The 72089-nt window shown below is 37.5% G+C and overlaps 1 protein-coding gene across 6 annotated transcripts; it reads right to left on the reverse strand.

The window, feature by feature from the left end:
* Window positions 1-1154: 1154 nt before the first annotated feature.
* On the reverse strand, window positions 1155-59532 carry LOC145816230 (phosphatidate phosphatase PAH2-like). 6 transcript variants are annotated; one of them, XM_082912541.1, is made up of 13 exons: window positions 57195-59532; window positions 56980-57054; window positions 56673-56908; window positions 56503-56576; window positions 37576-37615; window positions 16827-16911; window positions 16535-16621; window positions 16362-16434; window positions 3715-3758; window positions 3495-3623; window positions 3298-3396; window positions 2305-2426; window positions 1155-1519 (listed from the first exon to the last, which is right to left on the reverse strand). In XM_082912541.1, exons 1-6 carry the CDS (start codon window positions 59386-59388, stop codon window positions 16906-16908), a joined length of 2625 nt encoding a protein of 874 aa, XP_082768667.1. In that variant the 5' UTR covers window positions 59389-59532; the 3' UTR covers window positions 1155-1519; window positions 2305-2426; window positions 3298-3396; window positions 3495-3623; window positions 3715-3758; window positions 16362-16434; window positions 16535-16621; window positions 16827-16905. The 6 variants fall into 6 exon arrangements, with proteins under 6 accessions (XP_082768667.1, XP_082768668.1, XP_082768663.1 ...); XM_082912542.1 differs by lacking the exon at window positions 56980-57054; XM_082912537.1 differs by lacking the exon at window positions 37576-37615.
* Window positions 59533-72089: the final 12557 nt, after the last annotated feature.

The following is a 72089-nucleotide window of genomic DNA, read 5'->3' on the forward strand; positions in this document are numbered from 1 at the left end:
CGGTCAATTTTATTCATGTGGGGGATTGTTGGAGATAAGGGTTTTTCGACAACTTTAATTTTAAATTAAAGTGGGACCTAACCAACAGTTGAGGTGGGTCAAAGTGGTTTTGTATTCTCTTACGAGAGAAAATTGCAAAACAAAAATAATGAGCCAAAACCATTGAGTTGTGAATGAGAATTGTTTCATAAATGGGGCATCAATAAAGTTGGGCTTAGATTTAGACTTAATCTTGGTTTGGACTGGGTCTAGGCTTGGGCTTGGGCTTGTGCATGTGCTGGGCTTGGTCTTGGATTTGGACTTGGACTTAATCTTGTTGGGCTTAACTTGTGCATGTATTTGAAAATTGGGCTTGGATCGGATTGTGACCCAACATTAATATCTATTTTGTGACTCATCTAGTTGATTTATTCAAACATCATTATATACATATTTATTTGTATATATTAAGCACATGAGAAACGTAAATTTTGGTAACTCTCATATTTGATGATGGAGTGGGTGATCATATTAGTGGCCATACGTTTTCAACCTTTAAAACTCTAGCCCTAATGGCTAGAGTTCATGGCCTTAGTAAATGACATTTTATGGCCCTATTGATGTATAGCCTTCATGGCTATGGATTCCCCTACTTATATAAATAGAGGCCTTTTCCCACCAACTTAGAAGGATAATTTTTGCAAAGATTTTTTATAGTAAATGGAGATGGTATTTTGAGATAAAGAGTTTGAGATTTTTTTTTTTTTTTACCAAAGTAAATTTTTCCTATCTTCTTTTAGTAGCCCCTTCTTTGATTTTTGTTAGAGAGAGTGCAACCATTGTCAAGTTCGCCGAAACTATTTAGAAGTTGCTTCTGCATTTGCTGGTTTCAACCGTCGTATCCTAAAAGACAGTTGCCAGCGTACCTTCAGCATCCATCGGGAGGCAATGACTCTGTTTTACGGAAACTATCTAATTTTTTTTCTTATGATTTGTTCTTATTTTTTCAAAAATTTAATTTACAAAGATGAGTTATAATATTTAATTATCCATGTTGATAATTTGTTCTATTAGTAATATAATCTAATACATTTCTATATTTTTAGTTGTGTATTTTATTCTGTATTTCATTCTTTAAATAAATACAAAAAAATTATTTTGTCATTTCTATTTAATTTATTTTATATATTTTTCTTGTATTATTATAAAAAAATACCAACAGTAGTTTAGTGTGGAAACCAAATATACATTCGCCATACCCTAATATTCTATCATAAATTTCACAATAAATATTTACACGAGAACATTGCAGTGTTCATGGGATCCCTTGAATGTACACTACGCAAATCCATAGGTTTTTCTCTCTGAAGCAAGATTCAGGTGAAATAAATCCATCGCTAATATAATCACCCATTCCAGCACAAAAGCAGTGAAACGCAGGTCATATCTGTCTCAGCATTTGAAAATCGTCCACAGATTCAAAAAGTAATCTTTAGAGTGGAAATTCTTCCTTCAGTCAGTTCCTTGGCCAAATGTGCCCCTGTTTTTACCACTCAAAACTTGAACAAAGAGGGAAATTCGACAATACATAATGTTTGTGGTCTTTGATTATAATTCATTGTGGTGTTAGTTATGATTTAGTTATGACTCATTGTGATATTAGTGACCTATTGTGATTATTAGTTATGATTCAAAAAAATTTGGTTATACCCTATATAAAATGAAAAACGAAAAAGTGTGTGAAAGGTGTGAAATTTAACTATATTTTATTCACATTTCACTCATATTTTCCCTTACCCGTTCCAAATTCCTATCCAAATCTATGAACCAAACACAGCATAAATGTCGTAACTTGCATATAGAATACACCATTTTGAGAGTGTATCCCCCCCCCCCCCCCCCCCCAAAAAAAAAAAAAAACAAAAAAACAACAAACATGTACTACTCATATTCTGAACAGTGTGTATGGTCAAAATGGAAAGAATGGAAGTGCACTAAGCTTTCATTAACTTACTGTCATTTACATTCAAAATGGTTGTCTTAAAACCTCCCTCAATTATATTTTAATTTGTAAACAGGCTTTCTAAGTCCAAAATCTGACTTGGTCATTTCGCACTCAAAATAAACAGATCCCACAGCTTAGCTTACACAGGTTTAGTTTTTCCAATAATTTCATAGCTAAAATTCTCAATTGTTTCCCATATGATAACTCCAATTGAGAAAATTAACTTGAAAGTTTGAATTGTGTCAACTGGATAGCACATTTTAAATTCCTTGAACTGATTTATGTACTATATAGTACCTGAAGGTAATATATGAAGGTACCTGAATAAGAGCCGACAAGCCAACCAGCATCCACCTGTCTCCAAATAAATGATTTCTTGTTGAGACCTTCAAGCTTCAATAGCAGGAGGCAGTTTCCAGTAGTTCCATGAATTGAAATCCTCCTGAGACCGACGGAAATTGGGTGGAATATTGAGTCAGTTCTACAAACATTTCTTATTTTGGAGAAAATAAATTACTGTCACATGAAAGTAAAAAACATTCAGTGTGTTTGGTTTGAGTTTTTTAAGTTAAGTTTTTTGAAAACTGAGTTTTTTAGTTTTTGTGTTTTTTTGTTTTTAGTGAAGATTTTTAAAATTTTAAACATTTTTTTTACTTTTTTAAATGCACCTCACTTAGATGTATCTAAAAAGTAAAAAAATTGTGAAAAAATATTTTTAAAAATTAATAAATACATAAAAATACAAAAAATGTATTGAATTCTCGTATTTTTTTTGTATTTTTGGTATTTAGTGAATATTTAAAAGGTTTTTTTCAATTTTTTTTACTTTTTAGGTATATTTATGTTAGATATGTCTAAAAATTAAAAAAAATTGCTCAAAATATTAAAAAAATTCAGTAAAAACAAAAAAACACGAAAAATAAGAAAGTAGAATTTTCGGAAAAGTGTTTTTGAAAACTGGTAACCAAGCATAGTGATTAGTGTCACAATCTTCTTAATGAGGATATTGATAGAATTCAAATGATGTGCTCAAACTGAAATCTCTACATGCAAAAGAGAGAAAGCAGAAAGGGGTAAAGAAGGAGAAACTCGTAGTACTGAGTTTAAACTTGTGTCAGCTGCCACTTCACAAAAGAGCTCCTCAGCAATTATGATTTAAAACTGAGAGCCCTCTGTTTTTCTTTAGTTCAAACTCCCACATTTAAAGAGAAAGGGTGGGGAGGGTGTAAGGTGGACAAACTAACCACGAATTTAGCCCCTTTTAATGATTTAATGCAGAAAATTTATATAAATATTTTTTTTAAAAAAAATACCTGCTCAGATGAGGACATGGGAGGAAACATGTAATGCACAAGAGTATGAAGTGAAGTATAGGATTTTGAATCAACACGGTGGTTCACAACCACCTGCCCCTGCAAACTCAAAGCCATGACAGAAGTTTTCACACTTCAGATTAGACAGACGGAGACAGGACCTTGTACAATTAATGATGGTGATGTTTCACAATTACCTTAGAATTAATGATGAAGATTTTCCCTTTTGGGATTCCAACCTTAAGGTAGCTAATCTCGTCAGTGTCTCTATTTCCAAAACCAGCATAGAATGGATTGCAATCAGGAGGGAATAATGCCCTGATATCCTGGAAAATTGGTGAACTAAAACAATTAAGAGAGCCTGCTTTCCTCCAGAGATATCAAGATATAGAGTGGCAGTGATGACCAGGAACCAACCTCTAAGCAAGCAATTTTGAATTCGTGAGGAGCTCTTCTAATAACTGCAAAAAAATGGATTATCTCTCGATGCATTAAATATGAAAAAAGCAATCTACTAGAAAAATTCTGGAGCTCAGAACCCTAACGAGACTTCTTTAAGCATCAGATATTTCTGATCTATGAGATAATATCATAGCCAATGCAAAAACTGTTGGCGATAAGATTATATTATCAAGGATATCAAATGATTTAGAAAGTATTAGAATATATGGAGATCCCATGAATTTGTGCATAGGGTAAATTACACTTACACCTCCTGAGGTTTGAGTTTAATGTATATCACTCCCTAACGTTTGGGAAATTACACTGACTTCCCTGTCATTGTAATTATTTAGACGGGATTAACGTTGATATCAAAAAGACATTAAATTCATACACTCTCTTTTCCTGCTTTGCTTTACTTCTTCTTTTTTTCTTTTTCTTTTTTTCAATGTAATTTCATATGTTTTTCTACTAGAAGATGTTGCCTTTTATATAAGTATGGGGGTTTGTGAAATGAAACTATTAACCACAGGGGTGGGAATGTAATTTCTATAACATCAGGGGATGAGATGTAATCGAACCAAACCTCAGGGGGTGTCAATATAATTTATCCTTGTGCTTATTATGATTTTTTGTATTTTTGATTTATTTCAATTCATTAATTGAAGGGATTTGATTATATCTCCCACTCTATATATATGGTGAATCTGTAAGTTTTCTGAATAATTTATATATATTCAATTGTGTATGTAATACAAGAGTACCTTAGTTTATATTACAATCTGACTTAAGACTGAAAAAGGAAAGAAGAATCCCTTATATATACAAAATATATATATACTACCATATATACATAAAGCCAAATATACTCACACCCCCACTCAAACTCAAGATGTTTTAGCAGAAAGCACCGAGAGTTTGCCAAGAAGAAATTGAAACCGAGCAGTGGTGTGAGTCTTAGTAAAGAAGTTAGCAAGTTATAGAACCAAAGAGACAAAAAGAAGCGAGATAGAGCCAGATTGCAAATGCTGGCGGACAAAGTGATAATCAATCTCGATGTGCTTCATCCGCTCATGGAAGACAACGTTGTGGGCAATCTGAATAGCACTGCGGTTGTCACAGTAGAGAGAGGTCGGAAAAGAATGCAAGACACCTAAATCAGACAAAAGACAATAAAGCCAAACAATCTCAGCAGTAGCATGAGCCATAGCACGATACTCAGCTTCAACAATAGAGCGAGAAATAACAGATTGTTTCTTGTTTTTATAAGAAATCAAGAAATCAACAAGAAACATATAGAAACCAGACGTCGACTTGTAACCAGTCACATCATCAGCCCAACCAGAATCAGCATAGGCCATCAAGTCCAAAGAGGAAGTGGAGGACAATAGTAAATCCTGAAATATAGTACCCCAGAGATAGCGAAGAATCCGAACCAAAGTAATCCAGTATGTAAAACGAGGAGCAGAAACGAACTGACTAACCACATAAACAGCACAAGCAAGATCAGTAAGCAACCAACGAGCTCTCGATATAAAGTAGGATCAGGCAAAAGAACACCATCAGTAGTGTTAAGTTTCACATTAAGCTCAATAGGGATATCAATAATCTTAGTGTTAGTAAGACTAGCACGGTGAATAACTTCATTAGTATACTTGGCCTGAGACAGAAAGTAGCCATTGGGAGAATAAGCCACCTCAATACCAAGAAAGTACCGCAATGGGCCAAAATCCTTCAATTCGAAAGTATGGAAGAGATGCTACTTGACCTCAGAGATAGCAAAAAAATCAGAGTCAGTAATAATCATATCATCCACATACAGTAATTAAGGCAACAAAACTAGCAGAAGTGTAGAGGAAAAACAAAGCAGAGTCCTACGCAGAAGGATGAAACCCAAGCTTAGTGATAGCAGTCTAAAAGCGATCACACCAAGCACGAGAAGATTACTTCAGACCATACAGAGCACGCCGAAGACGACAAACCTATCCAGAGGAATGGTGAAGGCCAGGGGGAGGACGCATGTAAGCCTCCTTAGTGATATGACCATTAAGAAAAGCATTCTTAACATCCATCCGATAAAGAGGCCAATGACAAACAGCAGCGACAGATATCAAAGTACAAACAGTAGTCATCTTGGCAACAAGGGCAAAGGTCTCCTCATAATCAATACCATACTCCTGTGAAAAACCCTTGGCAACTAGGTGAGTCTTACAGCGCTCAAGAGAATCATCAGAATGAGTCTTGACTTTGTAGACCCATTTGCAACCAACCAGATTCTTACCAGCAGGCAAATGAACTAACTCCCATCCTCTATAGCTTGAATCCAATGAGGATCTTGACAGGCCTCCTTGTAAGACTGAGGTTCTGAAAATGATTGAATAACAGGAAAAAAACGTACAGTATGAAGGCAAAAAACATGTTTTAACAAAACCAAGTTTGACTACCTGTTTATTGATGCGAAGGGGATAATTACGGTTAGCAAGATCAGAGTCATCAAAAGCAGGAGGATCAACAGCAGTGGCAGAGACAACTGGTGGAAGGAGAGCCCTGCGATGAGAATGGACTAGCACCGGAGGAGGAGTAGGAGAAAGAGGAGGAGCAGGAGTAGGCGAGAAAGAAGGAAAAGAGGAGGGAACAGACTAATGGGGGTCAGTGGAGAGGGACTCATTAGGAGGGGTGGTACAAGGAGAAGAGAGAATAAGCTCATGGGGAACAGCAGAGATGTACTCATCATGAGAGACCTTGGAAGGAAATAGATCAATATGAACCAAATCCTCTTTGAAAACCGGCGCTATGAGAGAAGGAAGCTGAAAATAAGGTAGGGCAAACCAGGCACTAAGTTTGGTCCTATCTTTACGGGGTAAAAGGACAAAATAAGCAGACCCAAACACACGAGGAGGAAGTAATTAGGAAGTTGAGAAAACAAAGCCCCATAAGGAGACCATCCAAAAAGAAAGGGGATAGGCATACGGTTAAGAACAAAAGCAGCAGTAAGAACTACCTCACCCCAAAACAGAGCCGGAACAGAGGCAGAGAGAAGGAGAGACCTAGCTGTCTCAAGGAGATAACGATATTTACGCTCAGCTCGACCATTTTGGACAGATATATCAGTATAGGAAGTTTGGTGAATGGTACCCATATTGGCCAACTATTCACATAACTCAATTTTAAAGTATTCCCCGCCCAAGTCAAACTGCAACAATTTAATAGTAGACCCAAAGTGTGTAGTGACCATAGACTGAAAAGTACAGTATATCCGGTAGAAGTCAGATTTATGAGTCATAAGATAAACCTAAGTGTAATGGGTTCAGTCATCAACATAGTATGCAGAACCCCTTTTAGTGAGAACAGGAGAAGGACCCCAGACATCAGTATGAACTAAAGAAAACGGTGTATTAGATATAGACTTTTATGGAAAGGTAAGGCTGTCATTTTGGCAAGCTGACACTCCCGACACTCTGTAAGTTGACTAGGAGAAATTTTATCCAATATACCTGACGGAACTAAAGGCCGTAAGCGATTAGCAGACAAATGCCCTAATCAGGAATGCCACAAATAGAAAGTGAAGCTTTTAGAAAGTAACCAGCTTAGGGTTTGATAGGATATCATCCCCTATTTATATAAATGTAGATTAAAGTTTGTAAAAATTACAAGGGAGCCCTGAGGCATAGAATAATTACAAACTAATATGCAGAATAATTACAAACTAATATGCTAACACTCAGATAATCATATAATATGCTAACACTCCCCCTCAAGCTGGTGCAAAGATATCTCTCATACCCAGTTTGCCTAATATGTCATGAAATGGCTTATTCCCAACCCCCTTGGTGAGAATGTCAGCAAGTTGTTCACCAAACTGGACAAAAGGAGTACAAATGGTACCACTAGTGAGTTTCTCCTTAATGAAGTGACGCTCAATCTCAACATGTTTTGTCCTGTAATGTTGAACTGGATTGTGAGCAATGTTGATGGCGGCCTTATTATCACAGTATAACCGCATGGAGTCCGTCTGATCAATACCTAGATCACTCAACAATAACTTGATCCATAAAAGTTCACACACCCCTTGTGCCATAGCTTTAAACTCAGCTTCTGCACTTGACCTGGCAACTACATTCTGTTTTTTACTCCCCCAAGTAACTAGGTTGCCTTCAACAAAGGTGCAATACCCTGAAATTGATCTCCCATCAGTTACTGATCTAGCCCAGTCAGCATCTGTATAGGCTTCCACACGAAGATGATCATATTTTGAAAAATAAAGACCCTTACCAGGAGCAGATTTCAAGTACCTCAAGACTCTCATGACAGCCTCAAAGTGAATCTGATGAGGAGCATGCATAAACTGACTAACCACACTGACAACAACAGCAATATCAGGACGGGAGTGAAATAGGTAAATGAGCTTACCCACTAATCACTGATAGCTCTCCCTATCAACAGCTTCTCCACCTTCATCATCCCCCAATTTCTGATTGGGTTCCAGTGGAGTGTAACATGCTTTGCAGCCAAGCATCCCAGTTTCCTTCAATAGGTCAAGCACATGTTTTCTCTGTGAGATAAATATCCCATCCTTAGAGCGAACAACTTCAATTCCCAGAAAATACTTCAAGCTTCCCAAGTCTTTGATTTCAAACTCACTAGCTAAATATTTCTTCAACAGAGGTATTTCCCCACTACATAAACAATAAGTGTTGTAGTCTTATCACGTGAGGAATGTTTCACAAACAAGGTGTGATCTGTCTGACTCTGTTTGAAGCCATATTTAAGCATAGCCTGAGTGAATCTCTCAAACCAAGCCCTTGGAGACTGTTTAAGACCATATAATGACTTCCGAAGCTTGCATACTTTGCCTTTTGTCTGATGATCCTCAAAACCAGGAGGAATGTCCATATATACCTCTTCTTCGACGTCACCATGGAGAAAGGCATTCTTGACATCAAATTGATAAAGCGGCCAATCTAGATTAGCTGCTAGAGAGAGAAGTACTCTGACTGAATTCATCTTAATCACGGGTGAGATGGTCTCCTGATAATCAATGCCATATGTCTGAGTGAACCCTTTTGCCACAAGTCTTCCTTGTAACACTCAATAGAAGCATCTGCTTTGTGTTTCACAGTATACACCCATTTACATCCCACAGGTCGTTTGCCAATAGGTAACTCAGTCAACTCCCAAGTGCCATTCTTCCTAAGTGCTTTCATTTCCTCAATCATGGCTATTTTCCACTCAAAGGTAGCAAGAGCATCCTGAAAATGGTTAGGAATGCTAACAGAGGAAATATTTGACACAAACGCTCTATATGAGGATGACAAATGAGAGTAGGACACAAAATGTGAGATAGGACGTTGAGTATAAGATCTCACACCCTTCCTCTTGGCAATAAGAACATCAAGATCAATGGACTCAAGAGATTCAAAATTACCTAGACTCTCATCAGAAGCAGGAGATGGCAGTGGAGGAGCAGAAGTGGTCCATTGTATCCAGTTAACTTTTTGTCTGTCTATGTCCCGGACATAAACATGCCCTTCCCTATCCTTGATGACATTGGGTTCTATAGTCCCAGTAGAAGAGGGTGGTGCAAGAACAACTGGTTCCACCATAGGAATCACAGGACTAGGAATCACAGGACTCACTTCCACCATAGGAATCACAGGACTCACTTCACACCAAGGCTCCCCCGGAAATGAGGACGAGGACACCGAAGAGGACAAGAAATAGGACTGGGACTCAAAGAAAGTAACATCCATGGACACAAACCACTTACGAGAAGGAGGGTGGTAACACTTATACCCCTTTTGAGTAGGAGAGTAACCAAGGAACACACATTTGAGGGAGCGAGGGTCCAATTTACCACGGGTAGGAGAGTGATTATGAACAAAACAGACAACCAAATATTTTGGAAGGAATAGAAAACAAGGACTGGGAACCTAGAAGGATGTGAAGAGGAGCTTGTTTTTGCAAGACCTGAGTAGGAAGACAATTAATAAGATGTGCAGAGGTGAGAACAGCGTCACCCCAATAGGGCCGAGGCACACTCATAGAAAAACACATGCACCGAGCCATGTCAAAAAGATGCCAATTCTTGCGTTCCGCCACCCCATTTTGTTGAGGGGTATTGATGCAAGAGGTCTGATGGATAATGCCATGAGTAGAAAAATATTGTCCTAACCTAGAATCTATGTATTCCCCGTCATTATCAGAACGAAATAGTTTGACAGTGGCCCCAAACTAAGTACAAATCATCTTATGAAAATTGCGAAACACAGAGAAAACCTCACTCTTATCTTTCATGAGATACACCTAAGTAGTACGAGAAAAATCATCAATAAATGTAACAAACCATCGATGACCTTTCACAGACATAACACGAGAGGGACCCCAAACATCAGAATGTATTAATGAAAAAAGAACTAAACTTTTATTAAAACTGGAAGCAAAAGAAGCTCGGTGTTGTTTTCCAAGTTGACAAGACTCACAAAGAAATTCAGATACATAATGATTTGCAAAACCAGATGGAAATAAATGCTTAAGTAAATAAAAGGAAGAATGCCCAAGACGCCGATGCCACAGCCATAACTCAGCGGGGGTAGTAGAAGACGTGGTGGAAGAATAACCAAGCTTGTCCGGTTGATCCAGGAAGTAGAGACCATTTTCTGCACTACCACTGCCAATCGTCCTCCTCGTGACAAGGTCCTGAAAAAGACAATGATCAGGAAAAAAACGTCACACTACAATTCAAGTCCTGGGTAAGACAACTCAAGGATAACAGATTAATAGAAAAATTGGGAACATGGAGAACAGAAGATAGAGGTATGGTAGGAGTGACTTGGACTAAACCTTTCCCAGAAATAGAAGAAACAGTACCATCAGCAATCCTAACTTTGTCCTGACCTGAAGAGGGCTTATAGGCAGAGAAAAGATCAGAGGAGCCAGACATATGATCTGAGGCACCAGAATCAATAATCCAAGGCAAAGACTTATGACACAGGAAAACACAAGAAGAAGAGGCTAAGTTACCTAAGCGGGCAAAGGACGAGGAAGATGTACTGAGAGCAGTAGAAGACCGGCGGTCCAGCAATTGACGCAGAGCATCCTTAAGCTCAGCATCAGAAGCTTGGCTCGCAGAAGCAGAATTAGAATCAAGTGTGTCAACGGCACTGGACTGATGAGCCCGGGAATAGGAGCCACGTCCTCTAGACTGGCCTGACCGACCTCCTCTAGAACCAAACCGATCACCGCGACCCCCGGATGGAGTCCCATGAAGATTCCAACACGTCTCACGAGTATGCCGCAGCTTCTTACAATAATCACAGAATACAAACTCCTTAGCAGCACACGGAGGGATGGGAGTCAGACTGAGGCCATCTCGAGGGGTAGACAGTAATGCTGAGCGGTCAGTAGAGACAGGGGACATCATAGCAAACCAGCGACTCTCCTCATTCTGTACATAGGCAAATGCCTCCTTAAGTGAAAGAAGAGTGTCCATACCCAAAACTCGACCCCTAACTAGATCATACTCCACATTTAGGCCTGCCAGAAATTTAAAGACCCGTTCCTGTGCAATGAACTTCTTGTACCCGACAAAATCAGCAAGGCAAACAGGCTTATAGTCTTGCAGGTGATCAAGGCGTTTCCAACCGTTGGTGAGAAAGGTGAAATACTGAAGAACAGTCTGCTCCCCCTGAAGAGAGCTCTCAATAGAGCGGCGCAACTCAAAAGCCTATGAGAAATTCCCTTTGCGGGAATAGGTGGCAGCCACAACATCCCAAACATCCTGGGCAGTCTCCATAGACAAGTAGCCCTCACCAATTTCTGGAACCATCGAATGAATAAGCCAACCCATAATCAAAGAGTTAGTAATCACCCATTGGTCATAACCCGGGTCAGTGGTGCCAGGTGTCTGTATCTTGCCATCAACATACCCCATCTTCCCTCTGCTCTTCAAAAATATAGTCAAACTCTGAGACCATACTAGATAGTTCTGACCATTAAATAGAGAGATGGTGATTTTCAGACTAGGGTTGGGGTTATCAGGCTTGGTAGTAGGTATAATGGGACTCTCACTCCTAGGTGTTTGAGAGGTAGGGGACACACTGGTGGAATCTGCCATGGATACGATACTACCGAACCCGCAACAAAACTAGTGGCAATCACAAACCTGGAAGGTGGTATTGAAAGAACAGGCACAATGACCACTATAAAGGCATAACAAAATTAAGAAAACATATTTATTTTTTTTTTCCTTTTTTTTTTTTTTTTTTTGTTTGAGAACCTGTGTTGAAGATCAAAAGCCTATACACAACATATCAAGGTAAGATCAAACAGAGGGTATACCAAAGGAGATCAATCAATCGACAGAGGAGATCGACTGAGTGACGAAGGCGACTGAGGAAGGCGACTGAGTGACGAAGGCAACTGAGTGATGAAAGCGACAGAGGAGATCGGTCGACTGAAGATTGACGAAGGACGAACTGAAGATGAGCAGAGGAGATCGACTGAGTGACGAAGTGACGAAGCAGAGGAGATGAGCGACAATTGAAGCTACTCGATAGCATAGGAGAAGTCGACTCCAGCAAATGACCAACCCAGGTAAGTTTCAAACCCTAGAGTGATCGTTGGTGCAAAGGTCGACCAACAAGGGTGAGCCGAAACCCTAGAGGTTCTGCTTTGATACCATGAAGCTTTTAGAGAGTAACCAGCTTAGGATTTGATAGGATATCATCCCCTATTTATATAAATGTAGATTAAAGTTCGTAAAAATTACAAGGGAGCCGTGAGGCATAGAATAATTGCAAACTAATATGCAGAATAATTACAAACTAATATGCTAACACTCAAATAATCATATAATATGCTAACAGAAAGGACTTGACAAAGAATCTAACTGAAAAAAGGAAAAAGCAGTTGGAGAGGTATTCATAGACAGATGTAGGCTCTCCATCACATAGAGGTCTCCAACTCTACGACCAATCCCAATTTGCTGCTTGGACATCCGATCCTACACAAAACAGATAGAAAAAGAAAAAATAACATCAAAATCGGAGGCATTAAGCTGGCTGATAGATGATAAACTGACAGATAAGATGGAATAGAAACAGCAGACATAGCTAACAGTAAGACAAGCACAACAGATATAATAGGCATACCATACCTATTAGCAGCATTAACAGTAATAGGAAAGGGAGGAGGAGTATAATTTTAAAGGAGAAATGGAGAGTCATATGATGAGAGGCACCAGAGTCAAAAATCCAGACAAGCGAAGAGATACTTGAAGAAGGCCCAAGTAAACCTGAATGAAGAGGGGAAACAATGGAGGCAGATGAGGATAGTTGGGAGGTAGACAGTATATGTTGAAGCTGACTGATTTGAGCACTCAAGGAAGGCAACTCAGGATCAGAAGCCAGACCAAATGCAATATAAGCAGTGGGAGAAGCCCGGAATTGGTTCTAAGACTGCTGAAAAGACAAGGTAGGAAGACGTCCCTTCTTGGGACAATGGTACTTCCAATGACCCCTTTGATAGCAGAAGGCACACTCATTTGAAGTTAGTGGCCCTTTCTTAGGATTTGCAAAAGGCTGAAGCTGATGGGTATCCAACATCATAATGAACCAAAACTAGAGAACCAATTGGGTAAACTATAATAAATAGAAAACTGATGGATCAAATTGTAATATTGGTCCAAACAAGAATAAGAGAGAACTGTGGTTAGCCAAAGAGGAACACCCGAGACTTAGAAAAAGAGAGAGAGATGTCGCGATGCAATAGGTCACGACTCTGACAGGTGCGACTGATGTCACAATTCCAACAACTGACGAAGACGAAGTCGAAGAACTGATGTCGCAACTTCAATAGACGAAGTTGAACTAGAGCGGGAATAACCACGACGAAAACCCAGGGAGTCACACAAGCTAAGTGAAGTAGATGGTGAACTGAGCTAGAGAACTGAACCAAAGAGAGATTGTGAGTTCAGTGTCGAACCAGAAACCTTCGATCTCAGCTAAAATCGATTTGTGATTTCAGACCAGATGGGTCGACAGCTTTCGAACCAGATGCGTTGTGCGAAGGAGATGCAACAGAGAACTCAACGGGGTCAATTATGAGGCGACCAACTTCGAACCAAACAAAGGGAAGAAGAAGAATCAGCTGGATCTTCTTGAGCCAGACACGAACCAGAGAACTCAATTGATTCTGAGGTTCACACCAGGAATACACAATGGTTGTTAGGGTTTCAAACCAAGCTCTGATACCATGTAAGTTTTCTGAATAATTTCTGTATATTCAATTGTGCATGTAATACAAGAGTACTTCAGTTTATATAACAATCTAACCTATGACTGAAAAAGGAAAAAAGAATCCCTAATATATACAAAATATATATACTATCATATATACATAAAGCCGAATATGCTCACAGCATCATGTAAACAAGAGTACAAAGTAGAGTGAATGAAAGGCGTAGCTCCCTAGGGATTTGTGTGTATGGATGTAGGCCAATATTGGTTGAACCATGTTAATCCTTTGTGTTCTTGCTTTCTTCTTTCCTATCTCTATTATCTCTCCACATTCAACTTTATTGCCTTGTTACAAAATTCAACTTGATATCAGAGCCTACTAAACCTTATATTACACGGACTCTTCACAATAAATCAAATACCTATGTCGGACACCTGACACATAGACAAGAGTATGGGATATGTGTCAGATACTTTTCATTGGACACTTCTTATATAATTGTATTTAACACTACTAATATATGTACATACTGTTGTATAATTTCCATAAATGCCTTTTTGACACTGTAAATTACGTATAGCACCATCCTATCTCACATACTTGATTAAAACTATTTAAATTTGACATTTTTTTGCCAAGTCCGTATATCCTTAAATTTATAATTTGATGAATCCGACCTCTAGATACATACCTGCACCTATGCCTGAGTCCATGTAACATAAACTGAACCCTAGGCATGTCGCTCTATGGAGTGCTTTCTCACTCTACATTTTTTTGTTATTAAGGTTTTTTTCCTTCTTAATCACTAGTTTGTTGATGTGATAAGCAAACTTTGTGATTTTTACTTGTTTCGGGGCTGCCAATGTGTTCAGTAGCATTATCCTATGATACGCTAAGTTTTCCGGCTAGTTCTCTACCCTTTTAGGGTCCCTGTGCAAATGTGGTAAGCACATATTTGGTTCTTTTTTGTTTTTGGGCTACCGGTGTGTTCGGTAGCTTTATTTGTGGGATGCCATTTTTTCAACCTTTCTGTTTGTGGTGATTTGCCGTTACTTCGGCATTGTTGTTTCTTTCTTGGTTGCTTTCTCTCACTGCCATCATGATTGATTCAATGCACATTTCTATGTTGCAAGATGTTAATTCCTTGCCTATGTTCATTAAAGTTGTCATTAACGGGAGTTATTACAATTATTGTTGTCTTCCGGCAACTTCATTGCAGTTGTTTGTAATGATCATCCTATTTTCGAGTTCAAGTTAAATACTTCACTTCAACCATTCCGTGTTCCAACTTGAGGGGAAGTATTGGAGACAAGATTATATTGTCAAAGATATCAAAAGATGTAGAAGATATTAAAGCATGTGGAGATCCCATGATTTGTGCTTGTTATGATTTTTTGTATCTTTGATTTATTTCAATTCCTTAACTGAAGGGATTTGATTGTATCTCCCACTCGATATGTATGGTGTATTATGTAAACAATAGTATGGAGTTGACTGAATGAAAGATGTAGCCCTAGGGCTGTGTGTGTGAATGTAGGCCAATATTGGCCGAATCGAATCACATTAAACCTTTGTGTTCTTGCTTTCTTCTTTCCTGGCTCTATTATCTCTCCATATTCAACCTTATTGCCTTGATACAAAATTCACCAAAAACAACCGTTCTGTAATTCCACATTCTGAAGTACTTAATTCATTGTAATCCAAATCAATCATGTCCAGAACCTGGAAGACATGAATCACAGGGGAAACTAACCCTTTCATAGATTGCAAAATCTGTAAGACCAGTTATTTGGAGAGATTGCAAATAATGATTCCTGTTCTTTTTTCTAACATTGGATAAAGCAATAAGAATTGTGAAAGACAAGCTACCAATTACTATTATGGGGAAACCTTTTCCATGATTAAATGCAATAATCCATGCATTAGGACAAAGGAAAACCAAATGAAACATAGATGAAGTGAGATAAAGATTCTGAAGTCCACGAGCTAATAGAGGATGCCACTGGGGAAAGCAAATAGGATAAATATGGTTGACTTTAGAAAGATCAACTTAAGATCAGGATTTTAACATTTGTGGTGGTAATGATGAAAAGTATGTATGCATAAGGTACTCAAGCATAGAAGTTTCACTTGGAGAAAAATATGCGTTTGTTGTCAACTCAAGACATCTACCACAGTTTGGTCACTGATTCGTGGAGAAAAACCTAATTTCATGTTACTTCTCAAGGCAGGACATAATGAGAAGTCAGTGGTCACTCAGGAGCACATCGCCAAAATTCCAAATGGGAAAATGTTAACACTTGCACATAAATAAAGTTACATACTTTGCAAATATCAGGCAATTATCCACAGATGAGTTTCAAGAAACAGAACACTTGACCAAGTACCTTCTCGAAACAAAGAGGGAAAGAGTCCATCAGGTGAAATAACAACAGGCCCATCTGGTATAGCCTTTCCATCCTGCGAAGGAAATAAATAAATTCTGTTAGAGGAAATAGAAAGTAGACAGAACAAATCAAACACACTTTTGACTTTGATTTCTCAGCACTTGCTTAATCACCTGCTTAAGGTTAAAGAGGAATTGTCTAGTGTGATAGGCCTGAGAAATAGCACGTGCACTTAGAAAAAGTAATTGATACCCATTTTCCTGCAATTTGAAAGAGCAAAATGGGTTTAAAAAAATTTCTAACAATCTTGTCAATACAGTTAGGCTATGAGTAATGATATCAATGGAGGGATTCATGATTGTGTACATGTTTTTTAATGTAAAGCAGTCATGATTTGCAAATGAATCATTAGCTTGAAGATTAAAAATGACAAATAAATAAACACGTAAGAGAGATTCAAGAAACCTTAATATCAGAAAATAGATGAGCAACACCAGTCTGTGACCAATCTACTCCAACCCAGGGCATAAATTGTCCTAGAACGTCAGATCTGTAACACAGGAAGCCAAAGAAAAAAGTAAGGGACGGGCAAGCCCAAGAGGAAACTTCAGTCTCTCGTAACAGGAATACTTCACAAAAAGGAACATGCGATCAAAGAAGCATGTTGCAACTAGCTAGATAGCCAATCTAGAATCATGCTTTACAAAGGCAAATTCACTAACTGAAACCAAAATGTACCACAAACTGGAGTTAAATGTAGAAAGCCATTGCCACCATTAAAAATTTACCATCCATCTTAATAAATTGGAAAACAAAAAACTTCTTAGACTGTGGGAGCTCATCTTAAAACCATTGACCAATGTCACATAAAGTCACTACACAACACACATGCAGACACTTATGTTAACCATAGCTGTCAACTTGAGCACCTGGATAGTCTTAGCATGTCAAGGAAAAAAAAAAAAAGAACTGGTAAAAGGCTGAAGAAGTAGTTTAAGAACGGTTTAGCCATTTAGCCAAAAAAGAACAAAAGAAAAAAGAAAAAATATATATATGTATATATAGTAGAAAAGTAAAACGATTTCTAAGACATGAACAATAATGACGAATAGCACTTGGATATATAGATATTTCAGACAAAATGTACGTAGAGGCGTTACTAGTAGGGGTGGGAATCGTACCGTGTCGTGTCACATTGGGTTCATGTTCAAAACAATCCAACACTAACACAACCCATTTAATAAAATGGGTTAATTATCTTGACACTAACCTAACTTATAGATAATTGTGTTAACCCTAACAAGACACACTGAATACAATTAGCAAAAGTTCATATTTAACATTATAAGCAAATTGTACAGCCTATTTAAAAATAAAATAAAATAAAATAAAAATAACCGTTTCACATCTTATGCATAAGAATAACTTGTTTAAACATTGACGCATAATGATAATATATATGTATATAGATATATGACAATATCACTGAAAATAATTACAAATATTCATCACTAATCCATTACACAAATTATTGTCACTCATTAATATTTAAATATCTAATAATTTTTAAAAGCAAAACAAGTTTTCATCAAATACCAAACTAATAATAATAATGTTGCAGCTATGCCACTTCCAAAATAACATTGCTGTGATTCTTTCACATTGACTTCTGCCACAAAAACACTACTACCATACATTCAAAAACTTTTTTGTCTACCGATCTTGACTTCTGCTGATTTATCATTAATTTACGGTTGCACTTCATTAGGTATATATATTATATAGAGATTTAAGTTTAAATCTGTTAAAATTGATGTATAAAAAGAAATAGAGAATTGTATTATTGATTGATTGATGTATTGATTACAAGATTGTTTATTACAAATGGTGAGTGGCTCATTATATAGGAGAGGGTGAGTGTAGTAGGTGAGGAGTAGGTGAGGAGTAGGTGGTGGTAGGTGATGGTAAATTGGTGGGTAGGTAATGGTAAATTTTAACAGCCCCCCGCAAACTCAAGAAGGATAGAAACTAACCAACTTGAGTTTGGAGAGAGTAACAAAACAAGAAAATACATAAAAATAAAAAAGGATAGGAGACACTGTATGGTCGTGTCAGACCATTGGTGAAGACACTGGATGGTGGTGTCATAACGTTGTAGAGAACACTTTATGGTGGTGTCATAACGGTGTAGAGGACACTGGATGGCGGTGTCAGACCGATGTAGAAGACAGTTTATAGGGTCATGTCGGACCGTTGTAGCAGACAATGTTGTGATAGTTGTTGTGACAGTTTACGGAGTCTTGCTGGACCCTTGTAGAAACTAACCGAAATCAATGTCGGGACAGTTTACAGAGTCTTGTCGGACCCATGAAGGAGCTAACCGGAATCAATGTCGGGACAGTTTACAGAGTCTTGTCGGACCCTTGAAGAAGCTAACCGGAATCAATGTCGGGACAGTTTACAGAGTCTTGTCGGACCCATAAAGGAGCTAACCGGAATCAATGTCGGGACAGTTTACAGAGTCTTGTCGGACCCTCAAAAGGTGTGCCCAATCTATCAAAAGGCGTGCCATCAAAAGGCGTGCCCAATCCATAAAAAGGCGTGCCAGATATGATGGCTAGGCACGTGAGTGCCTTGGCTGGCGCGCCCGTTTGTCATCTGGCGTCAAGTGGCGCGCGATACGCGTGGCTGCCTCGGCTATTTAACCAAGACGGAGGCTGAGGCTGAGGCTGAGGCTGAGGCAGAAGCTGAGACAGAAAAACTGAGAGAAACCTCTGAAAAATTCTTCCTTTGCTGAGAGAGAAACTCTGTAATACGCTGTAACACTCTGTTGCCCAGAAAATGGCTTCGTCTTCCCGTGGGCTGCTCACTTTCTTTCCCGACCTCAATGAGTCAACAAGAGAGAGAACTGGTGCGGTGGCCAGTGAACCTCAACCAAACACCTCTGTGTTTGCTCCGTTGAACTTTCCGATGCGGTCGGTGGAGCAAAAAATGGCGGTGCAAACTGATATTGAGGCCAATCAGTATACTCTGAAGTCATGTATGGAAACCATGACTGCGGTCACAAACTTGTCGCACCGGCTGCAGAGCAGGACAAATGAGGTGCAACAGTTAAACTCCCAGCTGGCTCTGCTCCAACGCATGTATAAGGATGCGCGAGCAGAGATAAGTGTGCTAAAGGCAGAAAACAAGGAGCTGAAGCGGAAGGCCACCGTGATGTTTCGATTTGGAGGGCCGCCATATGCTGCAGTGGAGGAGCAGGGAGTAGTGATCGTGCCCAGTGGAGTAGGAAACACGGAGGCAACACCGTCAAGGGCCGCCCAGGACGGAGGCAAAAAGAAAAGACCGGCGGCAGAGTAGAGAAGAAGTGAGGTCGATGTATGGCCGCAGCAGAAAAGAAAACAAAGCTTTTGTTGTTGTTTGTTGGTTTTTTTTTTTTTTTTTTTTTTTTTTTTTTTTTTTTTTTTTTGTGTAGAAATGTGATGGGGGTTAATTCCCTGTCATGAATAAAACGATGTGTGGTGTGTTTTGGGTTATGATTTGTGTTTTTTTTTTTTTTTTTTTTTTTTTTTTTTAATAGATATGTGATAAAATAAATGAAATTATAAAATCAATGGGGAACAGGTTGGCAGAAGAAAAGTTTAAAGGAAATGATGGGAAATATTAAAAGAAATGTGGGAGAAATGATGAGTGTAATGTGATGATGAGAAAAGAAAATAAAAATCAGGAAGAGACATGCCACGTGAATTGAAGAATAAAAAAAAATAAAAAAAAGGAAAAGATTGAAAGATTAAAAAATCAGAGGTGCATGTGTGAGTGTGTGGGTCTCTTGTTTATATTAAAAAAACCAGAGGTGCATGTGTGAGTGTGTGGGTCTCTTGAGTGGAATGTTAGAGAGAGAAGAGTGAGTGCCCCCCATGTGGTTCAGCCGAGAGAGAGAGGAGGTGCTGCATGTGTATTTCTTTACATTTTCAACACTCAAAAGTTCCTGAAAATGTTTTTCTGGATCCCCACTCTCATCAAATTCTTTGCATCTTGTCGGGTGCACACCAACGGTACAGAAAAGCCTTGCATCTGTTTCTGCAATAGCAAGAGCTTCCTTTGATTCCTCAAGTGACCCGTCAGTGACGATGATTCGGTCAACACCAGCACTCCAAGCCCTAGTCAAAACTGCTGCAATATCAGGTATGTGGCATTGCTTGCCATTGTAGATACCTCTGAACATGTTATCTGTGAAGTTCACAGCTATGTCTATCATTCGAATTGTGATAATGGGCCATGGAGAGAGAGAGATTTGGGCAGAGAGTGTGTATCTGAGAGAGTAAGTCTTCAAATGTGTTGAGTATGAGGTCGTCAGCTCGAGGAACTTGATGTCTCCGGTCATGTAGAGTCGGATGTTTGGGTCATCGAGGTTGCCTCTTCGGCAGAAGCTCGGAAGATCTCGACGCCGGAGAACACCTTCCATGCCCGGCATTCGTGATGTCAGCGCATCCAACTCATTTTCTTGGAAAGGAAATTCTCCAGATTGAAGGAGGATGGGAAGGCAGAAGAAAAGCCAGAGAGAACAAGGGCGGATAGTACGGCAGCAAACGATGATGGACTTGAGCTCCTCGACTTGGGTTACGGTGCAGAGTTGCCATGGATCTGCGGAGTTTTTGACACGGTCAGCTTCGGTCTCCACAGCAGCCTTGTCGAAAAATCTAAACTTTTCAGTGTGCTTGAGCTTGCGGCTTCCTTTGATGTTACATTCCTCATCTGCAGTCTCATAAAGAAGAGACTTATCGTCAGGAACTTTTACAGTAGATGTTATTATGGACGCAACCACCACTTGGATAATCTGTGTCAAGGGATGTTGATGAATCGGAGGAGACGACTGCGGATGTGGTCGGTGACCAGGAAGGTGACGTGGAGTCCGGATAGGCATAGAAGTTTTGCTAGCTTCAGCATGGAGTTTACAGGCCCCTGTAAGGGTAGGAGGAATATGAGTACATGAGGAGGAGAATGGAGTGCCTGTTGGTGGTGTTGTTGAAGAATCTGCCATTGAAGAAGAAATTTTGGGTTTGTCCGGCGAGGTGATGACGAAGAGTGAAGGTATGTGTAGAAAATTCTTGTGGACTAGATGGAGGTCCGGCGGACGGCTAAGGTGAGGTTGCCGCCCGCCGGTGAAGCGAAAAATACTAGGTTCTAAACCCGCTCTGATACCATGTTAAAATTGATGTATAAAAAGAAATAGAGAATTGTATTATTGATTGATTGATGTATTGATTACAAGATTGTTTATTACAAATGGTGAGTGGCTCATTATATAGGAGAGGGTGAGTGTAGTAGGTGAGGAGTAGGTGAGGAGTAGGTGGTGGTAGGTGATGGTAAATTGGTGGGTAGGTAATGGTAAATTTTAACAAAATCTAACAGATGAGAACGAATTACTCAAGATTTTATGGTTACTAATGCAAGTCGACAGCGGGTTCAGGTTAATGTGTCGACACGAATATTTACGCGGTCAAATGTGTCCATTTTGGGTTTGGCGTGTTCAACCCAAACATGACCTATTTAATATTCGTGTTTTTGGGTCTTGTCATATTCAAGTTTGAGTCAAAAAATGATTAACCCTCACCCTCAGTTATTTGTACGATTCGAGTCGTGTTAACGAGTTACGTGCCCAATTTCCACCCCTAATTACAAGTATCTACTATTCTTCTTGTTATATTCTATATTTTCTTCCATCTCTATTCTCTTGATAGATTTCTTCTTTTCCTCACCATTTGTTCGTTGTATTTCACTTAAGTTCTTTCATTTTCTTCAAAATATTGCTCTACAATGATTATAGATCCAAAGCAAAAAATTTCTCTACGACGATCCAGATTATAGATCCATAGCAGGATGAACTGATTTCATTTCCTAGCAGGGAGCCAGAATTTTTGTCCAGTAGGGGCAAAACCTTTCCTAAAACTGTACTTTAAATTTTTATCGTAGTTGACAATAAAAACAAATAAATATTTTAGAGTGTCAAAGTTTTTCGTAATCTAAGCCCCAAATCCATCTATATCAATGTCTTGAATGACAGTTATGAAATTTTTCATAAATGTCTCAATCAATTCTTATTATATATTGCATGACTTGCAAGATTTTAATTACATGTAAACAAATTTCCTCAGATCAATTCACTCTAAAAATAAAAAATAAAAAAGATTACATGGATAGCAAGATTTAAATAACATGCAAACAAATATCGTCATACCCACCAACAAATTCACCTCAAAACTCAAACTATCTGCTCACCTCACTAAATTTATCCTCAAATCCAAACTTTCCAATACCTTTGAATTCACTTAAAAATCAAAATTACTAATACCCATCAATAAATTCATAACCAATATTTGGGTCAATGAGAGACTTAATATTTTTTAACAAAGCAATGAAAGTGTGTCACACCCAAGGTTTTAAAAAGTGGCCACAACCGTTACGTAACGCCGTTACGTAACGGTTGTGGTAGTTACCGCCACCCGTTACGGCCGTTTTTGCAGTGTGATTGAGATTCACAGGTGTATCGGCCATAGGGACTGCTATAACGGTCGTAACAGTGCCGTAACAGCCGTAACGGCCTGTTACGCACCGTTACGTAACGGTTTCGAATTGCTTCTTTCGAAAAAACACAACAAAAAAAAAAAAAAAAAAAATTGAAAATGGAGGAAGAGAGATAAAGAGAGAAGATGGAAGATGGAGGAACAAGAGATAGAGAAAGAGAACAGGGAAGATGAAGAACATGTTATTGGTTTGTTGAAATTGTAAGACCTATGCTATTCTATTCAGTTGCTATCACTCAACCATTTTGTTTGTGTGTCTATCTATATATTATTTGAAAATAATAATAATAATAATAAGTGTGGTCATTATCTATTTGGCTTGATTAATATATTTATATATATATTTAGACTTTTATTTATTCTCTTACTTTTGCCATTGTTTATCTTATACATAATAATTAGTGATTAATTTTTTGTATAATATAAAGTCATTAATTATTAAAATAAAATGTAAAAAACTCAGTTTATAGTGATTTAAAAATATGAAATATATTGGATCAAACTTAAAAATTTATAAAAATTGATCAATATTTATTTTAAAACCCAATAAATATGATCATGGAAAAAAAATGTGCGTATCGGTAAGTTTTTTTCAAATTGTGCGAAAAATAAAAAAATTCACGGTTCCGGTTACCGCAACCGTTACGCTACGGCCTTTACACCCCGCAACCGCAACCGCGCCACCGCCACCGTTACGGCGACTGCAACCGCTTTTCAGAACCTTGTTACCACCCTTTTGTCTTACCTTGACTACATAAAACCAAATCAAAGAAGAGAAATTCTGCTGGAAAAAGAAAGAGCAAAATATAGAGACGAAGAAAAAGAGAACTTGAAGAATCATCAATAATTCATCTTGTGATCATTCTAAGGTAAGTTTGAGCCCTAATTCTTGTAGTAAACTTATCTACCATCTAAGATTGAGAAGAAACTAAGATTTAGTTGAGTTGTCAATGAAGGAATGAGGAAAAGAATGGAAAAGATATGAATAGGATGAAGAACAAGATAGGTGGCTAAGGTTTTCACCATTTCAATCTTGATTTTGACATTCTTGATGCATTAGAAGTCTCATCTTCATTTGGTTTCTAAGAAGTTTTGTAAGTTTAATTTCATGTTTTGAATGCTTAAAATGAAAGGGTTTGAGTAAAATCTAGAGTTCATGAATTCTTGAAGAAATCTTGTGTTTTGATTCTTAAATCTTGAGAACAAAGTATGTTTTGATCTTGGAGCTTTAAAAGTGACCCTTTTTGCATGTTTTCCATTAAGTTTATCATGTTTTTCAATGAGTTTTCAAAGCCCCAAGTCATGAAAATGAAAAGAGCCAAGCAAGAACAAGTGTTGAATGTCGTACAGCACTGAAACAGCCACTTCCGCACGTGTGGCTAGACCTTCAAAACACCAATTTTGGGGCTGCACAAAACCGCACGTGCGGCTCTGAGCCCCGCACGTGCGGCACCCCCTGTTCAGCCCAATTTCAAATGGGCATGTCTCTCTCATCCAAACTCGGTTTTAAGAGATTCCTGAGTCTAAATTCAAGCCCCGGAAGTGTAGTTTCTAATGGTGGTGGTCTTACATCCAAATTCCAAGCATACAAAAAGATATATTTAAATAGTAAAGGTTGCTCGCTTTCTTCTTGACCATTTCATGCTAATACCTTTCCTAACGTAGTTTTCTTTCATTTCTTCCTATTTCCTTTAAGAATCTAAAAATGATATTTTTCAATACAAAACATATGAAATTGTTGTAGGGTACTTAGGGTCCTTCAAAGTGCGTCTTTGGCACACACTTTGCACTTGATTAACATTTAGATAAGACTTGAGTTGGAACTAGGAATCGTTTAGAAAATGTTTAGCTAACTTAGAACCCTTGAGTTAGTCTAAGAACTTGCAAGTCTATATGTTTTCGATGCCTTGTTTATGCTTTGTGTAGGTCAGGCATGTTGGAGGGGAAACCCATGTTCAAGAGCCATTTGTGAGTAGTAATGTAGTAAAGTTATGTTTGTTAAGCTATGATTTGAAATGCAAAACCTATGCCATGTTTACAAAAAATATGCTAATGTTTTATCATGAATGAACATCATATACTCTTGTATCATGCATAAAGATGACACCCTTGGATCATGTCCTAGTTATTGGGGGGATTATACCAATAACGTCTTCATGGCCGAGCACACCTTGCCACCTTCGTGTGGGTCTTGATGATCTTGTAATCCTTGGAATGTTCATCTATATATATCATGTTTGAAATTCAAGTCTTGAAGAATTATGCACATGTTAAGCTATGCTCAAGCTATGATTCTTGTAATATGTTTTATAAAGCATGTCGATATTCATTCATTTACCACTTTACTATATTACTATTCACTGGACAATGACTCACCCCTCTCTCTTATATACATGTAGGTGATGAAGAGCTTGATTATGAAGAGAAGCTTGATTAGAAGTCGGTTTTTTATACCTTGTTAGCTTTGCAAGGTTTTGTTGCAAGTGATGTACTTTGCTTTTGTTGTCTCAACCTTGTAATAATGCAAGATAATATTCTAAAAGGAATGTATGTTTTCATTTCATATAGTTATGCACTACTCTAAATAACTGTTTTAAATGGACTCAATATAAGAAACTAATGGCATCTACAATTGAAAATGAAAATTTTGCCCCAACTATCATTGGAGTCCAACTTGTTTTGAAAGTTAGGCCTTTGGTAGTCCACGACTACTAGCCGATTACTACACTATCCTGTTTAGGGCGGGATGGGATCGTGACAGAGTGAGACTTCAATGGGGTTCATAACATAGTTGGGGCAAAATCCAATGTAAAGTGGGGACATATTGTCTCACACAAGCTATTTTTTAATGCCATTGCAAGTGGCTACATTATTTTTTTTCCCCAGAACTCAATGGGAGCAATTGCCCCACTCGCCATAACGTTTCTCCTCCCTTGTTTCTTACCCTTAATCCATACTGTAGTGCCTTTAGCCCAACTTGTCTTTTTTCCCCAAATTCTCAACCCCAACATTTTCTCTTTTCCCCAAGGATGCAAAAGCAAGTTTAGTCCATCTTTTAAAGTTTTCTAGTTTTCTTCACAACTTTCAAACTTTTTTGCATATACGTAACTTTGTCAAAAATTTTACACCACATTGACAAGATGGTCGCCTTCAATCAACATGAAAAGTGTTCATTTTTCCACCACACCGACAAGATGGTCTTCTTCAATCAACATGAAAAGTGTTCCCCCTATTCAATGCTTTCGTAGAATTGAGAATTCCTAAATTCTCACACCAAGATTTCTGCCTCTAGAAGTATGCTGCATCCACCACAACTAAGAGTAGAAATTGATAAATAAGGTTTCCTGCCATCCTCATTCTTCTCATTTAAAAATTGAACTGCAATTAACTCAAACACCAATGAGGGCTCCATATATGCTCTACTCCATTCTAATTATTCATCTCTTTTTCAACTTGTCCTTGAGAAGCAAGAATGCCCGGAAAAAAACCATCATCAACCATTCCTAAAGAAGCACATGGCTAAATATTTCTTGTAAGTTCCACAATCTTTAACAAGCGTTCTGTCTAACAAAATTATCTATTCTGCTATAAAATCCAAAACAACACATCATTGTACTCTTTATCCATTGTAGAGACAAATTTCAATACGAAAAAAGGTTCGACATATTTCAAAATTCATGTCACAAACATCCACTATTTACTAAACAGTGTTGATTATGTGATAGCAGGTTCCTATTTCCAATCTGGATTCCAGATCGTTAATTACACACTTTATAAACAAGCGAAACCTCTAATTCATGAAGAACAGAAAATTTAACAAAGGGAGATTCAAACAGAAGAATTATCCTATTGAAATTCTGGGGATTTAGGTGGATGCATGAAATATAACTGTTGGGTTTGGAACCCTTTACCTACCACTGTATTATGTGCTAGTGTGTTGAGTGTTTGTTCAGTATTGAAATTTGTTGCTCTTCACTTATTGCCTCTGAAATTCTGTGGGTCTCTTTTCTTCTTTTTGATTGCTTTTGTTTCTCTTGCCTTTTCTTCTTGCTTCTAGTTTTCAATCTCTCGATTTATGATTCTCTTCTTTGTGTGATGGTCCTCATATTTAAAGAGGGCCATCTATGTGACAGGAGAATCTTATCTCCATTTTTAATCTAAAATTGTATGATAAAGTTGTTTGAATTCAAATGCAATGTTATCATAACAAATTTGGTTGGTCGTGTTGATCTCCTAGACTTTATCCCCCTGTAGTTTCCTTGCTATAGGCTCTACATATATCACCCTTTGATTGAGCGTATTGTCCTTGGAGTATTGTAGGCTCCACATGTCATTTGAAGATCTTGATTAACATCATTTAAATACGACATTATGGTACCTTATCATGTACTTCAACAAATCTCATATTGATCATTTTTAGAGTTGGCATCCTACAGCTCCTCCACTATAGGCTTTGTATGTGTTGTCATCTGATCGACCGTGTCATTTTGTATGGGTTCAAAGACTTTGAGTTTCAATGTTCTCATCATCCCCTTGAATTTGAAATCTTATCATAAATTTGGTTGAAACACTAAAATATTGCTTGCGCGCCCCGTTCTATCTAACCACTGCCTAATTATATTTATTAAATATAACAAAATTAAAACACTAAAATATTATACTTAATATTAATTTTTACTCATTTATTTTTCATCTTATATCTTATAATTCTCATAAGTATAAATCATTATTTCTAATATACCCTATATATAATTTTTATTAATATTATCATTCTTCAATTTACAAAATCAATCTGTCTCCCGCCCTGCCCCTACCACCCCCTGATTTTCCCCGTCCCCTATATGATACAGAGTGGGGGTGGGTTACTACAAACCTGCCCCAAACCTGACCCGTGACCATCCCTATAGATTAGAGTTGGGGCTAAGAAGCCTACAGAAAAAAAAAAAAAAAAAAAAAAAAAAAAAAAAAAGGTGACTATGAAATAAAGGTTGCAAAAGAAGTATTCTTTTGCAAATGATCTAGTGTAGAACTTATTCAAAGATCTATTAGAACAAAAGTTGATTGCTCTCCCATAATTGAAAAGACCACACTACGTAGGGAAAACAAATGATCGAACGTATTGCCCCTATCATCGTTTGACTAGCCATCCACTAAAGGAGTACTTGTTCTGAAAGATAAGATTCAAGAACTTCTTGATTTTGAGATCATTGAAATCCCTTCTCAAGAGAAGGCATCTGCTAACCCAGTCACTATTGATAATGGTGAAAAAGGATAATGCATCGTTTACCAATCAAAAGGCATGAAGAAAAGAAAAAATGTCGCAATGAAAGCTAGAAATGCTATTGCTTCTACAAGACATCGGAAATCGAAAGATTCCATGAAGCAAAAAAAGGCTAAAGTAAGCAGGAGGAAGGGAAAGACGAAATGTCGAAAGAAGAAAAAAGGGGAGAAATTTGTTCTTGATGAACAATTAGAACAAATTCCCCAGACCTAGTTAAACTTGAAGAATTCTTGCCTCCAGAACTTCAATCTTTGGAGTTGCAGGCATACTTCGATAAGAGGAAGGAAGAGAAAGCTACTTTGGCCCCTTGCCTAACCAACATTGTGTCAAGGGATGATGATGAAGATGGAGTTTGTTTAGAGGTTAAGGAAGGAGATTGCATCACATCTCCTATTTGTGTATACCTGATTCTCTAGAACATAAGCCGTCTTCGCCAGAGTATACACCAGCTTCGCCAAGGTATACACCAGAGGCCTTGAAGCATACTTTGACCTCCTTATGGTGTAAGTCTCCAAGGAGCAAAAAGATTCCTCCAAAATATTCTCAAGTACCACCAATGTACTATCAAAATACTCCAAAATATGTAAGGGGTACAAAACAAAGAGGTATTGGGTATGGGTCTAACATTGCTAACATTGAGCTTATGAAAAAGGCAACAAAAAGGTTGCATTTTGAGCATGATGAGGTGAATTGCATATGTAAGTCAGATGATGAAGCGTGGAAGCACTCGAACAAACAAGCAAAGTCATCTCAAATAAAAGACATCGATGAAGAATGGGAACTTGATTTTTCTCCTGTAAGCTCACCATACACATCAATAGCTAGAACTAGAACATATGATGGAGAAAGTGTGTCAATTGGCCACTTTGATTTTCCATGCAATGTCACTACCGTGGATATGAATTTTGAAGACGGAGAAGTACATATCAATAGCAATCCGGTTGATGACAAGAAAGCAAGGATTGAAGCCAAAAGGGAATCAAAAAATCGAGCAAAAGTAACGATTTCTTTAAAAGAGGAGGGGTTTGGAGACCATCAAAATCAGACTATTGAAACGAATCAAATTTTTGGACACCCTTTTCCCAATTGGGTTAAATGGGTCCAGTTCCCACAAGGATACTGTAAAAAATTGATGTATATTATTGATTGATGAATTGATATTTTTGATGTTTACAATGATTGATATATATAGAAGAGAAGAAGGTAGTAGGTGAAGGTAGGTGAAGATGTAGTAGGTGATGGTAGTAGGTAGTGGTAGGTGTAGTAGGTGTGGTAGGTGAAGGTAAATTCTAACAGCCCCCCGCAAACTCAAGGAGGATAGAAACTAACCAACTTGAGTTTGAAGAGAGGAACAAAACAAGAAAATACATAAAAATAAAAAGAGGATAGGTGACACTGTATGGTCGTGTCAGACCATGGGTGAAGACACTGGATGGTGGTGTCATAACGTTGTAGAGGACACTGTATGGGGGTGTCATAACGGTGTAGAAGACAGTTTATGGGGTCATGTCGGACCGTTGGAGAAGACAGTTTATGGGGTCATGTCGGACCGTTGTAGCAGACAATGTTGTGACAGTTGTTGTGACAGTTTACAGAGTCTTGTCGGACCCTTGTAGAAACTAACCGGAATCAATGTCGGGACAGTTTACAGAGTCTTGTCGGACCCTTGTAGAAACTAACCGGAATCTATGTCGGGACAGTTTACAGAGTCTTGTCGGACCCATAAAGGAGCTAACCGGAATCAATGTCGGGACAGTTTACAGAGTCTTGTCGGACCCTTGTAGAAACTAACCGGAATCTATGTCGGGACAGTTTACAGAGTCTTGTCGGACCCATAAAGGAGCTAACCGGTATCAAATGTCGGGACAGTTTACAGAGTCTTGTCGGACCCTTAAAAAGTCGCACCCTCAAAAGGTGTGCCCAATTCATAAAAAGGCGTGCCATCAAAAGGCGTGTCCACTTTATCAAAAGATGTGCCATGAAAAGGCGTGCCAGTTTGTCGGGCGTCAAAAGGCGCGCGATGCGCGTGGCTCGGCCCTGGCTATTTAAACCAAGGTTGAGGCTGAGGCTGAGGCAGACAAAAAACTTCTAAAAATCCTCTGAAAAAACGCTTCCTTTGCTGAGAGAGAAACTCTGTAATACTCTATAACGAGAGATATTCTGTAACACTCTGTTGCCCAGAAAATGGCCTCGTCTTCCCGGAGTCTGCTCACCCTCTTTCCCGACCTCAACGAGTCAACAAGAGAGAGAACTGGAGCGGTGGCACTGGAAACTCAACCAAGCGCCCCGAAGTTTGCTCCGTTGAACTTTCCGATGCGGTCGGTGGAGCAAAGAATGGCAGTGCAGTCGGATGTGGAGGCCAATCAGTATACTTTGAAGTCATGTGTGGAAACCATGACTGCGGTGACAAACTTGTCGAACCGGCTGCAGAGTAGGACAAATGAGGTGCAGCATTTGAACGGCCAACTGGCTCTGCTCCAACGCATGTATAAGGATGCGCGAGCAGAGATAAGTGTGTTGAAAGCAGAAAATAAGGAGCTGAAGCGGAAGGCCACTGTGATGTTCCGATTTGGAGGTCCGCCATATGCTGCAGTGGAGGAGTATGGAGTAGTGATAGTGCCCAGTGGAGTGGGAAACACGGAGGCAACACCGTCAAGGGTCGCCCAGGACGGAGGCAAGAAGAAAAGACCGGCGGAATAGTCGAAGAAGTGAGGTCGGTTGGTGGCCGGCTGCAGAAAAGAAAACAAAGTTGTTGTTGTTGTTTTTTTTTTTTTTTTTTTTGTAAAATTGTGATCGGGGTTGATCCCTGAGATGAATAAAATATGATTTAGTGTGAAAAGCTATATGGTATGAATGGAATTGAAAAAAGATTAAAAATAATGTGAAAGAAAAAAGAAAGTAAAAATAATGAAAATATATTTGAAATCAAAAATGAAAGATGGGAGAAATAAGGAAAGTGATTTGGAGAAAAGAAATAAAAATAACGGAGTTTGAAATCAAACGGAGGAGGGATGATGATTTTTGTTTTGTTTTTTTTTTTTTTTTTTAATATAATAAAAAGATATATATATATATATATAATAAAGAAAGTGTGAGATAATGATGTTGTCCCTGCAGTGGGCTCTATGGGTATTATATAATATAATAAAAAGATATATATATATATAATAAAGAAAGTGTGAGATAATGATGTTGTCCCTGCAGTGGGCTCTATGGGTATTCAACTCCCACGTGACCAAAGAAAAAACACAGCTGTAAGCAACACTAAAAGACATTGGGTATAGAGAAAGATGTTCTCTTTTGTCTGTTTCTGTCCCCACCATCATCATAAAAGAAACAGAGAGTAGAGTGCCATAGCACTTCAACATATGAATGAATCATTTTAACGTGTTCTGTGAACTTCAATGGAGAACAGTGAGCTCAGTTTGATGGACCCATAGTATTCTGCAGCTTCTCGTTGGTGGAACAACCGCTGGAGACACCCAGATTCTGCTGCGAATTGAGGAGGCCCAAGTCAGAGAAGAAGATGGAGAACAACAAGAGCAGTAGCAGCAGCACCGAGGGCGGCGGCGCTGAGGAGCAGAACCACCGTACGCCGCTGGCAAGGGTGGTTTCCGATTGTGCGAAGCGGTGGTTCCAAAACACCCTCAAGGATGCCAAGGAGGGAAGAATTTGGATGACAAGAGCTTCTAGAATTAGATCCTCAGTTTGGAAAGTAAGCAATAAACGCCCAGGTTACAATGTAAGTGATTCTGATTCAGATGAGCCAGAGGGAAACTCCTGATTAGACCAACTTGGCATTTCCATCTAATACAATGGTGGTGTGTTTTAAGGAGGTGCCGAGAGGGAGAGGGAGGTTTGAATTGGTTGAGATCCGGCGGGCGGTCAAGGCAAGGTTGCCGCCCGCCGGAAGGCGAAGAACACCAAGATCTTTAACCTATAGCTCTGATACCATGTAAAAAATTGATGTATATTATTGATTGATGAATTGATATTTTTGATGTTTACAATGATTGATATATATAGAAGAGAAGAAGGTAGTAGGTGAAGGTAGGTGAAGATGTAGTAGGTGATGGTAGTAGGTAGTGGTAGGTGTAGTAGGTGTGGTAGGTGAAGGTAAATTCTAACAGATACACAGTACCTCGTTTTCCCTTGTATAATGGGGTAGGTTGTCCAAGGTGCCATTTAGTTCGTTTCCTTGCACAATGTACAACATAGTGAAAAGCCAAACATTGCTCTTACGGCAGTTTGTCCTCTCTATCAACAGATGAGCAACAGATTGGCAATGTAGCCTACCACCCAATTCAATCCCTAATTGGGACACCATGTCTGATCAATTTTATAGGAGGTTTTATAGACCAAGGCCAGTGGAAATTGAAATGTTGGAACCTTTGGAAGATGAAGGAACGTCTGTTCAAACATGATTTCATAGAAGGTGAGGCACAATTGAGGGAAAGATTGAAATTGTTCTTGATCTCGTGAAATGGGCACTTAGAAACCAAGGGATTTGTTCCTTCCATGGGTGGAACTGTGAGAACCAAAGAATGCACAGCATTCATTCATCTAATTATGATAGAAAATATCTTCATTCATTGGCCTAATGCATATTATATGCTTGTTATGTTAGGAATAGGGTTTTGAAGTGCTTAAGTAGGAAACCTTAGAAATTTGAAGAACTTGAACATGGAAACTAGGCAACAATGTAGGGTTAGGGAACTTGCTTGAATTGAATTTTTGAAGGACTAGATAACTTAGAAAACCTTAAGTGAGGAGCTTAAAGAACTTGTTTAATAAGTAGAGCCTAATGAGTGCCAAATCAAAAATTAAGTAGGATTAGCAAAAAAACTAATCAAGATTAGCTTAAAGCCTAAGCAAGGTTAATTAGGCTAACCAAGATTAAGACTTAACTGAGATTAATTAGAACTAAGCCTAGTTAATTAGCCTAACGGAGTAATTAGCAAATTAATATAATTATATCCTACAAATTTAGAAGAATTGAGAGAGTTGGAGAAATGTAGAAAAATTGGTGTTCTTGAACTCAAAGAAGGAAGAACAAGAGAAAAAGAAGAGAAAAAGGGGGAAAATCCAAGAAATCCAAGAATTCAAGCCTAGAAATCCCAAGAAAATCATCACAAGGTAGGAAACTCAATCCCCTTCCATAATTTCATATCAAAACCTAGCTAAAAATTGATTAGAAACAAGTTTTGGATGATTGAAATGAAAAGAAAATAGGAAAGTTTGAAAACAAGAAAAAGGTTTGAAGAATTCATTGAAAATCAAGTTTTGAATTGGTTTTAAGTTAGATTTGAGCTATACAATTGATATGCTACAATCCTAGACCATTTACTTGTGATTAGGAAACCTTAGAACTTGGTTTGAAGGATTGAAAATGTAGGAACAAAAAGAAGAAAAGAAAAGTTAGGAAACAAGAATTAAAGTATGCTTTTCATGTAGTTTGATCTTCAAATTCTTGCAAATAAAGGAGTTTCTATGTATCTAGCTCCATATTTACATGTTTTTGGTCATTATATACCATGTTTTAAGGTTTAGAAGCAAAGAAAACCAAATTGGAAGGTTTAAGAACATGTAGAACAGTCCCAGCCCCAACCTGGGCTTGCTGTCCACTTGAGCCGCCTTCATCAGGCGCACGAGCGTGCAGAATGCATTTTGCCTGTCCTGACCCACTGCATAAGCGGCCAACATGGACGCACGTGCGGCCAGCCCTGTTCAGCTTATACCTTGCAACTTCAAATAAGCATATCTCTTTCATCTGAAGTTGGTTTTATGTGATTCTTAAGTCTAAATTCAAGCCCCGGAAATCTAGTTTCCAATGATGATGGTCTCACATCCAAATTCAAAGTATACAAATATATATGCCTAAATAAGCGAAGGCTGCTCACTTTCGTCCTAACCGTTTCATGCTGATTCCTCTCCTAACTTAGTTTCCTTCCACTTCTTGCTATTTCCTTAAACCTTAAATATGTAAATATGGTATTTCCCAATGTAAAGCATATGAAATTGTTGTAGGGTATATGCACATTTAGTACATGATTAACATTTATAAGAGACTTGAGATAGAGCTGATTCTTTAGAAAATGCTAAGCTAAAGCAAAACGCTTGAACTGACTTGAGAACTTGCAAGTTAAGTTAAGAAAGAAAAACTAAAACTAAGTTAGTTCGATTGTTAAACGCTTGTTACAACAGTGTTTGTATTTTATTGTGTATGTCAAGGTCGTTAAGGAGTTCTATCGAGCGCGAGCCATCTATGAGTAATATCTTTGTAAAGTTATGTTTGAAAATATATTTTGGCAATGCTTTGAGAACGATGTTTTCTGAAATCTTATTTTATATGAATGAATGAATGTTCCATGTTGCGATGAATCTAGTAGTGGCATCCTTTAGTGAGTCCTAGCCATTAGAGGACGTTTATCTATGCGTCATGGCATTTGTTGAGATCTCTTTTTGACAACCATGTATGGTTGGATGTGTTACTCTATTGGATGTACCATGTTATCACATTTTTTAGTATATCTTATGAAATGTTTAAACGCTTTTGGAATTGTGAATTGGAATGGATCTTTTGTAAATGATTGGAACTCATTCATCTATCCCTTTACTTTGGTATTATTCACCGGGCTTGGCTCATTCCTTTTATATATATATGTAGGTGATCAGGAGGAAGAATGCCAGTAGAGGATGTGATCATGTTATGAGAAGTCTTTTCTTTTATTTCCTTCTTTTGTTTATGTTGTCTCTTCTTTTTGGGATGTAAGTTTTTGAGGGACGAGTTTGTATGTAACAAATTTTGTACCTCTGGATGTAAGTGCTGTACTATCCCTTTGTTTATGTACATAATGTAAATTATTTTGAAGATAATCAATGAAAGGTTGTATGTTCATTCCATAATCCGTATGCACTACTCTATGGACTTAATGGATTAATGAATATTCCGCTGTTTGACCCTATATATATTCTAGTCCTTTTGTGATTTGTTAAGGCAAGTCTTTGGTAATCAGGGATTACTGGTTGATCACCACTGCAGCCTATAGGGGCGAGTTGGGGTTGTGACAGGAACAAATACCTTTTCCTGAGGGATAAAAACTTTCAAATTTTGTCCTCTATGAGGAGCATGGAAATCCTGAAAAGCACATTTAAGAATTTGTTGGGGTTACATTTGCACCGGTTGCTAAATTGACCATTGTTCGTTTGCTTATTTCCTTGGCTACCTCTTCTTCTTGGCCCCTTCATCAACTAGATGTCAAGAATGCTTTTCTACATGAGGACTTACTTGAGACAATCTACATGGATCCTCCACCCAGGTTTCGGGCTGAGGGGGAGTATGTTGGCAAGGTCTGTCATCTGCGTAAGTCTCTCTATGGCTTGAAGCAATCTCCTCGTTCATGGTTCCACCGTTTCAGCTCTGTTATCTTATCCATGGATTTTATTCAATGTCACTCCGATCATACATGCTTTATTCGTCGTCAACCCAATGGTCGATGTATTATTTTGCTAGTCTATGTGGATGATATCATCCTTACAGGAGATGACTCCATTGGTATTGCTAAGGTAAAACACGAGCTTAGTCGAGTATTTGACATCAAGGACTTAGATCCTCTCAAATATTTCTTGGGGATTGAAGTAGCTCGTTCTCGCAGTGGGATATCATTGTCCCAACAGAAATATACTTTGGATCTTCTTCGGGACACCGGTATAATGGGGTGCAAGCCAGCATCTACTCCTATGGATCCAAATCTGAAACTTTCGGCTGAGTCTGGTGAGTTGCTTTCTGATCCATCTCGCTACCAGAGATTGGTAGGACGTTTGATCTATTTGACTAATACAGGACCAGATTTGACATTTGCTGTGAGTGGTTAGTCAGTTTATGCATTCACCTCGTACTGCTCACATTGATGCCGTTCACCACATCTTCAGATATCTCAAGTCATGTCCAGGTTTGGGTTTATTCTTCAGTGGTGGAATTCATACAGGATTATCCTGTTTTACTGATGCAGACTATGCAGGTTCATTGACTGACAGACGTTCCACTTCTGGGGTATGCACTTTCCTTGGTGCCCATCTTCTGTCATGGAAAAGCAAAAAACAAGCGATTGTTTCTCGATCATCTGCTGAAGCTAAGTACCAAGCCATGATTCATGGGACATGTGAGTTACTATGGCTTCAGTCCATTCTTACTGTGTTAGGCTTTGAGGAGAATAAGTCCTCCAAGATATTTTGTGACAATAAGTCTGCCATCTTACTTGCTTCTAACTTTGTGCTTCATGAGCGTACTAAGTATATTGAAGTTGATATTCATTTCATCCGGGAAAAGGTTCGAGCTGGCATTGTATGTCCCTCGTTTGTTCCATCTTCTGATCAGACTGCCGACATCTTCGCCAAATCTATCGAACCATCCATACTTCAATCTTCCATTGACAAGCTGGGTTTAATTTAACATCTTTGATCCAGCTTGAGAGGGAGTGTTGGAATACAGAATATTGTATATTTAGGAGATCCCATGACTTCTATAAATTACGGTTATTTAGGGATTTGATGTAATTATTTAATTTTTTTTCCTGTGTATCTTATATTGATTATAAATAGACATGGTCTCACCTAAATTAGGGCAAACCAATATTGTACAACTCTCTTCTATTACAAAAGGAACACTAAACTACCCTTAAGAAAGATAGAGAATAACAGAAATATAAAACAAATATAAAATACATATTCACAGACAGCAACCTCGTTTTAAGGCTAAAGCCACCAAGTGACAAAAATCCTCGTGAAAGGATTAGAGCCAATAGAGATAAAAGGTCATTAATATGCTTTTCATGTCCAAAATTTTGAATTGTCCAAATTTATGTTCTATAAGAAGGGATCTTGTCCATAAGTAATCCATGTGATTTTATGGGTTTTAATACAAGTCTTTTGATGTCCATTATGTTCCATAAGAAGGGATCTTGTCCAAAAGTAATACATGGAATGGGATTTTAGGGGCTTTAATGCATGTCCTTTGATGTCCAGAATTTTGGATTGTTAAATTTAGGTTCCATAAGAAGGGATCTTGTCCAAAAGTAATACATGGGATTTTATGGGCTTTAATGCAGGTCTAAAATTAAGATTCAAAGTCCAACTTTCAAAATTTAGATCCAATTAAAAAAATTCCTCATAAAAGGATAAGCAATTGGAGATAAAAGCTTCATTGATACACTTTTTTGTGTAGAATTTTGAATGTCATAATTGTCAAAATTCATGTTCCGTAAGGATGGTCCTTGTTGAATGATACATGAGGCCTTATGTTCATCTGTCTATTAAGATACATACGTATAACCAAAAAAAAACGATATACCTGAAATAATTTGAAGGCCAGTGCAAATAAGGAATGGTTCCTACAAAATACATAAGAAGACATGAAATAAAGAAGCAAATTGTTTTTCATTTTTGTTTGAAAAAAAAGGAAGCAGTGTGAGGCCCCACTGTTGAAGGGAAGCAAGGTGGTTGGGAATTGAACACCAACTAAAGGATAGATGGAAATCTTGTTAGCATATTATATTAAGTGTTAGCATATTATATTAGCCGAAAGGTACACTAGGGTCTGTCTGTAATCACTGTAATCATTTTATGCACTCAGGGATAGCACTCAGGGATCATCTTGTAATTGCATTTCTTGTAAACCCTAATCTTCTTTTATAAATAGGGGGTGATATTCTATCATTCCCCAAGCTGGTTACCCAAGCTTCATGGTATCAGAGCTACACCTCTAGGGTTAGGGTTCAAAACGTACCTAGTTGGATCATCTGCTGGGTTGATCTCCTCCAGCCGTCCTCTGTATCGTCTTCGTCCCTCAGCTCGTCTGCTTCGCCTCAGCCCGTCGATCTCCTCCAGCCGCCATCGCCCTCGTCTGCTTCGTCTGCTCGTCTGCTTCGCCTCAGCCCGTCGATCTCCTCCAGCCGTCATCGCCCTCGTCTGCTTCGTCTGCTCGTCAGCTTCGCCTCAGCCCGTCGATCTCCTCCAGCCATCATCGCCCTCGTCGTCCTCATCTCCCTCGTCTTCGTCACTCTGGTATCTCATATATAAATATATATATATATATGCTGATATATATAAATATAACCTGATATAGATATTTATATATATAAATACATGTATATATAAATAAATCAATATATATATATAAAACAAAAAAAACAAAAAAAAAACAACCAAAAAAAAAAAAATGGTTTCTTAATTTTTGTTATGTCTTTATAGTAGTCATTGTGTCTGTTATCTCACTACCACCTTCCGGGTTTGTGATTGTCACTAGTTTTGTTGCGGGTTCGGTAGTATTGTATCCATGACAGATTCCACCAGTGTGTCCCCTTCTTCTCAAACACCAAAGAGTGAGAGTCCCATTCTACCTACTACCATGACTGAGAACCCCAACCCTAGTCTGAAAATCACCACCTCTCTATTTAATGGTCAAAACTACCTAGCATGGTCTCAAAGTTTGACTTTGTTTTTGAAAAGCAGAGGGAAGATGGGGTATGTTGATGGCAGGATACAGGCACCTAGTACCACTGACTCAGGTTATGACCAATGGGAGATTACCAACTCTTTGATTATGAGTTGGCCTATCCATTCGATGGTTCCAGAACTTGGTGAGGGCTACTTGTCTATGGAGACCGCCCAGGACGTTTGGGAGGCTGTGGCTGTTACCTATTCCCGCAAAGGAAATTTTTCACAGGCATTTGAGTTGCGCCGCTCTATTGAGAGCTCACTTCAGGGGGAGCAAACTGTTCTTCAGTACTTCACTTTCCTCACCAACGGCTGGAAACGCCTTGACCACCTGGAAGACTATAAGCCCGTTTGCCCTACTGATTCTATCGGGTACAAAAAGTTCATCGCACGGGAACGGGTCTTTAAATTTTTGGCCGGCCTCAATGTGGAGTATGATCCAGTTAGGGGTCGAGTTCTGAGTATGGATACTCTTCCTTCACTTCAGGAGGCATTTGCCTATGTACAAAATGAGGAGAGTCGCCGGTCTGCCATGATGTCCCCTGTCTCTACTGACCGTTCCGCATTACTGTCTACTCCTCGAGATGGCCTCAGCCTGCCTCCTCCGTCTGCTAATAAGGAGTCTGTATTCTGTGATTATTGCAAGAAGCCGCGGCATACTCGTGAGACGTGTTGGAAGCTTCATGGGACTCCATCCGGGGGTCGAGGTGATCGGTCTGGTTCTCGAGGAGGTCGGTCAGGCCAATCTAGAGGACGTGGTTCCTATTCCCGGGCTCATCAGTCTAGTGCCGTTGATACCCTTGAGTCTAATTCTACTTCTGTTACCCAAACTTCTGATACTGAGCTGGAGGATGCTTTGCGCCAATTGTTGGACCGCCGATCTTCTACTGCTCTCAGTACCGCTTCCTCGTCCTTTGCCCGCTCAGGTAACTTAGCATCTTCTCCTTGTGCTTTCCTGTGTCATACATCCTTGCCTTGGATTATTGATTCTGGTGCCTCAGATCATATGTCTGGCTCCTCTGATCTTTTCTCTGTCTATAAGCCCTCTTCAGGTCAGGACAAAGTTAGGATTGCCGATGGTACTGTTTCTTCCATTTTTGGAAAAGGTTTAGTCCACGTCACTCCTACCATACATCTATCTTCTGTTCTCCATGTTCCCAAGTTTTCTGTTAATCTGTTATCCTTAAGTCGTCTTACCCAAGATTTGAATTGTAGTGTGACGTTTTTTCCTGATCATTGTCTTTTTCAGGACCTTGTCACGGGGAGGACGATTGGCAGTGGTAGTGCAGAAAATAGTCTCTACTTCCTAGATCAACCGGACAAACTTGCTTATTCTTCCACCACGTCTTCTACTACCCCCGCTGATTTATGGCTGTGGCATCGGCGTCTTGGGCATCCCTCATTTCATTTACTTAAGCATTTATTTCCTTCTAGTTTCGCAAATCATCATGTGTCTGACTTTCTTTGTGAGTCTTGTCAACTTGGAAAACAACATAGAGCTTCTTTTGCTCCCAGTTTGAATAAAAGCTTCGTTCCTTTTTCATTAATACATTCTGATGTTTGGGGTCCCTCTCGTGTTCTGTCTGTGAAAGGTCATCGCTGGTTTGTTACATTTATTGATGATTTCTCTCATGCTACTTGGGTGTATCTCATGAAAGATAAGAGTGAGGTTTTCTCTGTGTTTCGCACTTTTCATAAGATGATTTGTACTCAGTTTGGGGCCACTATCAAAATATTTCGTTCTGATAATGGCGGGGAATACATAGCTTCTGGGTTAGGACAATATTTCTCTGCTCATGGCATTATCCATCAGACCTCTTGCACCAATACCCCTCAACAAAATGGGGTGGCCGAACGCAAGAATCGGCACCTTCTTGACATGGCTCGGTGCATGTGTTTTTTTATGAATGTACCTCGGCCCTATTGGGGCGACGCTATTCTCACCGCTGCCTATCTTATTAATCGTCTCCCTACCCAGGTCTTGGACAAACAGGCTCCACTTCACGTCCTCCTCGGTTCTCCGTCCTTGTTTTCTATTCCTCCCAAAATATTTGGTTGTGTCTGTTTTGTCCATAATCACTCTCCCTCTCGTGGTAAGTTGGAGCCTCGCTCCCTCAAGTGTGTTTTCCTTGGTTACTCTCCTACTCAAAAGGGGTATAAATGTTACCACCCTTCTTCTCGTAAGTGGTTTGTGTCCATGGATGTCACTTTCTTTGAATCCCAGTCCTATTTCTTGTCCTCTCCGGTGTCACCGTCCTCATTTCCGGGGGAGCCTTGGTGTGAAGTGAGTCCTGTGCCTCCTATGGTGGAACCAGTTGTTCTTGCACCACCCTCTACTACTGTGCTTCCTATGGTGGAACCAGTTGTTCTTGAACCCCCCTCTTCTACTGGGACTATAGAACCCACTGTCACCAAGAATACGGACGGGCATGTTTATGTCTGGGACATAGACAGAAAACAAGTTAACTGGATACACGGGACCGTTTCTGCTACCCCACTGCCATCTCCTGCTTCTGATGAGAGTCGAGGTAACTTTGAATCTCTCGAGTCCATTGATCTTGATGTTCCTATTGCCAAGAGGAAGGGTGTGAGATCTTGTACTCAACATCCTATCTCACAGTTTGTATCATACTCTCATTTGTCATCCTCATATAGAGCGTTTGTGTCCAATATTTCCTCTGTTAGCATTCCTAACCATTTTCAGGATGCTCTTGCTACCTCTGAATGGAAACTAGCCATGATTGAGGAAATGAAAGCACTTAGGAAGAATGGCACTTGGGAATTGACTGAGTTACCTCCGGACAAACGACCTGTGGGATGTAAATGGGTATATACTGTGAAACACAAAGCAGATGGGTCTATTGAGCGTTACAAGGCAAGACTTGTGGCAAAAGGGTTTACTCAGACATATGGCATTGATTATCAGGAGACCTTCGCACCCGTGGCTAAAATGAATTCAGTCAGAATACTTCTCTCTCTAGCAGCTAATCTAGATTGGCCGCTTTATCAGTTTGATGTCAAGAATGCTTTTCTCCATGGTGACCTCGAAGAAGAAGTATATATGGACATTCCTCCGGGTTTTGAGGATCATCAAACAGAAGGCAAAGTATGCAAACTTCGGAAGTCATTATATGGTCTCAAACAGTCTCCAAGGGCTTGGTTTGAGAGATTCACTCATGCTATGATTAAATATGACTTCAAACAAAGTCAGGCAGATCACACAATGTTTGTGAAGCATTCCTCACACGGTAAGACTACAGCACTTATTGTTTATGTAGATGACATAGTTCTTACAGGCAATGATAGTGGGGAAATACCTCTGTTGAAGAAATATTTAGCTAAAGAGTTTGAAATCAAAGACTTGGGCAGTTTGAAGTATTTTCTGGGAATTGAAGTTGCTCGCTCTAAGGATGGGATATTTATCTCACAGAGAAAATATGTGCTTGACCTGTTGAAGGAAACTGGGATGCTTGGCTGCAAGGCATGTGCCACCCCCCTGGAACCCAATCAGAAATTAGGGGATGATGAAGGAGGAGAAGTTGTGGATAGGGAGAGCTATCAACGATTAGTGGGTAAGCTCATTTACCTATCTCACTCCCGTCCTGATATTGCTGTTGCTGTCAGTATAGTTAGTCAGTTTATGCATGCTCCTCATCAGATTCACCTTGAGGCTGTCATGAGAATCTTGAGGTATTTGAAGTCTGCTCCTGGTAAGGGTCTGTATTTTTCAAAGTATGATCATCTTCGTGTAGAAGCCTATACAGATGCTGACTGGGCTGGGTCAGTAACTGATAGGAGATCAACTTCAGGGTATTGCACATTTGTTGGCTGCAACCTAGTTACTTGGAGAAGTAAGAAACAGAATGTGGTTGCCAGGTCCAGCGCAGAAGCTGAGTTTAGAGCTATGGCACAAGGTGTGTGTGAACTTTTATGGATCAAATTATTGTTGCGTGATCTAGGTATTGATCAGACGGACTCCATGCGGTTATACTGTGATAATAAGGCCGCCATCAACATCGCTCACAATCCAGTTCAACATGACAGGACAAAACATGTTGAGATTGATCGCCACTTCATTAAGGAGAAACTCACTAGTGGTATCATTTGTACTCCCTTTGTCCAGTCTGGTGAACAACTTGCTGACATTCTCACCAAGGGAATTGGGAATAAACCATTTCATGACATCGTAGGCAAGCTGGGCATGAGAGATATCTTCGCACCAGCTTGAGGGGGAGTGTTAGCATATTATATTAAGTGTTAGCATATTATATTAGCCGAAAGGTACACTAGGGTCTGTCTGTAATCACTGTAATCATTTTATGCACTCAGGGATAGCACTCAGGGATCATCTTGTAATTGCATTTCTTGTAAACCCTAATCTTCTTTTATAAATAGGGGGTGATATTCTATCATTACCCAAGCTGGTTACCCAAGCTTCAAATCTGTCATTCAACAGCATATTCAAAGGGGAAAAAAAAAAAAAAAACCATTTAAATTCTTTGGACCTTACCCAAGCCTATAAAATAAAATAAAAGGCCCAAGAAATATGTCCACATAAAAATTCATGATCTAAAGGTGATCTGGCAAAGAAAAAACAGAGGCAAATTGTCGTGATTCACATAGTTAAAATTCACTTTTACAAATCACGCGGGGAAATTTGTTTGCAAACATAAATTCTGATCTGCTGGAAAGACGGGGCAGGTTTGCTAAAAGTACAAAAATGCAAGGGTTATATATATACGCTATTGTCACCCCAAACAAAGGGGTAGGGAGGGGGGCAAAATAAGACATTCAGTTACTGTTAGATACAACAAATAAGGTTGCATCCAGTTGCAACAAGAGAAAGCAAAGACAAAGCAATAAAGTCAAAAGAGTCTGCTTTGAAAAGACAGAATATATGAAAAGGATCGCATGCAGTGTTGTGTTCAGAAAAAAAAATCTCAGGTCACAACATGGAAGTGAGGATCTGGAAGAGATGGTTGATATTGGGTCAACTATGGCACTGACTGAGGGTTTTCTGTTAAGGAAAAAAAAGTATTTTATAAAAAATAAATAAATAAATAAAAAGGAAATACAAAGGAAGAATAGGTTAAGAAGTCATATTGATGTACTGGAAAGGTGGGTCTATCATCAAATAGACCCACTAGGAAAAGTAAGCCTAATAGACAAATAAAATGCTTTCATGTTAACATTCTTGGCTAACACAATAAAAGGCTTTGTTGGAACTAGGGCTGCAAATGAATCGAGCTGGTCATGAACAAGCTCGGCTCGGCTTGGTTCGTTTAGTAAATGAGCCAAGCTCGAGCTCGACTATTTGGCTCGTTTAGTAAACGAGCAGAGCTCGAGCTCGCATAAGCTCAGTTCGTTTATCTTTATTTAAATTATATAATAAATATATTATTTATATATTAAATAATATATAAATATATATATAAATAATAATATAAATACATTATTTATGTATTAAATAATATAAATAATATTTTTTTATTTAATTATTTTTATTTAAATAATATAAATAATATTAAAAAAAATTATCGAACCAAACTGAACCGAGCCAAGCTTGAGTTTCTTTAATGTTAACGAGCCGAGCCGAGCTGAGCTCGAGCTCGAGCCCAGATTCTTATCAAGCCGAGCTCGAGCTCAATAAACGAGCTCGATAAGTAAACGAGCCGAACTCGAGCTCAGCAAAGCTTGGCTTGGCTCGGCTCGGTTCGTTTGCAGCCTTAGTTGAAACCAATGAAACGTACAAAAAAAAAATTGCCAACAGAAATATGAAAAGACTAATTTAAAAGGGAAAGAAAAAAAAAAAAAGAAGAGGAAGGTTGGATAATAGTTCCAAAGGTAAAAGGAAAGCTATGATGGGTATGATGCACGGTCTTAGGTAGAACTCAACCCCAAAAGCTAGCACAAGATATGAGAGTGCCCTCACACTTACATGCTTAATATTACTTTAGTACTTAAGCGATATAGGCCAACGTGCTCACTTAGTAGCACTTATGGCGTGCAGACCAAGGACACGCACCCTACCCATCCCTAAATACTTCGGCTCTGAAACCATGTTACACAGTCTTAGGTAGAACTCAACCCCAAAAGCTATGGATAGGGTGCGTGTTCCTAGCTTGCACACTGTAGGTGCTTCCAAGAAAGCACGTTGGACGTGAGGGAGGGTGTAAAGAAAAGTCCCATATTGCTTGGCTACTAAATATGTATTATAAAAGGGTGAGGGTGTGTGTCCCTGGCCTGCATGCCGTAGGTGCTACCAAGTGAGCATTTTAGGCTTGAGGGAGGGTATAAAGCAAAGTCCCACATTGCTTGACTACAAAAATAATATGTTGTATGAAAGTGTGAGGGCACCCTCATCTCAATAGCTAGCTTTTGGGGTTGAGTTCTACCCAATACAGTATAACATGGTATTAGAGCTGAAATACACGGGGATGGGGACAATGTGTAGGTTTAGAGAAGAGAAAGAGTTGGGGAATGAGTTATATCTCATTCCCTTTTATATTGATACTAATGAGTAATTAGAGGCATAAATTATGGGTCAGTCCATTACATTAAACAAGGGAAAATAAAACCAAATAAGAATAAAATATATAAATATTATTTCCTATTCTAACACTCCCCCTCAAGCTGGTGCGAAGATATTTCTCATGCCCAGCTTATTGAGAATGTTATGAAATGGTTTGCTCACTAATCCTTTGGTGAGAACATCTGCTAGTTGGTCTCCAGTCTTCACAAATGGAGTACATATGGTGCCATTAGTGAATTTTTCCTTGATGAAGTGTCTATCAATCTCCACATGCTTTGTTCTGTCATGTTGAACTGGATTATGAGCTACGCTGATCCCCGCCTTGTTGTCACAGTACAACCTCATGGAATCGGTCTAATGGATCCCCAAGTCTCCCAATAATAGTCTAATCCATAGCAACTCACATACACAGCCATAGCCTTGAATTCTGCCTCAGCACTAGATTTAGCAACCACATTCTGTTTTTTACTTCACCATGTGACTAAATTGCCTCTTAACAAATGTGCAATATCCAGAAGTTGACCGTCTGTCAGTGACGGACCTAGCCCAATCCGCATCAGTAAATGCTTCCACGCCGATATGTCCATGTTTTGAGAAATAGAGACCCTTTCCAGGAGAAGACTTTAGGTATCTCAGGATTCTCATAACTGCCTCTAAGTGTGAAGTTCTAGGAGCATGCATAAACTGGCTAACCATGCTCATTGCAATGGTAATGTTTAGACGTGAGTAGGATAAGTATATGAGCTTATCCACTAGTCTCTGGTATCTCTCCCTGTCCACTGGCTCACCTGCTTGATCCTCACTTAGTTTCTGGCCCAGTTCTAGAGGTGTATTGCATAGTCTACCTCCAAGCATCCCAATTTCCTTTAGCAAGTCAAGTATATACTTTCTGTGACATATGAAAAAACCATTATGGGACCTAGCTACTTCAATGCCTAAGAAATACTTTAATTTACGCAAGTCTTTGATTTCAAATTCCTTAGCTAAGTATTCCTTCAACTGAGGGATCTCCTCAACGTCATCTCCTATCAAAACAATATCATCAACATAAACAATAAGAGTTGTGCCTGTGGTCTTACCATGTGAGGAGTGTTTCACAAACAAGGTGCGATCAGCTTGACTTTGCTTGAACCCATCTCTACATAATTTGAGCAAACCTTTCAAACCAAGCCCTAGGAGGCTGCTTTAGCCCATAAAATGACATCCGGAGCCTGTATATTTTACCTTTGGACTTAGCATCCGCAAAACCAGGGGGAATATCCATATAGACCTCTTCTACTAGATCTCCACGAAGGAAGGCATTATTCACATCAAACTGATGAAATGGCCAATCCAAATTTATTGCAAAAGAGAGTAGCATTCTCACAGAGTTCATCTTAGCAACCGGTGCAAATATCTCCTGCTAATCAACCCCATAAGTCTGAGTGAAGCCCTTAGCAACCAGTCTTACTTTGTACCGTTCTATGGAACCATCTGCTTTGTATTTTATAGTATACACCCACTTACACCCAACTAGATTTTTGCTCTAGGTAACTCTACTAACTCCCAAGTGCCATTCTTGCTGAGAGCTCTCATTTCCTCCATCATGGCATGTTTCCATTCAGGAATAGAGAGAGCATCCTGAAAATTAGTAGGTAGAGTCACAGAAGAAATCTTAAATAGAAAGGCATTATATGAGGAAGACAAATAAGAATAAGAGACATGATTAGTAATAGGATGCTGAGTACATGACCTAACCCCCTTCCTATTAGCAATTGGAACATCAAGATCTGAAAAGTCAGGAATAGGAGCATTAGGATCAAAATTACCTGGGTTTTCAGGAGAGGAAGATGACTCTGGACACTCATCCGGAGAAGAAGTTGGCAATAAATGAAGGAAAGTAGTCTCTTGCATCCAGGTGACTTTCTGTCTATCCTTGTCCCTGACATAAACTGTCTGCTTCCTTTTCCACAACAACTGCTGGTGCATCATTCTCAATTTGTTCAACCACTGGCGGTAGTGGAACAATCTCTTCACACCAAGGCTCCCCCTGAAGGGATGACTGTGACACTGGGGAGGTGAGAAAGTAAGACTGAGACTCAAAGATTGTGACATCCATGGAGACAAACCATTTGTGAGTGGGAGGATGATAACACTTATAACCCTTTTTGGTTGCAAAATAACCTAGAAAAACACACTTAATAGACCTGGGATTCAATTTACCACGAGTGGGTAAATGATTATCGACAAAGCAAACACAGCCAAAAGTCTTAGGAGAAATGTAGAACTCGGAAGAGGTAGACCCGAAAAGAACTTGAAGAGGTGTTTGTTTTTGAATGACTTGGGTAGGAAGACAATTAATCAAATAAGTGACGGTAAGAACCACTTCCCCCTAATAGGATTGAGAAACCCGCATCTCAAAGGATAGACAATGGGCCACATCAAAGAGATGGCAATTTTTGCGTTCGGCAACACAATTTTGTTGAGGGGTATTAGTGCATGAAGTTTGATGAATAATGCCATGAGTGGCGAAATAATTGGCAAGACCAGAGTCAATATATTCCCTCCCCATTATCGGAACGTAATAGTTTGATAACCGCCCCAAACTGAGTACAAACCATTTTATGGAAGTTTTGAAACACAGAAAACACCTCACTTTTATCTTTCATCAGATATACCCAAGTGGCCTTGGAACAGTCATCTATGAAAGTAACAAACCATTTTTGACCGTTTAAAGACACAAAACAGGAAGGACCCCATACATCAGAATGAATTAAAGAAAATGAAACTGAACTTTTATTAATAGAAGAAGCAAAAGAGGCTCGGTGTTGTTTTCCAAGTTGACAAGACTCACATTAAAAATCTCTCAAAAACAGAAGGAAATAAATTCTTAAGTAATAAAAAAGAGGGATGTCCTAAGCGACGGTGCCACAGCCAAAGGTCTTCCGTGGTGGATGGTAACTGAATAGATGAATGAGCCAGCTTGTCCGTCTGATCCAGAATATAGAGACCATGTACCTCTCTATCACTGCCAATCCTCTTCCTTGTGATAAGGTCTTGAAAAAGACAATGATCAAGAAAAAACGTCACGCTACAATTTAAATCACAAGTAAAACGACTCAAAGATAGAAGATTAACACTAAAATTGGAAACATGGAGAACAGAGGACAAAGGAAGGGAAGAAGTGGCATGAATTAAACCTTTCCCTGACATAGACGAAATAATACCATTAGCAATACGCACTTTTTCCTGACCTGAGGAAGGGTTAATACTCTGAGAATAAATTAGAGGAGCCAGACATATGGTCAAAAGCACCAAAATCAATAATCCATCGTACAGCTGTATGAGATAGCAATACACATGGGGAGGAAGCCAAGTTACCTGAATTGGCAAAGGAAGAAGAGGGTGCACTTGTAGCAGAAATGGAAGCTCGACAGTCTAGCAAGTGGCAAAGAGCAATCTCAAAATCCAAGGCAGATAACCCTGAAACATCAGCAACAGGGAGACAACTGGAGAGGAAGATGGTGACTCAACCGTGTCTGAAAGATGTACCCGAGCATTGGCCCCTCGGCCTCTAGACAAACCAAACCTCCCCCCTCGAGGACCAGGACGGTCTCCTCGACCACCAGAAGGAGTCCCATGCATCTTCCAACAAGTAAGCAAGTCTCTCGGGTGTGTTGACGTCTACGGCAATAGTCACAAAAAAGATTATCCTTCTCAAAGGAAGGACGAGAACCACGAGTCACACGGTCGCCATCGCGAGAGGGGGTAGAAACCAAGGCTGAGCAATCAGTAGTAGTAGAAGGAAGCATCGCAGAGTGGCGACTCTCCTCATTTTGCACAAAAGCAAAGGCTTCCTGGAGAGAAAGAAGCACATCCATGCCAAGTACTCTACTCCAAACCAGATCATACTCCACATTTAGGCCTTCCAAGAACTTGAAAACCCGCTCTTGCGCCATAACCTTCGGGTAACTAGCAGAATCAGCGGGACAAACATGCTTGCAATCCTGAAAGTGATCAAGCCGCTTCCACCCATTGCTAAGGAAGGTAAAATACTAGAGAATAGTCATCTCACCTTATACTGACCTTTCAATGGAGCGACATAACTCGAAAGCCTATAAGAAGTTCCCCTTCCTAGAGTAAGCAGTAGCTATAGCCTCCCAAATATCCTGAGCAGTGTCAATAGATAGGTAGCCCTCTTCAATATCAATTACCATAGAATGGATCAACCAACCCATGATTAACGAGTTGGTGATCTCCTATTGGTCATAACTAGGATCCGTGGTACTGGGTGCATGTATCCTTCCATCAACATACCCCATCTTCTCTCTACTCCTCAAAAAAACAGTTAGACTCTACGACCAGGCTAGATAATTCTTACCATTGAATAGAGAGGTGGTGATCTTAAGGCCAGGGTTGAGGTTATCAATCATAGTAGGAGGTATAATGGAACTCTTGCTCTTAGGTGGTTGAGAAGTAGTGGACACACTAAGGAAATCTACCATGGATACTCTACTATTTAACTCTCAAACACAATGCCAATCACAAACCCGAAAGATAATTGTGGAAAGAAAGACACCACTACTCCTATAAAAGCATAAAGAATTAAGATTTTTTTTTTTTACTGCATTTTTTTCGTTTTATTTATTTATTTATTTATTATTATTTTTATTATTTTTTATTTTTTTTTTGCTATTGTTTTAGAAGAGAAGAAAAACAAAGATGAAAGAAAGACGAAAGAGAGAAGAACTCAGACCATAAGGCACTAGTCAACGAAGGCACCCGTCGACCAACCAAGGGGCTATCAACAGGCCTAAAGGAAGACAAAGAAGGGTTCCAAGTGTGCCGACAGACCTAGAAAGACAAGCTAGGGCTGCCGACAGGCCTAGAGGAGAACAGAGGAAGCTTCAGCTTGCTTGGGAGAAAGCCGACTAACCTTCTGCTTAACTGGGTAAGGGCCAAATGGCTAGGAACTTCCTTCGGTTGGCCTGGGTAGGGGTCAACTGTCCCAAGCAAGGATCTGGATGGCTTGGGCAGTCCTGCGGTGGAAGAAAGGTGGTGGTGCTTAGGTTTCTCCTATTGAGGCAGAGAGAAGTGGCTCTGATACCATGCAGGTTTAGAGAAGAGAAAGAGTTAGGGAATGAGTTAGACCTCATTCCCTTTTATATTGATACTAATGGGTAATTACATGAGTGTCATAAGGCATAAATTATGGGCCAACCAATTACATCAATCAAGGGAAAATAAAACCAAATAAGAATAAAATATATAAATATTATTTCCTATCCTAACACAGTGTGTGTCCCTGGTTTGCACGCTGGGCATAAGGGAGGGTGTGAAGCGAAATTGCACATCGCCCGAGTACTAAAAATAATGTTAAGCATGTAAGCGTGAGGGCACTATCACCTCAATAGCTAGCTTTTGGGGTTGAGTTTTACACAAGACCGTATAACATGGTATCAAAGCGAAGTACCAATGTTGGGTAGGGTGTGTGCCCTTGGCTTGCATGCCACAGGTGTTGTCGAGTGAGCATGTTGAGCGTGAGGGAAGCGAAGTCCCAAATTACCAAAAGCGTAAGAGCCCCATCACCTCAATAGCTAGTTTTTTAGGTTGAGTTCTACCTAAGACTGAGTAACAAGGCACATACCTAGTACAATAAAAGAACAAATGCAAAAAGATGGCAACAACAACAAACAAAAGTTTTGACCCCTAAATTAAACAAGTACATAGGTTACAAAGGGTGGGTGGTGAGTCTTATACTCATTCAAGTACATGAGTCCATTAGGAACACAGTCACTTAAAAATGGTGCCTTGATGAAACACTAGTCCAATTTTACTTAGATTGGATCTCCTGATGTATATATATATATAATTCTTTTTTTGGAGTAATCTAAGTCCTCACATGGAATTTCACTTAGTGGGGCTATAAAAGGTTGACTGAAAAAACAAAAAGGGGGACCCACATAACAAAACTAAATAAATGGTCCTTGGACTATAAGGCACAACCAACCTATATAAAAAAGGGATCAATTAAAGTCTTTGGGGTCCATATATGGTCTAGCAAGAAAAAATAAATAAAAAATCCCAAAAGTATACAAAGCCTGAGAAAAAGGGCTCAACATAAAAACCCGTCATCCAAAAATAGTCTTAACAAAGGAGCTTAAACAGACCAAGGCCAAGAAATATTCTCATCCATAATCTAAAGAGGGTCTAAACACAAAGTGCCAAATAGTTGTGAGTCATACAATTAAAATTCACATGTATGAATCATGCGGGGGAATTTGTTGGCTGGCACATAAATTTCAACCAAATTTATGATAAGATTTCAAATTCAACGGGATGATGAGACCGCTGAAACTCAGAGTCATTGAACCCATATAAGCCAAGTGACACATGGATAATGACATAATCAATCAAGCGACAACACATACAGCGCCTATAGTGGAGGAGTTGTAGGATGCCAACTCTAAAAATGATCAATATGATTTGTTGAAGTACACAATAAGGTACCATAACGTCATATTTAAATGATGTTACTCAAGATCTTCAAATGACACTTGAAGCCTACAAGACTCGAAAGACAATACACCAAACCAAAGGATGACACCTATAGAGTCTACATAAAGGAAACTACAAGGGATAAACATGATCAACCAAATTTGTTATGATAACATTACATTTGAATTCAAACAATGCTATCATACAGTTTGAAATTCAAAATAGAGATAAGATTCTCTTATCTATCACACAGATGACTCTCTATAAATACAAGGACCATCACACAAAATAGGGGGATCAAAAATCGAGAGGTCGAAAACTAGAAGCAAGAAGAAAAGATGAGAGAAACAAAAGCAATCAAAAAGAAGAAGAGAGACCAAGAGAATTCAAAAGTTGTTGTCAAGAGCAACAAACTTCAGTACTCAACACTTAACGCACCGGCATGTAATACAATGGCAGGCTATAGGTAAAGGGTTCCAAACCCAATAGTTGTATTACGTGTATCCAAGGGTTCTAAATACCCATAATTTCAATAAAATAATTATTTTGTTTGAATATTACTTTGTTAAATTTATGTTCTTCATGAATCAGAGATCTCACTTGTTTTAAGGTGTGTAATTCACGATCTGGGATCCAGATCCGAAATAGGAACATGCTATCAAATAATCAACACCGTTTAGTCCAAAAACTAAATAGTGGATGCTTGCAACATGAATTTCGAAATGTGTTGAAAGATTTCACGTTTCTCTACTCCACAGTCTCTAGCCACAGAGGATTTCATTCCTCAGTCCTAGTCAATACTTTTAGCCTTTCAGAATCATGATATATTGTAAATTAGGTATGATAAGCTCCAAAGATGCATATCACTTTAAGGAGTATAGATAAAAGATGAAATAATATTTTTAGTCAACTTGCAACTTGAAACCAAGAGAAGCCCTTCTCAAGGTTCCATGGTCTTCACTGCCTTGAAATATTGTATTTAACACATCCTTAGTGAATGTAACAATATTATCACCACAATTCTAGGCCTCATTGATACATAGCAACTGGATTTTACTACTCAACACTATCTTCTTGACAACTATAGGAGCAACTTAAACAACTTATAATGAATCAATAAATTGTGTTTAACATAACAAGGTTGATCACATCTCGTTTGGGAAGTTCGCTATTTTAGTAGGCTATTTTAGCTGGCTATTTTAGCTTTTGGCTATTTAGTAGGCTAAAATCTATGAAGCACGGACACAGACACGGACACGCATACGGATATGGATACAGACACGGACACGGACACGGGACACAGCAATTTCTAAAAAATGGGGACACAGACACGGCAAATTTTTTAATTTTTTTATAAATATTTTTATTTTAATACATATTAATTATGTTATTTTTTTATTATATTTTGTAAATAATGTGTTTCAATTAATTTTTTTTTATTTTATTTTACATACATGTGTTTATTTTTTTATTTATTAATATGTATAAGTATATATTATCTTATAATATGTATTATATATTATCTTATAAGTATATTTATGTTATATATAACTATTACATAATATATAATAATAATAGTTATTATATAATAATAATAGTTACATATATTATATATGAATCAAGATTCAAGAGATAAAGACGGGAGATAGAAGCGAGAGAGAAAGAGACAGAAGCGAGAGAGGGAGACAGAAGTGAGAGCGATCACGAGGGAGAGAGGGAAGGCGAGAGAGAGATCTGAGAAGTCGAAGGGGGCTCTGGATGGTCGAAGTCGAAGGGCTCTAAGAAGTCACCAACCAGGTTTGTACTCCTTTTCTCTTTCGTTTACTCTTCTCGCCGTGTCCGATGGCATGTCCAGATTTGGACACGAGTGTTCCCACCCTGTCTCCGCCGTGTCCCTTGCAAAAAAACAAATTAAATTATGGGGACACGCCAGATGTCGTGTCCCTAGCGTGTCCCCGTGTCCCTGGCGTGTCCCCGTATCCGACACTACCACAACTTCCATTTTTGCGTGTCCATGCTTCATAGGCTAAAATATTTGTGTTTAAGAAGAGAGTTGGATTTTTTTGTAGTTGAATGTGATATTTATGAGAGAAAAAGTGAAATGATTATGGATTTGATGTGACATTTTGTCTTATTGACTATTTTAGCCTATTTTGTCTTTTTGTGGATTTTAGCCCCAAAAAAAGCCAATTTTTCCCAAAACACCCCAAAATGGAGTCATGATTATAATCTCCAAGATCATTATATAACATAATTAACAAGATCATTATCTCGCATGTTTGAGGAGCTCAGTAGATCAAGAATTTAGTTTTTTTTTTTTTTTTTAATGTTTTGTTAAAAATAATATGAATTTTGATGATTAACGGTTTTTGGTTTGATTTATTTTTAGTTGTTAAATATTAGACAAAATGAATTTTTATGATTAATGGTTTTTGTTTTGATTTATTTTTTAGTTGTTAAATATTAAACAAAAATTATTTATTTTATCTTTATAATAATTTTTATCTCTTAAATTTTTATAAAATTATTTAATGTGGGCACTATTGTGGACATCCCCCAGGACGACTACCTTGTGTAATATTGATGCAACGGTCATTTCCTGAGAAAGCATGTAAGATTCAGGCCACCAAACCAGTAGGACCAAACAACCAACCCGAGGCCGGACAACCGCCCTTGGCCAGATGACCGGTTGGACGATCAGCCGGATGACCGGTGGGACAATCGGTTGGAAGAATTGTTCAGTTTTGCAAATTCCAGAGAACTTGTCGTCCACGGCTATCACCCTTGTCAATCGGGCCTAATGACCGGCTAGCTATAACCAAGACTAGATGATCGAACAACACAAGAGGACATCAGTCAGGACATCCAGGTGGACGACCGCCTTGTGTAATCTTTACTGCAACGATCTTTTTGTTGCAATGACTCTTCTTATTGTAATGATTGTCAACGGCTATTTGATTAAACCCGTCATTCCATGATTTAAACAAAATATGGGAAATGAAAACTACTCAAGTTGGGCAACGTAAATTTAACCAAAAATGTCACGCATCTCTTCAATGAGCAACGGTCAAATTACTGGATGTGTACTTCATTTAAATACAACTTCAGCCGTAGAAAAACACATTTGAGCCAAAAAAATTTCTTTGACTCAATCATCAATCTCAAACTCACTCTCAGAGATATCTAAAGCATTCGTCTTTGATTCATTCATCTTCTTCAGAAGTTAAACACTGAGCGTAGATATTTGTTCATCTGCCTTTGAGAGGTTTTACTAAAAAATTGAGCTTTCATATTTTGTATCTACCTTCGAGAGGTTTTCATTGTAGCTTTCTTTGAGAGCAAAAATATTCATCACAAATCCTGTAAGAGTGTAGAACACTCATTTTTCTTGATTCTTTTAGAGTGATAGTGAAATCACCTAAGGTCTTCAAGGGTTTGAAGGCTTGAATAGTCTATGAAAATCTGTGGAGGATTGCTCCATGTGTAAGGTTGCTAGCACCCCTGTGAAGCTAGAAGGTTGAAGAATAGTGGAAAATCTCAAGTTGAAGTTTGAGGAATGGACGTAGGCTTGGATGAAACCAAACCACTATAAATCTGTTTGCATTCTCTTTCCTTATCTCTTTAACTTCATATTCATATTTACTGTGGTATTCATCTGATATACTTGATTTTCATCTGTTATAGCTGCTGCACTAGAACTTAATTTTATTTGGATAGTTGTTAGTTTTAATTTGTAAAAACCCAATTCACCCCCCTCCCCCTCTCCTAGGTTGCTTTTCGGGTAACATGTCTAATCATTTCTTTATAAGGAAAAGAATGACTCATAAAATGCTCATGAAAACAAATATATACTTTTGAAATGCTACCCAAAAAAAATATGTACATATTATCCCATCATTCAATTAACATAATGAATTCAAACACCCTAAATTTTTTGACAAAACATCCAAAACTAACTAGCGAACAGATGAGAATGCACAAAATTACAATAGTCACTTCCAAAGTCATAAACATGAACAACCATTTTCACCTCTCTTCAATCTTCTTCAGCAGCAGCTTCACCAATCAGAAATATTAGGGCACATTACTATGAAGGCTCACAAACCAAACCAAACAAAACAACGCCTTATGTCCCACGCAAGTGGGTCGACTACATGAATCATTTTTCACCATTCCGCACCATTCCGTACTATTTAAGGGCTATATGCTCAATTAAATTAAATAAATTCATATCATTTTCTACTATGACATCCCATGTCAATTTAGGTCTTCTACTCCCCTAACATATCCATTTAAAGTGATCATATCATCTGCTACACTGATTTTATGAATGTGTTGCTTCTAATTGCCCAACATTCTATCTTGTAAAGCAACACTGGCCAAAAATTGTATCAAACTGTTAGTTACCTGCAGCCCCTCTCGCACGTTGAGAGACAAAATAACACAAAATGAAAATGGTGCATAAACCCATCATGAAATAGTGCACATTAATATGGAGGAACGAATGGTTTTAACAAGAATTGAACACAACACCTCCTTGAATCAGATCTCAGATATCATGTTAGGAGACCAATTATCACAAAAGCTTAAGCTTGTAAGAGCCCAACAATGTATATCAAGCTCTTATATTCTTAATAGTCTGATGCAAGAAATAGAACCCAACTGTACAAACGTGACTTCCAGTATTAACTACATTAAGATATATATTACTATTGGTAAACTCTTGAACTGACGGGAAAAAACCCAAAAAAAAAAGGGTAAGGATAATCTTACTTGGTAATCGTCCCATCAATATCGGAAATGACTACACGAGTGTCCCATTTCCAAGAAAAGATTCTAGCATCAACCTGTTAAGTCAATACTTCGAGTGAGAGAGAGAGAGAGAGAGAGAGAGAGAGAGAGAGAGAGAGAGAATTGCAATCAAACAATGCATAACAAACAACCTGCTGTGGCCCCAGCATCGCAGTTGAGAATGTGAAGGTTACTGTATTCTTCCCTTTTTTCAGATTCAAGGATGCCAGCTGTTCAGAAGTTGGAGTGACTGCCCTCACTTTCTTCTTCTTGACAAGCACATCTCTTTCCCCATCCAAACCAATAGAGCTCTCCAAAGTATTTTCACCATCAGAACTTGTACAACTATGAGTTGGCTGGGAGGTATCAATGGCTTTAGATGGATTGCCTGAAAAAGTTTCTCAATATGATCAAAATAACTATCATGAATTTCAGTTCAAACATGTGAGGATGAGGGACCTTCTTCTCCATGCATGGACAGACTGAGGGATGCAACTGGATGGGTAAACAGGTATTCTCCCACAAGGGGTGATGCTGAAAAAGAAATTTTTTTTTGTCAATCCACAAGAAAAATGTTCTGGCAATATAGCCATCCTTTCAATTCAGTTCCCAATCAACCAGCAAATATGTAAGTTTTGACCTATATATGGCATATAAGCAAGTAGTTCTCTTACCGACTGCAGGGCTGGCAGGTACTTCTTTAGGCTCCTGTGAAATTTGAGCATCCTTGACTGTTGGTTGTGCCTGGGATACAAGATCTTTGTCTTCATCTGACTTTATACAGCTTGAAATGTCTCCCCTCAGTAGCATCCACTTCAAGGATTCAGAATTTGAATCTAGAGAATGGCCTAAAGAACAGAGAGGGTCATCTACATCTAATACATCCATGTGAGACCACCTACTAGGTAAAGATTCAGCCATCCTCTCAACATCCTCACCAGCAACTTTATTACTTCGTGGAATATTAATGAAAGTTGAAACTATCCTTGACTTTTGTCTGAAGTCTTCAACATCATTTGGCATATTCTCTTGAACAAACTTGTCTGGAGATGAATGTAACTCATCATTTGGGTTGAGTGACTCAATCACTGCTTCACTAACATTTGGAGCAACTGAGGGCCGATCTTCTTGCTCAACATGAACTGAAGAAATTGACTCTATGCATTTAACGTCCCCATGATTGAAATCATCAAGATCACCAAAAAGGAGCTGTTCTTCCTCTGAGATGTCTGATGGTGAAACAGTCATTACCTTTGTTGTGAAACTGTCACCCCTAAATGCTTGAGATTCACTAATTGGCTTTGAAGAATACTGGAAATTGCTTATGTTATCTCCATCCCTAATATTTTGCTCATCTTGTACTTCATAAATTGACTTGTTGAAATCAGCAATAGTGCAAATGCTGCATAACTCATCTTTTTTTACGGAACCATATATTGGGTCAACAGTCACCAATGGAGTACAGGTTTCACTTACAATTCTATTTGCAATTGTGTTCAAAGAAGTTCCCTCACTACCAAGAATCTGTGCCTCGTTGTCACATATGCCATCTGCTAACAAATCTGGAACATCTAAAGGTCGTCCCCCATTTGCTACTAATAAACTAGTTTCTTGTAGAGAGGTTACCTCAGATATTAGCCCAGCTGTCTGATGAAGTGTTTTGGCATATAAATCCTCCAATCCTCCTACCTTTGAGTTCTCTAAAGTTTCACAGTAAACAAAAGCTTCGAATCTATCTTCTCCCCTCTCCTCCTTGGAGACCCCATCGCCTGGTAAAACAATGTCCTCCTTAAGAACCTGTTCATCAAGCTTCGTGCTGGGACATGCACTGAGCTGAGCAGGATCTGGATCAGGACTTATGGTCTTAGAGATGAAACGCCTAGCATTCTCATCATGATCTACATTCATTCCACCTAATTGATCAATCTTCCTTACTGTTTGAGAATTCAAACTATAATTTTCATGCAAACCACTTTCACCAAAAGAGGATGTTTCAACAATGTGCTTAGTGTTTAAATGTGAGATTTCCACACCAAAATCCTTATCAGAACTCCCCAGTTTCTGATAACTATTGCCCATTTTGCTGTCATATAAACTAATTCCTTCATGCAACACACGATAGTCTAAACTATGTACCATGTTGTCCTGCAATGGAGAATCCGTCTCACCCTGTCCAACCTTAATTGGCAAATCATTGTTTGCTTCGCCACCTGGAATATCGGGAGCAGAAAGCCGTGACACGTTAGTTTTCCTCCGCTTAGTACATGCAAGATTTGTAGACCAGTTCACTTCCAAGAGGTTAGCTACAAGTTTAGCCCGCTCCAATGAATCTGCTCGTACAACACCAGGGCCAGCCTCTTGCTCTTGACTAGTATCCTCTTTCATTGACTTCCTTCCAAAAACAAGACCAAAAATACGAGACCTGCATGAACTTTTCCTTGTCAAAATCTTCACATTAGTGACATCAATATGAGTAACCAAATCAGACTGATTAGCTTCATAGTGGAAACTTTTGGACTTCAATGGACTAGTACTACTCCGGGACTGCTCATCCGAAAATGGAGGATAAAATACAGAATTCCCCTCTTCAACATCCACCTCACTGAGAAAGTAGGTTTCCCCTTTGTGATCCAAATACATATGGAAATCTGCTTGGACTCCATTGACACTTATGTTGACCACTTCCTCTTTTGTCTTGGGAACCCCTTGAAATTTCCCAAACCGAACATACCAAGGTGATGATTTGAAGGTCCCATCTTGCTGTTCCACCACAATTATATCTACAGCACCACTAAATCGATGAAAGGGCCCAGACACAGTATGAACTCCTCGGGAGATGTAGTTGCCAAGCCTCCCCACTGCATACATTCTCCAAGAAATCCAAATTTCTCCGACCACCCAGATAGCAAAAAAATAAAATAAATAAAAATTTCAAAACCTCATCATACATTAACCATCCATGAATCAATCAATCGCCGGAAAAATTGGGAACGAGACTTTTAGCTCATAACTTATCTACCATTACTCTCTGCTAGATCATGTTGGAATATCACAGCTCAATAACCCAATTGATTGTCCCACCAAAACAGCAAAGCTTATAACTCCATAAAAAATTCATGAATTTGCATAAGACCCAACTTCAATTAACAGAGAAAAACGACGAACAAGTCTTTAACAGTACACCAAACCCAGCTCAAAAAATATTTGATAGTACAAATTTAAAGCCAAACCCATATGAGAAAAAACTGAAAAAACGTTCTCGTACGTTGAACAACATATTCGCTTCTACATTATTAATCGGATGGGGCAAATATCTAATCAGCAAGACACTCCAAAGAACATGACCGTGTATATTACCCCTTTTATATAAACATCTTATTGTATTGTATATACATACACTTTAGATGAAAGAATCGCCAACGTAATCAGGAGGGTTTGGGAAAAGGAGACTGACCCGAGTAGAAGAAAGTGAGCTTTGTAAACAAACGGCTAACAGTTTTCTCAGTCTATATGGACGAGGGCAGAGAGAGAGAGCAACAACTGGTCTGGCGTTTGTATTCTGGGAAAAGTCGGTAGGAAGAATGTGTGATTTCCTGATATACTCTCATTTTGAATTTGTATTTTTAAAATATTTTTTAAAAAAGTAGGCTAGTTTAATAAATTGTTTGAAAAGTAAATTATTTTGATAAATAATTTGAAAAGTAAGTTACTTTAATAAATAATTTGATAATTTGATTTTTTAGAATATTTGTAAAACAAAAAAAAAAAAAAAACTCGGGTTGAATGAGTTAGGTGGAATGGCTTTTATTAGGTGGAGACAATTTTTTTTTTTAACTATAAAAAAGACGTTCCGTGAAGTATCATAGCATTCGTAGGTTCTTATTCTATAATAATTGATTGACAATCAAATTTAACTTAACTCATAGAAAATGACCCTCCACTAAGGTAACAATGGACTTCACCTACCCCGCAACAAGAGACAGAGTCACGATCAGAATATAATATATTTATTTTGTGAAATTTATATCTCCAAAATCCGAGCCCTGCTCTTTCGTGTGCAAGGCTAGTGTGTCACCACCCCCGGTGATTGAGACAAAAAGTTCTATCCATGCTTTTAAACAACCCTCCGCCGATGGCTTTTTTAATTCATGATTCGATTCTGATTTAGAAAATTGGAGAAAGGGTCTCTATAGATCGATTCTGGATTTATGTCCATGGGTTTGGATTTGAACCGAATCAAACTATATAACTTAAATCATATATATTTACTTGCTACATATTATATTTATTTAAGTTAATGGTGGAACGATCTAAATGTTTATGTTTCAAAAAATTATGAAAGATTAATGTTGAACAATTTTTGTTTAATATTATGTTTTTGTTTAACTAGTGAATATTATGAGTAGTTTGTTTGATGGTCATGTTATTATTACTTTTTATAATTTATGATAGGATGAATTTTTTTTAAAATTTATATGATTTTTCTTGTGAACAAATTATATGAAACTGTGGTTGCAAATCAAACTGAACCGTGTTTAAATGGTTTGGTTCGAATTGGTTTGTATGATTTTAATGGTTTGGGTAGGTTCTAATTTTTTTAGAACCATAGGCAATGGATTAATCCTGATTTCATTTCAAACCGATCCAAATCGGGCCACGCTCACCCATATTCAAGAGTGTATACTATATGCACTTTCTTATGTATTTTTGTAATGTATATTACGTAATTTTGTAGTAAAATTTTATATACTTTTCTAATAAAAGTTATGATAATTTGTGGTTTATAAATAAAGTTACGTATTTTTGTGATAATATTACATATTTTGTGATATTGTTACACATTTTGCAGTTAGAAAATGTTTGGGCCACAAAATGTGTAACTTCATTTTTGAACCACAAATTATCGTAATTCCTACAAAAAATATATGTAATATTTATCACAAAAATAAATAACAATATGCATATTGTACACATATTTTGAAGGGTGTGTACCATAGCATAACTCTTTAGGTGGTGTTTGGGATGAGCTAAATTAGCTGAAATAGTTGATAAAGATAAATAATAAAAAAAATTTACTATAGTTAATAGGACAAAATGTCACATTTATATATCAATCAATTATTTTTTCTCTCATAGCCATCTGTTCAACTATTAAAAAAAAATAAAAAAATAAAATCACAAATTATCTCAAATACAACTTTTTTCATCTCTTAAATAGTCAAATAACCAAAAAAAACTAATTAAAATATCAATAAATATATATGGTTACAATATATTATTAAGTTTTCAAATTGATAATCTACAATTATTTATTCTAGTTAGTATCATTTTTAAGTTAATTTTAATGAGTACTTAAAAGATTTAAATTAAGTTGTAAATATATTTTGTGTAAGTTTACATAATTAAAAAAAGAAAAAAGAAAAAAAAATCAATTTAGTTAAATGACTTGTCAAATGGCTTTTTTGTTGTAGAAATATAAGGCACCCTCAAAAGTTATAATTAAGACTAAAAGATAGAGGGCTTTTTTTTTTTTTTTTTTGGTACATACGTATTTAAAGATTTCAATACTACAAATTATAACTTAAGAAAATATCACTTTTTGGGTCAAATAAACTAAACAAGTTAAATAAATAAATTTAAAATTACAATCAAACACCATTAGCTAACTTTTTTAATCAAATAAATTAAATATGTTAACTTATAAGTGCTACCAAATGGGGTAAAATCTCATTCAATTATTTTTTAATTTTAAATAAAAATATGTTAATGTGACTTTTTAACAATTAGGATTGGATTGGGCAGGGTGACCTCCCATCTGTCATTCGTCCGAATATCAATATCCATTTGTCTGATTAGTTAGCGGATGCGAATTGAGCAGCCATGTGAGTTGGCGGGTTGATTCGGTGGTTTGAACTTTACTATTTTATGTTTTTTTTTTAGAATAATTTTTTTATTATTTTGGACCTTATTTGAGTTCAAAATTTTTTATTTTTTATTTTTTATAATTAAAATAAAGCCCAAGCTTTTATATTTCATAAGGTAGCTAATACATTACAGAAAATAGCTCTTTTGCCGACTAAAAACTTAGTCGCAAAAAGTCTGTGTTTTAGTTGCCAAAGACATTGTGCGACAAATTTTTTTAGTCACCACTTTGGGAGGCTTTTCCCAATATAAGCCCTTTTTACATTGTATTTCCAAAACTAGGCCAACTTCTGACGGAATTCCTAAACTAAGCTAAAGCGCCATTACTATTCGCGCTTTTACTGTTAGGAGGCCAAAAGTTGATGAATAGTGAAATCGCTATTTTAAATCGCGATTTTAATTAAGAAAATGCTGTTCCAAATCGCGCTTTTAACATAAAAAAAATTTCTGAAGAAAACGCTATTTAAAATAGCGCTTTTACTGTGCATATAATAATTTTTTTATTTTTTATTTTTTTAAAAACGCCATTTGAAATGGCGTTTCTACTATTGATTCACCAACCAAAGCCAACACACACTGACACACACACACCAATGAAATAATATAATTTTTATAATTTTCGTAAATATAAATCATTTTTAGGTTATGAATGGTTTGATTTATAATACGTATGTAAGGATAAAAAATTTTATAATCAAAAATAATTTTTTCAATTTTTATAATCAAAAATAATTTATAAATTATCAAAAATAATTTATAATACGTATGTATTATTTAAATCTTTACATTTTTTATTTAAAATATTTTACAATAAACCGATCTTCACATTTTATAATACGTATGTATTATTCAAAAATAATTTATAAAAATTTATAATTAATACGTATGTAAATAATTTAATACGTATCTTCACATTTACATTTACAGTAAACCCATCTTCACATTTACATACGTATGGTTTAAGGGTAAATTTTTTTATAAATGACTTAAATGATAAATCAAACCATTCATAACCTAAAATTTTTTACCCTTACATACGTATGGTTTAAATAATTTATAAAAATTATTGCCATACGTATGTAAAAATCGATTATAAAAATTGCAAAAATTGATTATAAATTTTTTTATATATAATAATAATTTATAATAATCAATTATATAATTTTTATAATTTTTAAAATTTTTTTAATTTTTACAATTTTTTTACCCTTTATTTTATAAATAAAGGGTAAAAAAATGATTTATATTTACGAAAATTATATTTTGCAATTTTAAAAATTACAAATAATCTAAATGTGAAGATGGATTTACTGTAATAATTTTTGAATAATTTTTGCAATTTTTATAATCGATTTTTACATACTTATGACAATAATTTTTATAAATTATTTAAACCATACGTATGTAAGGGTAAAAAAATTTAGGTTATGGATGGTTTGATTTATCATTTAAGTCATTTATCAAAAAATTTACCCTTAAACCATACATATGTAAATGTGAAGATGGGTTTACTGTAAATGTAAATGTAAAGATACGTATTAAATTATTTACATACGTATTAATTATAAATTTTTATAAATTATTTTTGAATAATACATACGTATTATAAAATGTGAAGATGGGTTTGCTGTGAAAAATTTTAAATAAAAAATGTAAAGATTCAAATAATACATACGTATTATAAATTATTATAAATTTTTTTATAATACATACGTATTATAAATTGTTTTTGATTATAAAAATTATAAAAATTATTTTTGATTATAAAAATTTTTATCCTTACATACGTATTATAAATCAAACCATTCATAACCTAAAAATGATTTATATTTACAAAAATTATAAAAATTATATAATTAATTATTATAAATTATTATTATATATAAAAATTATATTATTTCATTGGTGTGTGTGTGTCAGTGTGTGTTGGCTTTGGTTGGTGAATGAACAGTAGAAACGCCATTTCAAATGGTGTTTTTAAAATAAAAAAAAAATATTATTATATGCACAGTAAAAGCGCTATTTTAAATAGCGTTTTCTTCAGAAATTTTTTTTATGTGAAAAGCGCGATTTGGAATAGCGTTTTCTTAATTAAAATCGCGATTTAAAATAGCGATTTCACTATTCATCAACTTTTGGCCTCCTAACAGTAAAAGCGCGAATAGTAATGGCGCTTTAGCTTAGTTTTGGAATTCCGTCAGAAGTTGGCCTAGTTTTGGAAATACAATGTAAAAAAGGCTTATATTGGGAAAAGCCTCCCACTTTGGTCATGTATACTTGGTCAGCAAAACTATTTTGTGACTAAAAAGTTATTTTATCAGCAAATATCAGTGTTTGGTGACTAAACTTTTGGTTGTTGAACGTACAACCACCGTGACTAAAAGGTTTGTAGCTAGAAACTTCAGTCGCTAAAAGTAAATATTTCCTTGACCAATAAATTTGGTTGCGAAAACTAATGCTTCCCCGACAAACAATTTTAGTCGCCAAATATACTATTTCGCCAACCAACAATTTGGTCACCAATGTGAGTGTTGTTTTATCAACCAAAAATTTGGTCACCAAAAGTGATGAAACACCAACTAACAAATTTTGTTATCAAAAGTAACAAAACACCCACTAACAAATTTGGTTGCCAACAAAGATAAAAACCAAACCAAATTTGTGGTAGCCAATTCAATTTTTAAATCAAAATAGATAAATATTTTATTTTAATAACATGTAACCTGTATGATATAATAAAAATCCATTTAATATAACCTATAATTTACAACAATAATTGAATTCTGTAAATCCTTTCGTTAACCAATTTAAATTCATCAAATATATTAATTTTCCGTCCATATCAAATTCCAAACTATATAATCATCTAATTCAAAACATTTGAACTAATAGTAGATCGCATTCGTCCAACATAAAATATTAAAACATGACAAGTGGTCTACCCAAAATATTATCCAAACACATCTATCAAAAAATATATCTAATCCTTCAAAAAATGTAACAAGTGCCAACTAGTCCTGTAAAATTCAACTCCGTGGTCACCACCATTATAATTCCTTTATTCTCAATTAAACTCTATTTCAATTCCATCAAGATACATTAAGCAAAAAGTTATACACTCTTTGGAAATTTACGTCTCCACAATTGAACCTTTAGGATGAGCTTTATTGATAACAAATTCTTTTAGAATTCCAAGTAGCCTATAAATTACAAATATGACAATATTATACAACAATTCGGAGTTAAAATTTATTACGATTGTACTATAAGAGTATAAATAATACCTTTCAATTTGGTATATCTATCGATATTGCACTGACCCTCCAAGCATAGCCTCGCGAGGCAAATGAACAGCCAAATGAACTATCATGACATCAAAGAATGCTGAAAGAAAAATCTTCTCAAGCTTGCAAATGACAAGTATGATTTGATCCTCTAGCTTCTCTAAATCTGCAACCTTTAACATCTTTGAACACAATTGTTAGAAGAAATTTCCTAACTCAAAAAGTGTGGTACCAATTTCATTGTTAAGGTACCTATGCATCCCAACAAGAAGAAGTCCCTGTAAAAATACATGGCAATCATGACTTTTGAGGCCCGAGATTTTTCCAACCTGAGTATTCATGCAATTGGAGATGTTTGTTGTATAACCATCACGATACTTGATTGATTTCAAAAAATCACAAAAAACTTGGCTTTCTTTCGCGGATGGTGTACAATGTTGGAGGCTTTTCAAAGGACCCCTCCACACACCTCTATAGGTGCACCTTCCGTATTCTCAAATTTTCCAAATTAATCCGTACTTTTTCTACGTCTTTGTTCTTCTCATCCGTGTTTAACAATGTCTCAATCAAATTGTCACATATATTCTTCTCAACGTGCATGACATTAAGGTTGTATCAAAGCTTGAGTGTCTTTTGGTAAGGCAACTCAAACATAATGCTTCTCTTTGTCCAATTCAAAAATGGATTTTCGTCCCTTCGTCTTTTTTTGTTGTGTGGATGTTGTCCAATTGGTTTGTATGTCCTAGTCTTAATTTGCTCTAATATTTGTTCCCCCAATAACTCCAAAGGTCTAGACTTGACCTCAATTTGTTTGTTAAACAACTTGCTCCTTCGCCATCTGTGATCCTTGAGCAAGTAATGACGAGCAAGTAATGACGAGCACCTATGTACCCTATCTTATTTTTTAACCTTTGTGATGATGCATCCTCGTTACAAGTGGGACAAGCGACATAACCTTTGGTAGTCCACCCGAACATGTTATCATGTGTAGGGAAGTCGTTGATGGTCCACATCACTGTAACATGCATTATAAATGTTCATTTGAGGCATCATAAGTTTTCACCCCATCCCCCCCATAACTCCTTAAACTCGTCAATTAATTGTCATAAGTAAACATCAATATCTCTTCCAGGTGCCAATCGTCTAAAAATAAGTAATGACATCCTGCAAAAAGACTCTTTCATACACTTCCACGGTGGGAGATTATAAGGCATTATGATAATAGGCCTCATATTGTACAATGTGCTCATATTTTCAAATGGATTGAAACAATTGGTGGCCAGCCCTAGCCTTACATTTCGTAGATCTCTAGCGAACATAGGATGTTGTAATCAAATTCCTTCCATGCCTCACCACCAGTTAGATGACTTAAGATTTCATCATCTACACGCTTCTCCTTATGTCATCTCATATCTGTAGTTGTTCTCTTCGACATGTACAATCTCTTCAACCTTGGTGTCAGCGAAAAATACCTCAATATCTTATGAGGGATTTTCTTACCCTTTCCGTCATCCAGCTAGTACCTAGGCTCCTTACACTTAGGGCAATTCTCAAGATTTGTATGCTTCTTCCAAGAGATTTTAACCACGTAGGGTGAACTTATAATCCAATACGATAATCTTTCACAAGATAATATGTCTCTATAGATAATCTCTCACAAGATAATATGTCTCTATACATGCACATGACCATGATGCTATATATGTAGCAACCCTCACTTTATCTTAGTCATGCTCACGTGCATTTGCATGATCTTTGACTTGATTAAACTTGCATTTTTGCAGACCTTGATTTTGTTCTGTTTAAGTGTTGCTTGCATGCTTTGTTTCTTGCTTGGTGTGTGTTAAGCTGAGGTCATCTTAAGCCTAGGTCACACCCTTGAACCTTTTATACCTAGGACCATCTTGGAACCACTATGATTGACCTCTACCTTCGCCCTGACATATTGGCCGAGATGTCATCATCTAGGCCGAGGTGTGCATCACCTAGGCCAAGATGTGTATCATCTAGGTCGAAATGTTATCATCTAGACATCCTAGATCTTTGATCCCTGCACTTAGTGATCTTGTTCTTGGACTGGAATGCCCTAGACCGAGATGTGGCACATCTAGGCCGAGGTGTGGCACAGCTAGGCCAAGTGCTATCCTTCCTAGCCGAGATCATTGAAACCTTCTTGCCGAAGCTTGCGACTTGACCCGAGGTCATTGCATGCCGGAGTGCCCTTATCACCTTACTTGTTGTATACACTTTGTCATACACTTGTCTTGTCATTCTGTCACCTTTTTTAGGAGAACCAACCAGTCGTTGCCACGTGTCCCAGCAGAGGGTTAAGTCAGTCGGCAGAGTTAGAAACACATCATTTGTTATATCTTTGGCTTGGAAAAGAGAGAAGCTCTAGGAAGAGGAGAAGAAATTCTTAGAGAGAGAAGTAGATTTCCAAGCTTGATCCTTAGAGTTTTAACCGTTAGATTCGTGTTCTGAGGTTAGATTCTTGATCTGCTCTTATTGTTCTTTATGTTCATCTAACCACATTGCATGACCTAATTCATGAGCCATGCATTGATTTAAAGTTTGTTTTAGAAAGAGAAAATGATGTTCATGTGTTCTTGAAGAAAACCTATGTTTTGATCCGAAAGTTTATATCAAGATCCATGTTTTTGTGTTTGTTTTCTTAAAATCTTCAAGTACGGATACCCAGGTCCATGTTTTCGAACTCATCTTATGAAATTTCAGATTTTGAATAAAGAAGTTACGATTTTAGCATTCATGTTTTTCATGTTCGTCAAGAGGGAAACCTAGATTTTCCCGACTTCATTTCCCTGAACGTGGTCATTGGGACCATACCTCGGCCAAGAGGTGTGAAACCTCAGCCAAGACCTGGTTGGTGCCCAGCATGTTTTCCCGAGATGAAAAACAGTGTTATAACCCCCAACACACGTTTTGCTTTACCTTGACTTAGTTTTGAAAGAGGTGCCGAAATCAATTGCACTCATGCAAAGCTTGTTTTAGGAATGCATTTCATATCCATCTTTGAGCATCCCTTCTTGTCCTCTTGAAGTGCATTCAACGGGATTTATTATGTGCTTGTAGGCCTTGGATCCTTGCTTAAAATCCCTACACCCGAAGAGCTATGTGAGAAGTATTTTTAATAAAGCTATGTTATAAAGTTTTAATAAAGCTTTGCTTTGCTTTGGAAAAGTATTTGATCAAGCATGAATGATTATCCCTAGTTTTTGTATCAAGTATTATATTTGTTTTGATGACATTCTTGGAAAGTCCTTAGTGCTAGGGGACTATAACGCAACTAGTACCCTTGTTTTGAAAGTCCTTAGTGCTAGGAGACTATAATGCAACTAGTACCCTTGTTTTGAAAGTCCTTAGTGCTAGGGGACTATAATGCAACTAGCACCCTTGTTTGAGATATCTCCCTTTGTCTTGCCACCGATGGTTTACCGTGTGGGTTTGTCCAGAATTTTATCCCTTGCATTATATTGATGCTAGTAAGCATCTCTTGAAGCTTTGAAAGACTTGACAGACGAACTTGGTTCATCCCTTGATTTTGTACAAACTATGCTATGTATTGTTTTGATGAAAATCTTGAATAACATTCATGCAAACCTTTATTACTACTATCATTCATTGAGTATCCAAGCTCACCCTCTCCTTATATATATGTAGGTGACGAGCAAGAAGGTGGTGACGCCTAGATGTGTTTTGCAAGATGTTTTTGGATTCCTATTTTGTAGCATCTTGAAGATTATGTTTCTTGGCTTTGTAATTCATTTCTTTCGTATATGCCGGCTTGAGAAGCCTTTTGATCAAGATGTATTATGTATTTATTTTATTGTAATCAAGTTGTAAGACCATGTTAAGATGTATGTCATTTCATTTCATCTATGCACAGCTCTTATGGACTACTTAGATTTAAATTTATTGCTTCCGCACATGAAAGACCCATATGTATACTCTGATTGTGTGTAAGACTTTGTTAGTTGGCCTTTGGTAATCTCGGATTACTGGCCATCATGACACCATTCTACTAGGGACGGAATGGGGTCATGACAATATATGTATAATATGCTTAAATACTCATTTCATAAAAAGGTTTATATCAATTTCAATGACTACAAGCAGACATTTCTATTAAAATAACGTTTCTCAAGTTCATTACTTTTACCCTAGTGAATCCTCTCAAGTACATTTATTTGCCATTAGTCATTGTTAAGCATCACTTAAACTAGTGAGCTATTGGAAGTATCACTCTACTAGTAACCATCGCTAAGCGTCACCTAAACACTCTAAATTTACTGATTTCTAACCGAAAGGAACTTGGTATCTACACTGTGCAGGTTTCCAGTCTTGCACTGTGGACTATCAAGCCAAATTTTCTTTTTTATCATTCTCATCTATACATGACCTAGATTCACCACTTCCATTCAATCAAAACCAATTTTTTTAATTTTACTAATGCCATTATTCAATTCTAGTAAAATGTGCTCAATATATCTCCGTCCAACAATGGGTTTTCATTCTATGAATTAAACAATTCACTATGCAAAAAATAAGTTTTTGTCATCTTATTGTACCAATCTCTACAACAATTTCGTTCTCTACCAATGGCTAACAACAATCTCTAACAATGATATAATTTCACAAGTTATATACATTCATCTCCAATTTCAAGAGAATAGAAAAAATTCCTCATTTCAGTCAATTTCAAAAACTAAAGTTTCACAAAATTGAGGCTTTTCCAAATTAAAGCACCCTCATGCTATTTTAGGGTAAATTATACTTTGTAACCCTGCACTTTATACAAAATCTTACTTTGATCCCTACACATGAAATCATGATAGTCAATCCCTACCACTTTTGGTGAAATCCCACTTTGGTTCCTATACAAGGGTCAATGTCTCCATTCTGTTGCTCCATTGTTTAAATCTTTAACAAAATCTAGTTATGTGACAAGAAGTGACCATGAAATGAGGGTAAGAGAGGAAAATCATTCTCATTTTCCACCAATTTGTCCCAAAATTTACATCAAATTATGACTGTATTAGGCTAAAACAAAACTCAGATTGTGAATGGTCAAGAAAATAAACTAATGTTTTGCATAAATTGGAATAACAAGACTCTGGTTTCACAGTAACACAGTCTTCTAGCCATTTCTCTTCTTTTCTCTTCGATTTCTTTACTACTTATATATATATATATATATATATATATATTTCAAAATCTTTATTTTCTTTACCCTTTCGTTCAAATTTCAGCATACAAGCATGTATATATATATATATTATTTTATATAACTCTCACGTGCTTATCATGGAGAACAAAGTGTGTATTAGTGGAAAATATAGATGATTTTCCTTTCTTATCCTCATTTCACAGTCACATTCTTGTTACATGACTAGATTCTATTAAGGACTTAAAGAATAAAGTAACAGAAAGGGGACATTGACACTTGTATAACGACCAAAGTGAGATTTGACCAGAAATGTTGGGGGTTGATTGTCACGATTTCATGTGTAGAAATAAAAATGAGATTTGACCAAAAGTGCAGGAGGTTGCCTGTCATAATTTCATGCGTAGGGATCAAGGTGAGATTCGGTGTAAAGTGCAAGGGTGCAAAGTTTAATTTATCTGCTATTTTATACAATGAAAATAGATTTAATAAAGAAATTATAGAGAAATACCCAATTATCTCCAAACCCTAACTCTCTAACATGCAAGTTTTCAAAACTCTACCAATGTCCCAATATTTATCTATCAAAACATCCACACATTTATCCATAAATTCGTATTGAACAAATGAAAGAAAAACCAACTTTTTGAGGAGAAGAAGAGAAACACAATTTCTCAAAAGTAAATATATAATATTAATAATAAAATAGTTCAAGTATAATAGAATTTGTGCATGGTGAATTTGTCTCCACTGGGATTTAGCCAATGATGCACCTCGCCGTATTCTTCCCTATAAGAGAAACCCAAAGTCAGAGATCTCCCTAACCTATATTGGTCGGGGAAACCCTCTGATGATTAAGTCATCACGTAGATCAGATATAACTATATATTGAATATTTAACTGTGTATGTGTTTCTCTTATGTCCTACTTGTGGTGTTGCTATGTCCTTTTATAATCGAATGATCCTCAACTTGACATTGTTGTAGACCGTAACCTTTTCTAATCGGACGAATAATTCTGTGTCAAAGGTCATTTTGTGCAGATCAGCCGGATTGTGCTTGTTGTAGTCGATCATTGTGATTAGGTTTTCTCCAATTGAACAAGCTCTAGTTTCGAATGCTGGGCTTCCCTTCCTCTGTGGGCCAACTTGAGTTTAAGTTCCTTTGGGCAAAGCTTTTTCC

This window comes from Camellia sinensis, unplaced genomic scaffold (genome assembly GCF_055761805.1).
Source record: "Camellia sinensis isolate YWXY unplaced genomic scaffold, ASM5576180v1 Unanchor3, whole genome shotgun sequence".
In the NCBI taxonomy this organism is placed as follows: Eukaryota; Viridiplantae; Streptophyta; class Magnoliopsida; order Ericales; family Theaceae; genus Camellia; species Camellia sinensis.

What these genes read in the sequence shown, in the direction of transcription:
- LOC145816230 (XM_082912537.1), bottom strand. Translation starts at nt 59,388, where the DNA reads ATGTATGCAGTGGGGAGGCTTGGCAACTACATCTCCCGAGGAGTTCAT. An exon ending in ATCTATTTTCTGATATTAAG is followed by an intron (nt 16,622 to 16,826) that starts GTTTCTTGAATC and finishes TTCAAATTGCAG; the next exon opens with GAAAATGGGTATCAATTACT. An exon ending in TCTTCATCATTAATTCTAAG is followed by an intron (nt 3,397 to 3,494) that starts GTAATTGTGAAA and finishes TTGAGTTTGCAG; the next exon opens with GGGCAGGTGGTTGTGAACCA.